Source organism: Leucopleurus acutus (assembly GCF_964270905.1).
Source record: "Leucopleurus acutus genome assembly, chromosome: X".
Taxonomy (NCBI): domain Eukaryota; kingdom Metazoa; phylum Chordata; class Mammalia; order Artiodactyla; family Delphinidae; genus Leucopleurus; species Leucopleurus acutus.
In genome coordinates this window covers 87,475,116-87,547,204 of record NC_139148.1, presented here as the reverse complement: position 1 = coordinate 87,547,204, position 72,089 = coordinate 87,475,116, and the positions used below count along the sequence as shown (strand labels likewise).

Sequence of the window (72,089 nt, the reverse complement as noted above, 5' to 3'; positions counted from 1 at the left end):
TATCACACAGTATTTCTCTTTCTTTGTCTGACTTATTTCACTGAGCATAATACTCTCCAAGTCCATCCATGTTGTTGTAAATGGCAAAATTTCATTCTTTTTTATGGCTGAGTAATATTCCATTGTATATTTGTAACAAATCTTCTTTATCCATTTGTCTGTTAATGGACACTTAGGTTGCTTCCATGTCTTAGCTATTGTAAATATTGCTGCTATGAACATTAGGTTGCATGTATCTTTTCAAATTAGGGGTTTTGTTTTTTTGGGATATATACCCAGGAGTGGACTTGCTGGATCATACGGTAACTCTATTTTTAGATTTTTAAGGAACCTTCATACTGCTTTCCATAGTGGCTTCACCAATTTACATTCCCACCAAAAGTGTACAAGGGTTTCCTTTACTCCGCATCCTTGCCAACATTTCTTATTGTAGACATTTTGTTGATAGCTATGTTGACAGGTGTGAGGTGATATCTCATTGTTGCTTTGATTTGCACTTCTCTAATAATTAGTGATGTTTGTCATCTTTTCATGTGCTTGTTAGCCATCTGTATGTCTTCTATGGGAAAATGTCTATTCAGGTCTTCTGCTCATTTTTTTAATTGGGTGTGGTTTTTTTTGATACTGTATTGCATGAGCTGCTTATATAGTTTGGATGTTAATCCCTTGTTGGTCATATCATTTGAAGGTATTTTCTCATTCCATAAGCTGTCTTTTCATTTCTTTGATGGTTTCCTTAAGTTAATTAAGTCCCATTTGTTTATTTTTGCTTTTTTTCTTTTGCCTTAGTAGACAGATCAAAAAAAAATATTGCTATGATTTATGTCAGAGAGGCTTCTGCCTATGTTCTCTTATAGGAGTTTTATGCCTTCAGATATTACATTTAGGTCTTTAGTCTATTTTGAGTTTACTTTTGTATATGGTGTGAGGAAATGATCTAATCTCATTCTTTTACATGTATTGATAGCTGTCCAGGTTTTCCAACACCACTTATTGAAGAGACTGTCTTTCTCCATTGTATATTCTTGCTTCCTTTGCCATAGACTAGCTGACTATAAGTGCATGGATTTATTTCTGGGCTCTCTATCTTGTTCCGTTGATCTATGTGTCTGTTTTTGTGCCAGTACCATACTCTTTTGATTACTGTAGCTTTATAGTATAGTCTGAAGTCTGAGAACATAATACCTCCAGCTCTGTTCTTGTTTCTCAAGATTGTTTTGGCTGTTTGAGGTCTTTTGTGTTTCCATACAAATTAAAAATTTTTTTGTTCTAGTTCTGTGAAAAATGGCATTGGTATTTTGATTGGGATTGTATTGAATCTGTAGATTGCCTGGGTAGTGTGGTCATTTTAACAACACTGATTCTTCCAATCTAAGAACACAGTATATCTTTCCATCTGTTTGTGTTGTCTTCAATTTCTTTCATCAGTGTCTTACAGTTTTCCAAGTACAGGTCTTTGCCTCCTTAGGTAGGTTTATTCCTAGGTATTTTATTCTTATTGATGTTATGGTAAATGGGATTGTTTTCTTAATTTTGCTTTTTGATACTTGGTTGTTAGTGTATAGAAATGCAACAGATTTCTGTGTATTAATTTTGTATCCTGCAACTTTACTGAATTCATTGATAAGCTCTAGTAACTTTCTGGTGGCATCTTTAGGATTTCCTATGTATAGTATCATGTCATCTGAAAACAGTGATAGTTTTACCTCTTCCCTTCCAATTTGGATTCCTTTTATTTATTTTTCTTCTCTGATTGCTGTGGCTAGGACTTCCAAAACTATGTTGAGTAAACCTGGCAAGAGTGGGCATCCTTGTGTTGTCCCTGAATTTAGATGAAAGGATTTCAGCTTTTCACCATTGATATTGGTGTGATATTAGCTGTGGGTTTGATATTAGCTATGGGTTTGTCATAAATGGTCTTTATTATGTTGAGTATGATATTAGCTGTGGGTTTGTCATAAATGGTCTTTATTATGTTGAGATATGTTCCTTCTATACCTACTTTGATGAGAGTTTTTTTCATGATCAGATGTTGAGTTTTGTCAAATGCTTTTTCTGTGTCTATGGACATGATCACATGATTCTTATGTTTCCTTTTGCTAATGTGGTGTGTCACATTGATTGATTTGTGAATATTGAACCATTCTTGTATCGCTAGAATAAGTCCCACTTAATCATGGTGTATGATCCTTTTTAATGTATTGTTGGATTCAGTTTGCTAATATTCTGTTGAGCATTTTTATATCTATATTCATCAAAGAGGGCTTCCCTGGTGGCGCAATGGTTGAGGGTCCGCCTGCCGATGCAGGGGATGTGGGTTCTTGCCCCGGTCCGGGAGGATCCCACATGCCGCAGAGCGGCTGGGCCCATGAGCCATGGCCTCTAGGCCTGCGCATCCGGAGCCTGTGCTCCACAACGGGAGAGGCCACGGTGGTGAGAGGCCCGCATACCGCAAAAAAAAATATATATATATATATATATATTTTCATCAAAGATATTGGCCTGTAATTTTCTTTTTTGGTAGTATCTTTGTCCGGTTTTGGTATTATGGCAATTGTGAGCTTGTAGAATTAATTTGGGAGTATTCCCTCCTCTTGAATTTTTTGAAATAATTTGAGAATGATAGGTATTAGTTCTTCTTTATGTGTTTTGTAGAATTCCCCTGTGAAGTCATTGGTCCTGGAGTTTTGTTTGCTGGGAGTATTTTTTTAAATTACAAATTCAATTTCACTACTAATGATGGGTCTGTTCAAATTGTCTCTTCTTCATTCAGTCTTGGCAGCTTATGTATTTCTAGCTCAGGATTGACCCTCAGGGCTTCTGCTCAAGCAACTTGGGATCAAACCCTGTCCTTGATAGGGCAGTGACAGTCATTGAGCAGAAGGGAAGTTCCACCTCATACCCAATGCCAGCTCTAGCCCTTCCATCTCCAACTCCACTCCATACCAAGGTGATAGCCACCAGCACAGCCTAAGGAAAGACAGGACTTTGGTCCATAGCAAATCCAGCCCTCCCACCAAAGACACTGGGCACAAGCAGTCTGTATAGGGATGCTCCCACATAAGAACACCCCTTCAAGACCACAATTGGTAAGTGTTTCACCTAAATTCATAGCGACAGAGAAAGTTAAGCAAAATGAAAAAGCAAAGGAGCTTGTCTCAACTGAAAGAAAACTCTGGAAAAAATAAACAATGAAACAGAAATAATTTACCAGATAAAGAATTCAAAATATTTGTAATAAAAATGTTAACTGAATTAGGGAAAATAATTGATGTAAACAATTACCACTTCAACAAGGAACTAGTAAATATAAAAGAAACCCAATCAGAAATGAAGAATTTAATATCTGAAATAAAAACCATACTAGAAGAAATGAATAGCAGACTGATACAGAAGAATGCATAAGTCATCTGGAAGATAGAATAATGGAAATCACCCAATCAGAACAACAAAAATAAAAACAAATTAAAAAAATGAAAGCAATTTAAGAGGGCTCTAGGATAACATTAAGCATATCAACATTCACATTATAGGGGTTCCAGAAGGAGAAGAGAGAGAGAAAGTGATTGAAAATCTATTTGACGAAATTATGGCTGGAAACTTCCCAAACCTGAAGAAGGAAACAGATATTGAGGTACAGGAAGCAAGATGGTCCCAAGCAAGATGAACCCAAACAGACCCACACAACACATATCATAATTAAAATGGCAAAAGTTAAAGATAAAGAGAGAATTTTAAAGGCAGCAAGAGAAAAACAAAGAGTCATGTAAAAGGGAACCCTGATAAGGCTAAGCAGCTGATTCCTCTACAGAATCTTTGCAGGCCAGAAGAGAGTGGCATGATATATTTAAAGCACTGAAAGGGAAAAACCTGCAACCTAGGATACTCTACCCAGCAAGATTATCCTTTAGAATAGAAGGAGAGATAAAGGACTTCTTAGACCAGCAAAAACTAAAAGATAGTTCATCAATACTAAACCCACTCTAAAAGTAAAGTTGAAGGATTTTCTCTAAGTGGAAAAGAAGTAAAAATCTATAGGAAAGGGAAAATGCCACTAGGAAAAACAAATAAAAGTAAAGGCTAAAGATCAACCACTTAAATAATCCAGTATGAAGATTAAAAGAAAAAAATTGTAAAAGCAACTATAACTAGAATAAACAGTTAAAAGATGAGCATGAAGATATAAAATATGACATGAAAAAACACAGAATGTGTGGGATGGGAGTAAAAATGTAGATATTTTAGAATGTGTCTGAACTTAAATGACTACCAGTTTAAAACAAGCAGATATAGGTCAACGTATATGAAACCTGTGGTAACCACAAATCAAAAACCTGCAATATATACACAAAAATTAAAAAGAAAAGAACATAGGCAGTTTCTTCCCTTTCATTTATTTGTCCTTTTAATTTTGCCTAATACGTCCTTTGCTATAGGTAAAATGTTGAGCTTTTTCCTTTACTGCTAAACTTTATTTTTAGAGCAGCTTTAGGTTCACAGCAAAATTGAGTGAAAGGTACAGAGTTCCCATATACCCCTGTCCTGACACATGTACAACATCTTGCACCATTATCAACATCTTGCCCCAGAATGGTACATTTGTTACAATCTATGAATCTACCTTGACACATCTTTATCACCCAAAGTCCACAGTTTACATTAGGGTTCACCCTTGGTATTGAACCTTCTGTGGGTTTTGACAAAAGTATAATGACATGTGTCCACCATTGTAGTATCATAAAGAATAATTTCACTGCCTTAAAAATCTTCTGTGCTCTGCCTATTCATCCCTCTCTTCCCCTTAACCCCTGGAAACCACTAATATTTTTAATGTTTTCATAGTTTTGCCTTGCTCAGAATGCCATATAGTTGGAATCATACAGTATGTAGCCTTTTCAAATTGTATTCCTTCACTTAGTAACATGCTCTTAATTTTCCCACGTGTTTTTCCATGGCTTGAGAGTTCATTTCTTTTTATCTATCTATCTAGTGAATAATATTCTGGGTCAGTCCATCAAAAAGATATAACAAGTGTAAATATTTACATGCCCAACATCACAGTACCTAAATATATAAAGCAAAAACTAACAGAGCTAAAAGGAGAAATAAAAAGTAATATGATAGTTGGGGACTTTAATACCCAACTCTCAACAATGGATAGATCATCCAGACAAACAATAAGGAAGCAGCACATTTGACAGGTCAAAATACACATTCACAGTTCCTTGAGGATAAGGTCTGTATCGTTGTTTCCTCTGGCACAACAACCTGCACCAGGAGGATAGGTTGTTATCTTCACAGCTGCTGCCAATCTGGAGTGAGGGATGACAAGCACACAATTTAAAATGCCACAGTCCTCTCACTGTAATGCAGCATCGTCTCCATTAAGCTTTCCCTTGGTTGGTATGAGTTTTTTTACTAGATTCCAGAGATCCCAGAAAGTTGATTCTGAAAGTTTGATAGCTTATTAGTTGCTTTTGTGGAGGGACGGAACCTTGGAATTACCTACTCCACCATTTTCAGTGACCTCCATTTTTTAAAAAAATAAATTTTTAAGGATGGCAATTCCACTTCCAAGCTCTTAATATGCCTGAGCTAAAAACAGATATCCATTCATTACCTTTAATGCACAAATTGTCTCATCATTGGCCAGTGGAATCCCCTTCAAACTGGCTTGTTTTCTTTTGACAGACCCCAGTAATTTTTGATAGCTTCCTCGCTTTTTGCTACAAGATATCTCAGGCTCATCTTGTACATTTACTGACTCAGACCTGGATATTTGTTGCTATTGAGTTGTCATTGCTTCTAGGTTTTTCACTGGATAGAGTTAGGAAAAACATACAGAGAGAAGTAAGTCAGAAAGAGAAAAACAAATACCGTATGCTAATACATATTATATGGAATCTGAAAAAAAATTGTTTTGAAGAACCTATGGGCAGGACAGGAATAAAGACGCAGACGTAGAGAATGGACTTGAGGACATGGGGAGGGGGAAGGGTAAGGTGGGATGAAGTGAGAGAGTGGCATGGACATATATACACTACCAAATGAAAAACAGATAGCTAGTGGGAAGCAGGCACATACCACAGGGAGATCAGCTGGGTGCTTTGTGACCACCTAGAGGGGTGGGATAAGGAGGGTGGGAGGGAGACGCAAGAGGGAGGAGATATGGGGACATAAGTATATATATAGCTGATTCACTTTGTTATACAGCAGAAACTAACACACCACTGTAAAGCAATTATACCCCAATAAAGATGTTTAAAAAAACAAAAAATATGAGTCCTTAATGATATTTCCAATTCGAATTTAATAGTACAGGGTTTTACCTAATTTCTTTATTTTGTACTTATATCTTTTTTCTCTTACCCTGATAATCTTGGTTTATAACTACATTAACATCATACTTATTTACTTTATTCTAAATAAGCCATTAATAAATTAACAATGCCAATATTATGATTAACAATAAGACTACTGAAAGCAGTTCAAGATTTCTTTTTCTTTTTTTTTGCCACACCATGTGGCTTGTGGGATCTTAGCTCCCCACCAGGGATCGAAACCGTGCCTCCTGCAGTGGGAGCTGGAGAATTCCCATCTTTGTGGTTCATTTTGTTCTTACACCATATATAGCTAGGGATGTACAGCCAAAATACTGTCTTTTAAAGTCACTTGACGTTATTCTCTTCTTTGTGTGATTATGCCACCAACTTGATAGACAGTGAGGTTCATTTGTTTCAGTTTGTTTTCAGTTTTTAAGGGTTGATTTTTATTTTCCTTTTGATTTAATTTTATTTTTTAATTATGCTTCCAACGTCAAAACTAGATAACAAGGTACATTCAGAGAAGTTTAGCTTCTATTCCTGTCACTGCACTCTTCCCTCCTTCTCCCAGTTTGGTTTCTTGTTGTTTCTTGTTGAAAAATATAAGCAAGTACGTATAGGTATTTCTACCCTTTTTGTACACAAAAGATGGCATACTATAGAAACTATTCTCTACCTTGCTTTTTACCACTTAGTATGTTCTGGAGATCCTTCTATGTCAATACATGAAGATTATCTTCATCCCTTTTTGTAACTGTGTATTATTCCATTTCGTGGATGTACTGGGATTCTTTCAGCCTTTTGATATTACAGACAGTGTCACAATGAATACATTGGACATATGCTATTTTTGAATTTTTTTCCAATATGCCTTTGGAATAGTTTCTGGAAAGTGAGATTGCTTTATGTATGCACATCTAATTTAACTAGATTGAGACAAATTCCTCTCCATAGGGGCTATACCATTTTCCATTCCCATCACCAGTGTGTGAGAGTTCAGGCCTCTTTATATCTCTCCACAGGGCCACTGTGGATCAAATTGGTAACTCTGGCCTTCAAGGCACAGGAGAGGCTTCACCTCCCTCACCACTCATCCCACAGATACATAAGAGAGCTTGCATCCTATTATTTTCTCTATTACATACCCTGTGCTAAAAACAAATGGGTTGCCTGACAGTAATGAGGAACAAAGTAACGTTGCAAGCCTTGGCTTGTTATGCGCCAGGTCACAAGCTGCCTGAGGCTGAAGTAGGTTCCGAAACATGTTAAACAGCCCTGACAGCCTGATTGCAAATAGTCCTCATTGTCCGCCGTCTATACCAATCATATGATCTTGCCTATGACCCTGTGACTGAAGGGCATAGACCAGTATGCACAAGGCAGAATGAGACATTAGATGTGCATCTTTATACTTCCCCGAAGTACTTGTTTTCTGTTCACTATTGTCAAATTTGAAATAAACCCATTGGAGGCATCCAAAAGACAAACATGTTATTGTTATTGTTGTTGATATTTCTTTCATCTGAGGCACTGTCTTCACTCCCATTCACTGCTTCTCCAAGTGTCTCCTTGGAGCTCTTGCCATCTTATGGCAGGTCAGCAGGCTTAAGAACTGAAATATTGACTTTTCAGAAGTGTGAAGAAAGTATTTTCTAAACTATAACAGGCTGAGGCTCCACCCCCCACCAGCTTTGGCAATACTGTGAGGTAGAAAGTGTTCATTACCAATGTTCCAAGGTTTTCTTTTCTAGACCTCCCCTTATTCTTGTGTTCCCCTTCTTCAAGGTGCCCTCTCTCTGACCTCAAATACCCAGAACGCTGGTGGTCTCTGCACCTATCAATAGCCTCTTGTGACCATATGTCATCACATTCCTCTCCTGGAGAGTTTGTCCTCTGACTGTGAAAAGAAAGGCTCTGTCTTTGGCTAAAAGAAGTTCAGGCACCAGGGAGGGTGGCAATGGCAGAATGAAGGGAGGATACAAACTTGAGAGTGAGACCTTTTCCTGAAATCATGTCATGCAAACATCGTCTATTCAGCCGCTTCAGGGACCCTGAATTAGCAAGCTGAGAGAGGAACCGAAAGCACTTTCTGATATAATGGCAAATTTTCACAGTATCCTATCACTTATTTCTATCCATGGTACATGCTGGGTACTGCAGCTCATTAAAGCTTTTCCCCAGAGCTGACTTGATGTTTCAGTGGTAGTCTAAACGTTGTGATCCGAAGGGTTCTGGGAAGACTCCGGGGCCAAAAAGATGTTTTCCACTAGACTTTTACTCTTCTGGAAATTTTCACTTGTATGTGAAAATATGTATTTTAAATTATAAAAGCAAAACATGGTTCCACTTAAATATGGCAGATTGAACATATGAATTTGGTTTTGCTCCTTCACCAAGCCCCATTTAAATGACAGTGAAAGAAAACCTCCAAGACTTGCAAAATAATGACAAAAGGATTAGTATCCAGAATATGTGTGTTTAATATATAAAAAATGACAATGAAGGGATTTTTTAAAAAGGCATAACCCACAAGACTGAAGGGAATAGGAAAGAAGATAGCATAGATAGTATTTTTTTTCGTGGTACGCGGGCATCTCACTGTTGTGGCTTCTCGTGTTGCGGAGCACAGGCTCAGCAGCCACGGCTCACAGGCCCAGCCGCTCCGCGGCATGTGGGATCTTCCCGGACTGCATCAGCAGGCGGACTCTCAACCACTGCACCACCAGGGAAGCCCTATAGATAGTATTTTGAAAGCTGGAAAACAATGGTGAAATGGATAATTTACTCAGCAGATCTGACAAAGCTGAACCTTATAACAATAGCAAGAAAAAAGACCAATTTGTACTGCCCCCCAAAAGGGATCAGGAAAAAGCAAATCCCTGGAATCCTTCCTTCATTCCATGCATATAGCAACTGTCCTTTTTCCTGACAAAGGATTGAAGATTTGTTTTCTGGAAAATGTAAAGCAGAGAATGTCTGGACAGGAAGGATACTAGATACAATTGAGGACAAAGGTATCCAACCAGAAACAGAAAGACTAAGTGAATGTTTACATACTGAATGCTGATACTTTAGCCCTCTTCCCCACTCAGTTTCCAGAAAGCTGGTGGCCAGTTATGTATCCTCCAGATAGGAGACTGGAAGACTCTTCTCTGGAGAATCAGAAGAGCCCAAGAATAAAGACCTAAATATATTGATGCCAAGTGTTCCCCAATGAAATGGCCTAACTACCTTATCCTACAGTGTCACAATTGACAAACACCAACTACAGGCTTTGAACTTCCAATTAGCTTTTTAGCTTCCCATTGTTAATTATAATCAGATGGCCAAAGGTCAGTACACATCTGAACAAAATCTCTAATATGAAAGATAGTAGCCCACGTAAACATAGCAAAAGTGGATAATGTAAAGTTTTACAGTCTCTTTCCTCTACCCCAAAGCAGAGCTTGAGGTAAAGGCTTGCCTGCAGGTGATTTATTTTGGGAAGTAATCCCAGGAAACAAGAATGAGAGACCTGGGATAGTAAAAAAGGGAAGGAAGGAAAGGATGCATTATCAAGTAGTCACTGCTGTTGGCAACTGGTGTTCTATCTTGCTAGTACCTTCTGAGGAGCTATGTTGAACCTATCTCAGAATTTTCCTCCTGAGTTATGAAAAGGGAGAGCATTAATCCACTGGCTCCCATCCTTCATTGGTCAAGGATGTCAACTACCATGCACTTCTGGGTTATGTAGACTGCAGTGCAGAGCTGATTTCCCCAAGCATAACTTTGTAGGTCAGAAGAGCTCTAGGGCGTGAAGCAATTCTTGGTGCAGCTAAAGTGAGGCACTGTCAGATTACTCCTACAAAAGACTGGTTGCCACAGCAATGGCTGGGCTAAACTGTGGGCTGAAAGAATGTGAAGCAATGTACACCAGGTGTCTGCTACATAGGGAGAATAAAAGATTTTTTTTAAAAAAAGAACTATTGTTAGTATCCCTAGAGTTAAGAGAAACCATTAGTAAGAATGGGTTGCACTTTTTTAAAAGGAAAAATCAGAATAACAAAGAGCTCTTTGGAAATAAAAATATGACAGTAGGAAAAATTCAATAGGAAAGTTGAAGATAAAGTTGAAGGAATCTCCCAGAAAGGAGAGCAAAAAGACAAAGATTGAAATAGAAGAAAAAATATTTGAAAATTAGAGGACCTGTCCAGCAGGTCCAATATCAGAAGAGGAGGCATTCTATTTAGAGAGAAGAGAAAATGAAGGGAATAAAATGTTTAATATAGTCCAGAAATTTCCCCCAAACTGAAGGTCATGAGTTTCCAGGTTGAAATATCCTTGACTGACGAAAATGGACCCACACCAAAACACAGCTTCATAAAATTTCTCAACGTTGGGTTAAAAAGAAGACTTTACAAGCTCCCAGAGATAAAAACAGGTCACATATAATGGATCAGGAATCACAATGGCTTTGGATTTTTCAATATCAACATTGGAAACTAGGAGATGAGCAAAAATGCCTTCAAAATTCTGAAGAATAATTATTTTTAACCTAGAGTTCTGTACCCAGCCAAGCTGTCAATCAAGTGTGAGGATAGAACAAATACAATTTCTGATAAGCAAGGTCTCAAAAATTTACCCCTCATACACCTCTTGAAACCAAGAAAGAAATCTCTTTAAACCTCTTTCTTTAAAAAAAATTTTTTATTGAAGTAGAGTTGATTTACAATGTTGTGCCAATCTCTGCTGTACAGTAAAGTGACTCAGTTATACACATGTGTACATTTTTTATATTCTTTTCCATTATGGTTTATTACAGGATATTCAGTATAATTCCCTGTTTGAAACCGCTTTAAACCAAGAAAGCAGAAGGACTTGGGTTAGTGGGGAGATGATCCAGCATAAGAAAGAGGCAAAAGGGAAGCTCCAGAAGAGGGTGAAGGTAGGTTCCAGGATGACAGCTGCACACAAAGAAGGAATAGAGGTCAACTAGCTCGTACAGGTCAGAAGACTTCAGGAGAGATATCTTCAAGATACCTGACACACCAAAACACATGGAGAGGAGCTGGAGGTAACTGATCAAGAGTTTAAAGTTGAATTCTTGCTAAGTACATAGAAAATTATTTAAAGAAAAAACAAAATAATTATGAGCTCCAGGAAACACAAAAACTTGTGCAAGTAAGGAAAAGTATTTGTGACTTCGTGGCTGTGAATAAAGTTTCCTTGGTCACCATACTGTAAACATTGAATAGTGGTCTAACCAAAATTATGATATGCCTATATTGGAAAAATGTAGGGATAAAAAAGGTCTTTGGGTGAATTGGGAGGGCAGGGTGAGTGTAGGTAATGCCAATAGACAATGTCAAAAACTTAAAATTCAAGAAGTAGCAATAAAATAATGTTATTTAGAGAACCAAGGTAAATACCAAAAGAATCAGCTAAAAGAGTTGAAAACTCTTGCCTCTGGAGAGTGGGAAATTATGGGGAAGGGAAAAGGGCACTGTTTTTCATAACAAAACTTGTAGAACTTTTAAACTCTGTAAACTATGATAATGCATAACTTTGATAAAAAATTAAAATATAAAAGCAATGATGCACATTATAAAACCGTAGAAAATTCAGAAAATAAAAAAAAATCACAAAGAAACTCATTACTTATCAATTGCCACATTTAATATTTTGCTATATTTCCTTTCAGGCTTTTCACATGCCAGATTATACAGTGTTGTGATTATTCTGATATCTTGGTTTTTCTCTCCATTAACTTCAAATCATACACATTTTCCTGTTACATTCATTTAAATAGTTGTGTAGTGTTCCACTGTGTAGATATGCTATTATTGATTTGACTATTCTGTTATTGAGCATTTAGCTTATTTCCTTTTTGTTGACCACTACAGATAATGCTGCAATGAACATCTTTATTCATAAGTTTTTTCCGTACTTCAAATTATGTCCCTAATATATTTTGAAGAATGGTAATCTTATGGACTATATTGTGTGTCCCCAAAATTCATATGTTGAAGCGCTAACCCCTAATGAGGCTATATTGGAGATAAGGCATATAAGTAGGTGATAAAGGTTGAGGTCATAAGGAAGGGGCCTTAATATGATAAGGCTGGTGTCCCAGTCTCCCTGTCTCCCTCCCATTCTCCTTCTCTTTGTCTCTCCCTCTTTCCCTCTCTCCACACAGAGGAAATGCCATGTGAGGACACAGCGAGAAGATAGCTATCTACAAGCCAGGAAGAGAGCTCTCACTAGAAACCAACTTGATGGTGACCTTGATCTTGGACTTCCAGCCTCCAGGACTGTGACAAAATTAATTTCTGTTGTTTTAGCCACGCGCTCTGTGCTATTTTGTTAAGGTATCATGAACAAACTAATACACGTAGTTACTTTGTATTTTAAAGCACCCATATGAAAATATCAATGTCCCTGGGGAAGGCTCACACAAGGGGCTGTTGTCAGTCATTCCCTCCCGCCCTTGTACTAGTCATTCATGCTGCTTTCTCCTTTACAATGAAGTGAAATACTGGCACCTGGAGGTGGGACTTAGCTGCAGCTAATGAAAGATTGGCAGAGCTTCTGAAAGTCAAAGAGATTCAGTAGTACTGACTTAATGAATGTCAAGACAAGAGTTAAGAATTATTTAGATTTGTAGCAATGTTTTCTTTTTGCTTAATGAGTTGTATACATTGTTTATCAATATGAATGAACATTACTGGTCTTCTTCCTCTTCAAAGTATTTACTAAATCCACCCTTTCTTCCTACCTCCACTGCTCCAACCCTAGACCAAGCCTCTCTGGTCACATCCACCTCTCCCCCGATCTGTTCTTTGCACAACTACCAGAGTATACGTATAAAAAATGAAAACCAGATCACATCTCTTCCCTGCTCAAAACAGCTTTCTATCACATTTAAAATAAAATCCAAACTCCTCGCCATGTTATATTGTATGTGTGCAATGTTTTATATTGCCTATAATTTACTTCAAAACACTTCAGTATCAGCTGTGTAATATACCTTGTTTTTTCTAAGATGCATATTTTCCCACTTTTCATCACCTCTGAAATTGGGATGAATTTTACCATTAATGGTACAGCATAGTTTAATTAAGAGCAATTTTTCTTTCTTGGTGCGTAAGAGAATGATGGGTTTTACAACCTATGGACATCTTGGATTCATAGAATCAATGATTTAATGAAACGGTGTAGTGTCTAAAAAATAATCTTTTGAAATATTGGTCTAGGGTGGGGGCAGTGGAGGTAGGAAGAAGGGAGGGGTGGGTTTTGTATATATTTTGAAGTGGAGAAAGAACAGGCAATGATTATTCATATTGATAAACAATTTATTCAACTCATTGTAAATTAGTTTTAATCCACACTCTCGGGGTGGTTAGTTAACATTTGAATTATCCTAATCAGGAATATAGACTCAGGAGTGGTTGGTTAGCATTTGAAAGATCCTACTCAGGTGTCCTTACCCCAAAGGTAGTTACACGCCCCACCCCCATGTTCACATTTTCCTATCTGAACCTGTGCTAAAGCAGGAGTTCTTACACTTTCTTTGTGCCATGGGCCCTTTTGGCCAACTGGTGAACCCGATTCAGAGTCATTTTTTTAATGCACAGCAAGATAAAACACATAAGATTACAATTAAAACCAATTGTGTTGAAATGCAATTATCAAAATATTAAAGATGCAGGGTGGGGTGGGGTGGGAGGAATTGGGAGACTGGGATTGACATATATACATTACTGATACTATGTATAAAATAGACAACTGATGGGAACGTACTGTATAGCACAGGGAGCTCTACCTAATGCCCTGCACTATGGTAACCTAAATGGGAGGGAAATCCAAAAGGGAGGGGATATCCGTACGTGTATGGCTGATTCATTTTGTTGTGCAGTGGAGGCTAACACAACATTGTAAAGCAACCATACTCCAATGAAAATTAATAATAATAAAAAAGAAATAGAAAAAAATATTAAAGGTACAATTTTGACATATTAATATATATATTTCTTTACTAGCCCAGCAAATAACAAGATCTAGCAGCAGGTCTAATAATCACCATAATTTTGAAATAGTAATGAATTTAATGATCTTTTAAGATATTGGCAATAGCTATAATGTGATATGAAAATATCTTTGATATGTGCTGGTGACAAAGTCACTGGTACTACTAATAAGACTGTGGTTTGTTGACTACATTCAGTAACAACAAAAAAATAAAGGCATAATTTTTTCCCATCAAGGTCCCAGAACCCCCTGGATTCTATCCCCAGGACCCAAGGTTAGGAAACCTTGCACCACAGACTCCACTTATCAGCATAAAAAATGTAAGAAATATATTTCATTGGTGAAATGAATTGCTTTCAAAATATGTGAAGTGGCTAGAAATATTGTCCAGGTGCTTCCATCCTTGCATGATCAGAATATAAAAATCTGGCAAGCAAACCCAACAGCTCAGTACTCTTTGGAGTGGCATTCTAGGCCTCAGACTCTGTGTGGTCCTGTATCCCACTACATGATAGCCAGCCTGCCAGATGGTCCCCAGTGATTCTTTCCTTGTGTAGTTACTCCCTTCCCACACTGAATAGGGAAGAATGTAACCACTGTAATGTAACTGGTAGAATATTATGGAAATGACCAAATGTGACTCCTAAGGCTGGGTCAGAAAAGACATTACAGCTTCTGTCTTGCTCTGTCTTGGATCATTGCTCTGAGCTTGCACGTTATGAGAAATGGAGGGCCATGTGTTGAGAAACTGAGATCTGCCAACAACTAACACTAGCTTGCTAGGCATATGAGTGAACCACCTTGGAAGAAGATCCCTGGGCCCATTCAAGCCTTTAGGTGACTGCAACCCTAGCCAACATCTTGACTGCAACCTCACGAGAGACTCCCAGCCAGAAGCAGCCAACAAAGCTGATCCTGGATTCCCGACACACAGAAACTATGTGATATAATCAATGTTTGTTGTTAAGGCACTAATTTTGGGGTTAATTTGTAGCACAGCAATAGATAACTAATATATATCACTTAATGGAAGATTTTCCTGCTCCACCCAGAAGATAGGTTGATCCCGTTACCATATTATTAGGCCATCCGTTTCAGGTAAATCTTTCTTGCAAGCAGCTTGCTGGAGTTCCTAAAGGTCAGACAGAGAGTATGTATTGATACTTCACCCAATTTACAAGAAGAGGCTATGTGACTGTTTTGACCCCTGATTGCTAATAACTGCATGTGTCAGAATTTAGTCTGACAGTTACCGTCACTGTAATGTTCTACCTAGTAAGGAGGTTGTGGGAGAGGCGACCTATAGCCCTCACTTACCTCTAATCTTTAGAGGCTCCCTAAGTCTACCAAAAACAATGGGTTTAGGTCTATTTGCATCACATTTGCAAAGGCCTGCAAGACCCTAGATAATCTGACTTTTACCTACCTCTCTGAACTCATTTCTTACCCCATTCTCTCACTTGTCTCTAGAAACACTGGCTGTATTCATTTGTTAGGGCTGCCATAACAAAGTACCACACACTGAGTGGCTTCAACAGAAAGAAGTTTGTTGTCTCACACTTCCGGAGGCTAGAAGTCCCAGTTCAAGATGTTGACAGGGACTTTTCCTTCTCAGAGCTGTGAAGAATCTGTTCCATGCCTGTCTGCTAGCTTCTGATGGTTTGCTGGCAATCTTGGGTATTCCTTGGCTTATAGAACCATCACCCTGATCTCTGCTTTCATCTTCACATGGTGTTCTCCCTGTGTGCATGTATGTGTTCAAATTTCCTCCCTTTATAATGACACTAGTCATACTAAAAGCCCACCCTACTCCAGTATGACTTCATCTTAATGAATTACATCCAAATAAGGTTGCTTTCTAGGGTACTGGGGGTTCTGCATATAATTTTTTTTTTTGGCCACGCCACAGGGCTTGTGGGATCTTAGTTCCCTGACCAGGGATTGAACCTGGGCCCTCAGCAGTGAAAGTGCTGAGTCCTAACCACTGGACCGCCAGGGAATTCCCCTGCATATGAATTTTAGAGGAGACACAATTCAACCCATAACACTGGCCTTCTTGCTGTTCCTCTAGCACACCAAGCTCATTTCCACCTCAGGTCCTTTATATGTATTTGTTCTCCCTCTAGAACGCCAAAGAAGCATGACTGTTCCCTTCTCAGAATACAAGTGTCATATGTCAACTACTCAAAGAAGTCTTCCCTGATCATCCTATCTAAAATAGCCCCTCCACCACACACATCATGGTCTATTCCCTTCCCTGTTTCAATTTTCTTCATAGCACTCCTCATTACCTGAAGTATATTTCTTTTTATTTGTTTTTAATCTGTCTCTCCCACCAAAATATAAGTTCCATAAGGACAGGGAGCTTGTATATCTTATTTACTGCTGTATCATCAGCTCCTAACACAGTGCCTGTTAGAGAGTAAGTATTTAATAAATGTTTGTTGAGTGAACATTGAATGAGCAAATGCTTACTTTGTTGATTCTCTGATTTAGTCTCTGGAAAGCCCAGTAGAATCAAGTTTTCCCTGAGAAAATGGAACTTACCCCAAACTCCTCAAGATATTCATTTTCCCCCTTGGAAATGAACTAATTTATAATCCAATTATAAAACAGTAAAATAATATTCCTCGTCTCCCCCAAAGTTACCTGTTTTTCCTCTCTTTATACTACCAGGAAGCCACCTGAGGGTAGCAAAAAATCAGAGTGAAGAGAGGTCAGTTCCAAGGCAGAGGCACATTTTCAATCTTTCCTCAAAGATTGTCTGCCACCTGCTCTGTCTCCAGCCTGGCTAGTTTTTTTCCCTTCTGGTAGGCGCACATTAACGGGCCTAGCTGGACTACCTATTAGGAAAAATAGGGGATCCCTTTTCATTGAATCAGCTTGCTCAGAAAAGGCCAAGGACCTAAGCTGAGTTCCAATTGAGATTTCTAAATGTAAGAGCCTTAAGTTGGAGCAATGACTATATTTTGTTCTTATTTTTTTTTAAGAGCAGTCCACTTTGAGATCTGACCTGCCACCTACCTCTCAGCTCTCAGCTGTATGACCTCTGACAGGTGCTAAGATAAAGTGGTAGCTAAACAAAGTCTCTAGGGGTTTTATGATTATTGTTTGTTTTCATATTTCCTTAACAATCAAAAGAAGGGCTCCAGCCCGGAATCTTGATGTTTATTTCACGTAAACTGAGGCTTTTCCTGTAATAAAAAAAAAGGGGGATTGTGTGTGGTTTGCAATCCGGGAAGATTCAAGCAAGGGGGGAAGGAAGGAAGTTTAGTTTCTAAACCATTTCTTAAAGGACAAATCTTTGTTAAATAAAGGAATCTAATTAAACCATTTTGTGAGACCAATTCCCAACTTTTTTTCCATTTAATCTTTTTCCCAACCTACTTAAGTGTTTGAGCCCTTGTGAGTTGCAGACTCTGTAAGAGCAACACTTCTCAAATTTAATGTGCACATGAATCACCTGGTGATCCTGTTGAAATGAAAATTCTGATTCAGTAGGTATGGAGAGGGCATTATAGGTGGATCAAGTGGGTCTTCGGGCATTCACTTTGGCTTCAGTCCACCTCCAAACACCCAATGCACCCCTGTTTTCCAAAGTCCTCTGCTACAGTACCCCATTCTAACTACTCCTTATTGCCAGATGCCCCAGGAATCTGTTATAGGTCCCCTTCTCTCTGGATCCTGCCTTCTGTGAAAATATGAGTTACAGGTGATAGTGGGTTGATTCGTTACTTCCCTCTCTCTCCTTAGAGCAGAGGCTTCATCCCCCACCCCCACCCCTCCATCAGTACAAGATAACAATGGAATTTAATTATAGCCTCTGGGAGCATAGCTTTTTAATTCCAATGGTAAGAATTTCCTACCCTATGACAGACTAATGAAAAGGCTGTATTTTAGTGGGGTGGGGAAGAGGAATGTCATTTTGAATTTCTCAAAAAATTATACAACATAGGAGACTGCCTGCCTGACTTACTTATACTTTCTCCTCTACCTCTCATCTGCCTTGGTCTCATTAAAGGCAACATTTTCTTATTTTAGAAGTGGAACCATGAATCTGTCATATTTCCATCCATTTCATATTTATGTACAAAGAGTTGCAATTCCATAGCAAGACAAGCAACAGAGATCTGAGTGAAGGTTTCCCTGTTGATGACAGTACATTATTTGGTGTTTACAGAAGGTAAAAGGATCCTGATACTATTTGACCAATATTTCACCCAATAATTTTTCTATAATTTCCTCATTTAGGTAGAATTGAAACTAGTTAGGTAAAACTACTTATTTAAGGGCTTCCCTGGTGTCGCAGTGGTTGAGAGTCCGCCTGCCAACGCAGGGGACACAGGTTCGTGCCCTGGTCCGGGAAGATCCCATATGCTGCGGAGCGGCTGGGCCCATGAGCCATGGCCGCTGAGCCTGCGCGTCCGAAGCCTGTGCTCCGCAACAGGAGAGGCCACAACAGTGAGAGGCCCGCGTACCGCAAAAAAAAAAAAAAAAAAACCAAAACTACTTATTTAAGCTTTCAACCCACAGCACAAAATACTTTATAGAGCAGCCTATTCTCATGCTCATTTTTTTTTTTTTTTTTTTTTTGCGGTACATGGGCCTCCCAATGCCGTGGCCTCTCCCGTTGCGGAGCACAGGCTCCGGACGTGTAGACTCAGTGGCCGTGGCTCATGGGCCCAGCCGCTCCACAGTATGTGGGATCTTCCCGGACGGGGGCACGAACCCGTGTCCCCTGCACCGGCAGGCGGACTCTCAACCACTGCGCCACCAGGGAAGCCCTCATGCTCATTTTTTTAACGTCTTTATTGGAGTATAATTGCTTTACAATGGTGTGTTAGTTTCTGCTTTATTACAAAGTGAATCAGTTATACATATACATATGTTGCCTCCTCCCATGGACACACCAAAATTACAATTATTTACAGAGAAATTATTGATCAGAAGAACAAAAGACTAGCAGAAAAGATCTTCTACAATTAAAGATATAGAGAAGGAACCATAATGAGACGGGACAAAAGATGAAACATCAAGAAAAAGAAAGAGAAGAAAAAATGAAAGAAACAAGTTCATACTATCACCTTTGCAAGAGGGGCTGAAGCCAGGTTGAACATTTGATTTCCAAAACTTAGTCTTTTGGTGTAAGGTGGCCAAACAAGGATGCAGAGCCAAGCACTGTGAAACCTACAGACACATTGAAGAGCTCAGGGAATATGACGTCTTTCCCACCATGTCAAAACTCCTGAAACCAATCTCCACATCCTCTGTAACCACACAATAAAGACTTGGGAAATCACACCAGAAAGAAAGGAAGGAAGGAGGGCCAGAAACTAGACTAGGCACCTCTCAAAGAAGAAAACTCACTCAAATGGCCAACAGTTGAATTAAAAGATGCTCAACTGGGAGTTCCCTGGTGGCCTAGTGGTTAGGATTCCAGGCTTTCAATGCCATGGCCCGGGTTCAATCCCTGCTCTGGGAAATGAGATCCCGCAAACTGTGGGAACTACATGTGCCAACATGTATGAATCTCAGAGACACAATGTTGAGTGAAAGAAGCAAATCACAGGAGCATATATACATACAAACAGTTAGATTCCATTTACTTAGAGGTTCAAAAACAGGAAAAACTAAACAATATGTTGTTTAGGAATGCATTTAGTTAGTAAAACTCTAGAGAAAAACAGGGCAATGATTACTCCAAATTTCAGGATAGTAGTTACATCTGATGGGGGAGAGACTGGGGAAGAAGGGAAATCGTGATCACAGAGGGACACAGAGAGGACTTTAAGATACTGGAAGTAAATATTCAATTTTTTAAACCTGGGTACTGAGTATATAGTTATTCATTCCTTAAAATTATTTTTTTAATTACATATATATGTTTTATATATTCTTCTGTGTGTATTTCACCATTTTAGAAAAGGAAAAATATCAGTGCCCAGAACTGAATACACAACTCTAGCTAATCCATCATACTAGAATACAATCACCTCTCTCGTTTGGAATACTTTGCCTCTGTTTTTTTTGAACCGAGGTGTTCATTTGTACCTGCTAAATTTTCTTTTATTTTATGTGGCCATTCTTTTCACTTGTCCTTCCAACCAGTCAAGCGCTCCCCAGAGCCAGATCATCTTCCAGGAGAACTGGTAAACAAAGTTTCTGAGCTAGCCAGGCTGAGGTCCAAATTGCAGCAGGCAGCTGCAGCAGCTCTTCTGAAAGCCCACCTTAAAGCAGCTTACTTAACATGCGTGCGTTCTGCCCTGCTTTTCCTGAGATCATCTGTTTATAGCCTCAGCCTAAAATCTTCCTTATGAGAAGCCTTAGCGAATGTCTTATCAAGGAAGACAATGCCTCACATTAAATCATGTTGATAAGTTGATGGGAGAGAACATTCTCACCCAAGAAGATTGTTATTTCCTGAAGGGATAAAACCCCACCAGGGAAAACACCTGTGGTACTTATAGGTAGGGCTGGTCTACCAAAGCTGATAACATAGTTCTGACCAGAGGAGGAAGGCAGAGTGCATGTATTCATTCCTGAACGCTTTGTGGGTAGGTGTGTATCTTTCACATATTAAAGATTCACAGTCCCTGAGCTGGACAGAGGTGCCAACCCTGAAGAATCTCTCCAGAATCCAAGTTGCTGAATCTTCCCTGCTGCCTACAGAGGCTCCAAACCACCACTTGACAATGGGAAACTGGGTGGTTAACCATTGGTTCTCAGTTTTGTTTCTGGTAAGTGATGTTTCACTTTCTAATAATTACTCTTAGAGTAAGGAGACATTATGTTTGTTAATATTTGTGAAGTTACTTGAAAGGGAAAGATTCCATGCCAATATTGAGCTCATCAAGGCCAGTTATCAGCTGAAAGGTCCAACTCTAGGATTACATATATGTTTTATATACTTTTCTGTGTATGATATATTTCAGCATTTTAGAAAAGGAAAAAAGTCCAACTCCAGAAATTGATTGGTAAAGAGACAAAAATATAAACCACAAGTATTTGGAATTTCAATCTGTTTTCATTTTTTGTCTTCTCTTTTTCTCTTCCATTTCACTTCTAACTAGTGCCATGGAGCATTCATTTCTCTCCATTCTTCTTATATTGCTCACATCAAGACATAATAAAATTGAATGTTTGAGATATAAGTGATCTTAGAGATTATGGTCCAGTGCTGTCCACTAGAAATATAATGTAACGTCACATATGTAATTTAAAAATTGTCTAATACCTAGACAATTGAAAAAGGTAAGAAATAGGTGAAATTAATTTCCAGTAATATATCTTTTTTAACCCAATATATCAAAAAGTTATCCTTTCAACCTGTAATCAATATGAAAATATTAATGAGATAATTTATATTCTTTTATTTTTACTAAGTCTTTGAAATCCGATGTGTATTTAATACTTACAGCACATCTCAATTAAAACTAGGCATGTTTCATGTGCTTAGTAGCCGCATGTGCTTAGTGGCTACAGCTTTGTGTAGTGCAGAACCAAACCAACTCTTTGATTTTATAAGGGAAAATAAGACCTAGACGTCACACAGTGAATTGATTGCAGAGCCATCACTCAAAGCTAGCTCCCCAGGGTTCAAGCCAGAATGCCTTTACCACACCACATATGCACAATCCCCTTCTAATGCATTCTCTAACTGAACTCTAGTTTCAGTTCTGCTATTAATTGAGTGACCTTGATCAAATTATTTATCCTCTCTAGCCTTCAGGTCACCTGTGTGTGTGTATGGGGGGCGGGGATTGATGAAAACTAGATTAGATATAAGTGTGTTTCTAGGTCTAAAATCCTCTGCATTTTTTATCCCTCTCTTAGGTTTTGCTTGGAAAGTTCATCACCCCTGGTGGTGATGATGATGTAACTAGCTTTGATTTTTCACCTTGCACCAATCCCACTGGCAGGCTCAGACTTCTTGTTATCTCTGACATACACTCCTTTGAACTATTATTTTAATGAAAAATAAATTACCCCCAAAATATTTTTACTCTTCCTGCCAGGTCTTCTACTCTTTCTTTTCCATTCATAGTGGAGGAAATTATAGTCAAGGTGGGGAATGGAATTCCTTACTCTCAGATGTCACTGTATTTCATCATTCATCTTACCTACAGTTGATGATGTGCTGACACAGAGGTCTTTACCTCTGTGTCCCTCTCAGATTCTGAAATATTTCTGCTCCCTCTAAATAAGCTTCTCTCCTTTGTCTTCTGAACTCTTGAAGTATCTGTGGCTTTCACCTCTCTTTTTCCATTAAGGTCAAATGATCTCTGGAAGACACACAACTCTGGAAAGGGTGTGTGGGCAAAGAATGCAGGAAGAAATTGATTGGTAAAGCTAGTCTGGTGATGACACAGGCAGAATTTATTGAGCTTCTACTATGCACCAAGCACTGTATTAATCACTTCACATACATTATTGCATGTAAGCCTCACAGCATTGCTGTGGGGTAGATATAGTTATTGTCCGCATTTTATAGGTGAAGAAATTGAGGTTCAGAAAAGTTAAATCACAGATCTAAGATTACAGAGCTAGAAAGTGGTGGAGCTAGAATTTGAGCCCAAGGAGTTTGACTCCAATATCACACTTCGAATCACTATGTTATGATGCCAGAGGTGTGTGAGTGGTCCAGATCTAGGGAATCTGAATGGGCCATGTTCTAGGCTAAAGGCCCTCTACCTGTGGGGCTGAGATGGTTCTGGACCATCCTGGGGCCATGGATATATATCAGAGGCATCCCAGTGCCCTGGAGTCCTGATCAATTACAGACTAGCACCTTCAAGCTTGGGCTAAAGCCCACCTGGTTGTTCTCCAAGGAAATGGACGGTAGGTTCCAAATTCCCCTCTTTGCCAATGTAGAGACAGATCTTGGGACAGACAAAAGAAGTCTTAAGAGCTCAAATGAGTCCAAAGCAATGATAGGTTAATTTGAAAAAAGAATCACAATCTAAAATCAGGAAAGTGTATGTCAGGAAAGTGTATTAAAGAGGCAGGCCCATCTGGAATGGTTTAGTCCCTTCAGATGGGTATTGTCACAGATGTTAAATTTATTTTCTATTTCTTTAGAAATCCATTTATTCACGTATTGCCTTCTTATAGGTGCAATAGTTTGAACGCTCCAATCCAGAAGTTGGCAAATGTTTTCTGTAAAAAGCTAGGTAGTACATATTTTAGGCTTTGCAGTCCATATGTTCTCTGTCACAACTACTCAACACTTCCATTGAATCACAAAAGCAGTTATAAACAATACAGAAATAAGTAGGTGTGGCTAAGTTCCAATACCACTGTATTTATAGATACTGAAATTTGAATTTCATATAATTTTCACGTCATGAAATATATTCTTCTTTTGATTTTTTCCAACCATTTAAAAATGTGAAAACAACAATATATAAAAACCATTCTTAGCTTGTAGGCTGTACAAAACGGGTGGTGAGATAGATTTGGTCTATGAGCCTTGATGTGCTGACCCTGGTCATTAGCATCTAATGCATGTCTTGAAGTCCTAACTGACTCAGAGTAAGTTGACTCATTTAAAATGAAAACAGATATGGGAATTCCCTGGCGGTCCAGTGGTTAGGACTCTGCACTTCCACTGCAGGGGACAGGGGTTCTATCCCTGGTTGGGGAACTAAGATCCCACATGTTGTGTGGCACACCCACCACCCCCAAAATGAAAACAGATAAACACAAAATAGCCAAATGGTAACACTATTTTCTACCCCTTATCTACTCTTTCCTGTACCCAAATTTCACTTTATCCTTTGCTTAATTTTTCTTCCTCTAGGCTGCTTGGTTGGGGCTGAATGTTTTCCTGTTTGTGCATCCCTTCCTGTCATTTGAGAAGGTAACAAGTACTACTACACAAGACAAATCCTGGGGGTGAGTATCACAGTTGTGATGTGGGGAATCTCTGTTTTTTCTTATCTCTGACGCTGGCTTCTTTGAGACCCAATGCCCTCATTTCGCCTAGAGTTAGAGTTGCCAGAAAAAAAAATACAGGATGCCCAGGTAAATTTGAATTCCAGAAAAATAACAAATTTTTTTGGGGGGGTATAAGTTATTCTACATATTGCATGAGACAATATTAGAAAATTATTCATTTTAAAAAAATCTGAAGTTCAAATTTAGCTAGGCATCTGTATTTTTGTTCATTAAATCTGACAGACCTGTCCAGGGCACACTCCCCAGACTCAATAATGAAAATACACAGTAAAGAAATATTGAGCAATTTTCAAACTGGTTTCCACAGAAATTCAGGTATCCCTACAGGGTGTGAGGGGAAGGCTAACTGGGCAGTGTCTCTACTTCAACCAAAGCAACCTTTATCTGTCTTACGGATTCCTGCTTATGATTTTAAGAAAGAGTTTGGTTGAAAACAAATAAATGAACAAGTTGAAAACCACCACTGTGGACTGATCTCACAGAAAAATACCTATCAAACAAGAGGGATACTTGGGGTGGGGGGTTTTGTGAAGTGGGTGGTGTTGCCAAATTCAAGGCCTGTATAAAAGGTGGGGTCAGGTCAGAGTAACAGGTTGGAGAAGGCTGGGGAAGGAGCAGATTAAGGACAGAAGGGGAAGGGTGGGGGTGGGTATGGCACATTGGTGTATGGAGGTTCCTTAAAAACTAAAAATAGAGCTACCATACGACCCAGCAATCCCACTACTGGGCATATACCCTGAGAAAACCATAATTCAAAAAGACTCATGTACCACAATGTTCATTGCAGCTCTATTTACAGTAGCCAGGACATGGAAGCAACCTAGGTGTCCATTGACAGATGAATGGATAAAGAAGATGTGGCACATATACAACGGAATATTAGCCATAAAAAAGAATGAAATAATGCCATTTGCAGCAAAATGGATGGACCTACAGATTATCATACTAGGTGAAGTAAGTCAGAAAAAGAAAGACAAATACCATATGCTAACACATATATATGGAATCTAAAAAAAATGGTTCTGAAGAACCTAGGAGCAGGACAGGAATAAAGATGCAGCTGTAGAGAATTGACTTGAGGACATGGGGAGGGGAAAGGGTAAGCTGGGACAAAGTGAGAGAGTGGCATGGACATATATACACAACCAAACGTAAAATAGATAGCTAGTGGGAAGCAGCCCCATAGCACAGGGAGATCAGCTGGGTGCTTTGTGGCCACCTAGAGGGGTGGGATAGGGAGGGTGGGAGGGAGACACAAGAGGGAGGGGATATGGGGATATATGTATACATATAGCTGATTCACTTTGTTATAAAGCAGAAACTAACACACCATTGTAAAGCAATTATACTCCAATAAAGATGTTAAAAAAAAAAAAAAGAATTCATCCCATACAGATAGCCTCCACAGAATATGTAGCTGTGAAATTGTAGTCCTATGTTCTTCAAGTCACTTGTCAATTTTAGCTTTAAGGAACCTCTGTGACTCAAATAAGCAAGCAGTGGAAACCAATGTGGAAATGCAGGATATTTGAGTTGAGCAGAGAAAATTTACTCAGAAATAGAACAGGCCGTCTCTACCAAAAACAGTTGGAGTGTGACTCAGCAGAGGGAGAAAACACAGGCCGTGTGGAAGAGTCAGAAATGGAAAACAGTAGGGCAGCTCATGTTCATTGCACTGCCTGACATTGTAAGCCATTATGGATGGTAGGCAGATCTTGACCTGGCTTATTAAACCAATGTCACGTTGTCCCGTGTTTAGGTTGTATGGAAAAATAGTTTTTGTGCCGAAAAGATAATTAGAAAAAGGCCGAGAAATTGTTAACTCTATCTCATATTCTTTTAGCAAGTCATTGACAGGCATACATGTAAGGCTGACCAGTCAGCTGAAGTGAACAAAAATTGCCTGGCTGCTGCCACCACCTTCACTGCTGCTGTGAAATTGTCACACCCCATTGTCTGCAATCCCAAGGAGCTGACTCAGAGACCAGTTGTACAGCTGAGGAGAGAAGTCGGAATTAGCTACCACAGAGTTGAATATATTCTGTCTACCTATACTAATCAAGCCTATTTCTGGGCTCAATACTTCTTTGAAGCACTGATTCCTTGTCTCCTTTTCTAGCAGCTTCTACTGTTGGATCAGATTGATCTTGATGTATGCTGCCTGGCCACCCAAGGAAATCAGTTTGAAATTTTGTTCTTAGAAGTTCTCCCTTCTCAAATCTCTACCTAAGTTTAAAATTTTTGCTCTGAGGGGTTCATTCGTTTTGCCCGTTGTATTCAATTATTAAAGAGATCTTAAATATAAATGGTTAATTTTTATGGTTTTTATTACATGATTATTACATGCATATAATTGCAACATTAGAAAATATAGAAAAGAGGAAAAATAGTTACCATCTGTAATTATAACTCAAAATATCTAAGCTTTATTTAAAGTGCAAATAAAATATATATGATCTTCAAGATTGTTTTACAAGTGACAAACTAAAATCATAATTGAGTGTATTAAGCTAAAAACCTTGTAAAGTATTATATTCATATAATTTATTTGTTAACATTAAATCTTGTTCTCTTTCATATTGATAAATATATAGTCAAACATTTCCAAACCACTGTCATGAGGATTTCTCAATTCAATGTTAAGTTCAGCAAATTTTCTGTCATTTGTAAACAGAGATTTTGGACTGATTGTCCAGGTCTCAGGCAAGTGGACTGGGCCCATGCTCACCTGCAAGATGAGGAGATGAAGCAGCTAATGGTTTCTTCTCTCCTCTGTTCTAGTTGGCATTGGCCTGGGCCCAAGCCTCTGCTTGCAGCTTGCATTTTAACAGCATGCTGATCCTGCTTCCCATGTGTCGAAATTTGCTGTCCTTCCCGAGAGGCACCTGCTCACTGAGTCCCAGCCAATTGTAGGTCAACTTTCACATTAAAGACAAGAGACTCTTGACGTCTCAGTAGGACAGCTCAACACCAAGCCCCTAGGAATGGAAGCCAGAGGTCTCCTTTGGTAACCAAGGGGGTGAGCAAGAGTGGGTGTGTATTGGCACACTCTATGTAAGACATGTTGGTTATGGGTTAGCGAATTTCATAAAGCTGCCTGGATACACCCGATCTTGATCATTTTACATTTATTGTTTTGTAGGCGCACCCTGGGAAAGCAACTGGATCACAACCTCACCTTCCACAAGCTGGTGGCATATATAATCTGCCTACTGGGTAACTGGGGCAAACGATGAAACTGCAGGCTCCTGGACATTCAGAATCTAGTTTCATTCATCCACGCATATAAACATTCAAAATATATTTATTGAACACGTGGCATTATTTGCCAGGCACTATCCTAAACCTGCTTTCATGGAATTTACATTCTATTCCTTTGGGGACAGAGTGAGTATAAAAAAGATCTTGATTCTCTCTGTAATCATTATTGGGCACCTTCTGTGGACTCACCATTCTGCTTGGCACTATATATAGGATCCTCCTCTTCTAGTGGGGCATGCCTGCCATGATGTTTCTGAGACAACTCTCACATTCCTTTCCATCTTTTCATTTAGCTATTCACATCACCACACACCTGTTTAACTTTGAACGATATAGCAGAAGCCGACAGGCCACAGATGGATCCCTTGCTTCCATTCTCTCCAACCTATCTCATCAGGAGAAAAATTCTTGGCTAAATCCCATCCAGTCCTCAGACACGGTGAGTTGACTCAAGGGCAAAGCATCTGGAATCTGGTCATGAGCAGGAAAGGCATGGTGTCCCTGGTGGACATTGTGTCAGGCTGAAATTTCTACTTTCATAGACGATGGAGTATGTGACATTCACCCACATTGCTGGTGTCACTGGAGTGATCATCACAATAGCTCTAGTTCTCATGGTGACTTTAGCTATGGAATTTATCCGGAAGAGTTATTCTGAGGTCTTCTGGTATACACACCATATTTTTATCATGTACTTCATTGGCTTAGGGATTCATGGCCTTGGGTAAGGTCCTCAAACTCCCATTTTCATGCCCCAGTTCCTGACCTTGCGTAATTCTTTGCCACATATTGTCTTTTTGTCTGTCTCAGTGGACTTGTCCGGGATCAAACAGAAAAGAACATGGATGAGAATCATCCTCACAAGTGTGCAGAGTTTTTTGAGAAGTGGAACGATCCTGACTCCCACTGCAAGCCTCCCCAATTTGAAGGGCTCCCCGCTGAGGTAAGACCAGGACAAGGATAGTAGATTCTTGTTAGGAGCTGTTATTGTTATTATTACTCTTCTTATGATAACCATTATTAGCTCAGCCTGGTGCCGGCTCCTATGGAGGACATATGCTATACGTTATTCATCTTCTGACTGAAGGCTTGTACCCTTTGACCAGCATCTCCCCATTTCCCCCACCTTCCAGCCCCTTACTACTTTCTGTTTCTGAGTTCAACTTTTTTTCTTTTTTTTAAAATTGAAGTATAATTGACTTACAATATTATATTAGTTTCAAGTGTACAACAGAGTGATTTGGTATTTTTATACATTATAAAATGATCACCATAATACGTTACCATCCGTCACCATACAAAGTTATTAAAATATTATTGACTATATTCTCCATGCTGTACATTACACCCCTTTGACTTATTTTATAACTGAAAGTTTGTACCTTTTAATCTCTCTCACCTATTTCACTCATTGCCCCCCTCCATCTCCCCTCTGACACCACCAGTCTCTTCTCTGTATCTACGAGTCTCTTTCTGTTTTGTTATGTTTATTCATTTGTTTTGTTTTTTAGATTCCACGTGTAAGTGAAATCATAAGGTATTTGTCTTTCTCTGACTTATTGCACTTTGCATAATACCCTCAGGATCTGTCCATGTTGTTACAGATGGCAAGATTTCATTCTATTTTATGGCTGAGTAATATTCTATTATGTAAGTACATATATATAATATTCCATTTTATATATATATATATATATATATATATATATATATGTCACATTTTCTTTATCCATTCATCTATCAATGGATACTTGGTTGCTTCCATATCTTGGTTATTGTAAATAATGATGCAATGGACATAGGGATGCGTATATCTTTTCAAATTAGTGTTTTTGTTTACTTTGGAAAAATACAGTTGACCCTTGAACAACTCAGGGGTTAGGAGTGACAATCCTGGAAAGACAAAAATCTGTGTATAACTTTACAGCTGGCCTTTGTATCCACGTTTTGGCATCAGCAGACTCAATGAGCCACAGATCTTGTAGTACTATAGCATGTATTTATTGAAAAAAATCTGAATATAAATGGACATGTGCAGTTCAAACTCACGTTGTTCAAGGGTCAACTGTACCCAGAAGTGGAATTGCTAGCTCCTATGATAGTTCTATTTTTAATTTTTTGAGGAACTGCCATACTGTTTTACATAATGGCTGCACCAATTTACACTCCCTCCAACAGTGCACAAGGATTCCCCTTTCTCCACATTCTCACCAACACTTAATTGTTGTCTTTTTTATAATAGCCATTCTGAAAAGTGTAAGGTGATATCTCATTTTGGTTTTGATTTGCATTTCTCTCATGATTTAGTGATATTGTGCATCATTTCATGTGTCTGTTGGCCATCTGTATGTCTTTTTTTGAAAAATGTCTATTCAGGTCCTCTGCCCATTTTTTAATTGAGTTGTTTGTTTGATGTTGAGTTATATGAGTTCTTTGTATATTTTGGATATTAACCCTTTATTGGATATATCATTTGCAAATATCTTTTCCCATTCAGTAGGCTGTCTTTTCGTTTTGTTGATAGTTCCCTTCACTGTGCAAAAGCTTCTTATTTGATATAGTCCTATTAGTTTATTTTTGCTTTTGTTTCCCTTGCCTGAGGAGACATATCAAAAAAATATTGCTAAGACTGATGTCAAAGAGCATACTGCCTGTTTTCTACTAGGAATTTTACGGTTTCAGGTCTTACATTGAAGTCTTTAATTCATTTCGAGTTTATTTTTATTTATAGTGTAAGAGAATAGTCCAATTTGATTCTTTTCCCTGTAGCTGTCCGGTTTTCCCAACACCATTTATTAGAGAGGCTATCTTTTCCCCATTGTATGATCTTGCCTCCTCTGTCATAGATTAATTGACCATCTAAGTTTGGGTTTGTTTCTGGGCTCTCTATTCTGCTCCATTCACCTATGTGTCTATTTTCATGCCAGTATCATACTTTTTTGATTACTGTAGCTTTATAGTGTAGTTTGAAACCTGGGAGCTCTAGCTTTGTTCTTGTTTCTCAAGACTGTTTTGGTTGTTCAGGGTCTTTTGTGTTTCCATACATATTTTAGAATTACTTGTTCTAGTTCTGCAAAAAATGCCGTTAGTATTTTGGTAGGGATTTTGATTACTGTAGCTTTGTAGTGTAGTTTGAAACCTGGGAGCTCTAGCTTTGTTCTTCTTTCTCAAGACTGTTTTGGTTATCCAGGGTCTTTTGTGTTTCCATACATATTTTAGAATTATTTGTTCTAGTTCTGCAAAAAATGCCATTAGTATTTTGGTGTAGGGATTGCATTGAATCTGTAGATTGCCTTGGGTAGTATGGTCTTTTTAGCAATAATAATTCTTCCAATCCATAAGCACAGTATATCTTCCCATGTATTGTGTCCTCTTGAATTTCTTTCATCAATGTCTTATAGTTTTCTGAGTATAGGTTTTTATACCTCTTTGTTTAGATTTATTCCTAGGTATTTTATTCTTTTTGATGCCATTGTAAATGGGATTGTTTCTTCATTTCTCTCTCTGATAGTTCATTTTTAGTGTATGGAAACACAACAGATTTCTGTATATTAATTTCATACCCTGAAACTTTACTCAATTAATTTATTAGTTCTAATTTTTTTTGGTGGTGTCTTTAGAGTTTTCTCTACACATTATTATGTCATCTACAAACAGTGACAGCTTTACTTCTTTCTTTCCAATTTGGATACCTTTTATTTATTTCTCTTGTCTGCTGTGGCTAACAATTCCAATACTATGTTGAATAAAAGTGGCGAGAGTGGGCATCCTCATCTTGTTCCCAATCTTAGAGAAAATACTCTAAGGTTTTCACCAGTGAGTATGATGCTGGCTGTAGATTTGTCATATATGGCATTTATTTTGTTGAGGCATGTTCCTTCTATACACATTTTGTTAAGAGTTTTTATCATAAATGGATGTTGAATTTTATCAAAAGCTCTTTTGCATCTATTGAGATAATCATATAATTTTTATTCTTCAGTTTGTTAATGTGGTGTATCACATTGATTGATTTGCGGATATTGAACCATTCTTGCATCCCTAGGATGAGTCCCACTTGACCATGGTGTATGATCCTTTTAATGTGTTGTTGGATTCTGTTTGCTAGTATTTTGTTGAAGTTTTTTGCATCTATGTTTACCAGTGATATTGGCTTGTAACTTTCTTTTTTTGTGGTGCCTGGTTTTGGTATTAGGGTGATGCTGGCCTTACAGAATGCATTCAGAATTGTTCCTTCTTCTGTGATTTTTTGGAATAATTTGAGAAGGTAGGTGCTAACTCTTCTTCAGGTGTTTAGCAGAATTCACCTATGAAGCCATCTGGTCCTAGACTTTTGTTTGTTTGGAGGCTTTTTTTTTTTACTACTGATTCAATTTCATTACTGGTAATCAGTCTGTTCATATTTTCTATTTCTTCCTGATTCAGTCCTGGGAGATTGTATGTTTCTAGGAATTTATCCATTTCTTCTAGATTGTCCATTTTATTAGCATATAATAATTTTTTGTAGTAATCTCTTATGATCTTTTATATTTCTGTGGTATCAGTTGTAACTTTTCTTCTTTCATTTCTGATTTCATTTACTTAGGCCCACTCTTTTTTTCTTGATGAGTGTGGTTAAAGGTTTATCAGTTTTGTTTATCTGTTCAAAGAACCAGCTCTCAGTTTCACTGATTTTTCTTCAGTCTCTATTTCATTTGTTTCCACTCTGATCTTTACTGGTGCTAAGCTCTTTTAGCTTTTGCATGACTGTAAAACTCTTTATCTCTTCTTCAAATCTGAATGATAGCCTTGTCAGGTAGAGTATTCTTGGTTGTAGGTTTTTTCTTTTCATCACTTTGAATATATAGTGCCACTTCCTTCTGGCCTGCAAAGTTTTTGCTGAAAAGTTAGCTGCTAGTCTTATGGAAGTTCCCTTGTACATAACTAGTTCCTTTTCTCTTGCTGCTTTTAAGATTCTCTCTTTATCTTTAATTTTTCCATGTTAATTATAATGTGTCTTGGTGTGGATGTCTTTGAGTTCATCTTGTTTGGGACTCTCTGTGCCTCCTGGACCTGGATGTCTGCTTCCTTCCCCAGGTTAGGGAAGTTTTCAGCTATTATTTCTTCAGATAAGTTCTCTGCCCCTTTCTCTCTCTCTACTTCTCTGAGACCCCTATATTGCAAATGTTAGCATGCTTGAAGTGGTCCCAGAAGTCTCTTAAGCTTTCCTCATTTTTTTATTCTTATAGGCTTTTTAATATACATACATATTCAGACATATGTATCTAGTTTTTTGTTGTTTTTAATAATGGAACAATTCTGTAGTACTTGTTTGATTCCTGATTTTCAAGAAAACCATATATCTTGAGCATCTTTTCAGGTCAATATAGACTTATATCATTTTTTTCCTCCTCATTTAAAAAAATTTTTTTTCTGTTTAGCTTCAGTGATTTCCATTACTCTGTCTTCCAGTGTGCTGATCTGTTCCTCTGTATCATCTAATCTACTGTTGATTCCTTCTGGTGTATTTTTTATTTCAGTTATTTTATTTTATTTCTTTGGTTCTACTTTATATTTTCTAACTCTTTGTTAAAACTTCTCAGCGTTCATTTTTTATTTTCCTGAGTGTGTTGAGCATCTTTGTGATCATTACCTTGAACTCTTTATCAGGTAGATTACTTATCTCCACTTTGCCTAGTTCTTCTGGGGTTTTGTCTTGTTCATTTGTCTGGAAGATATTCCTTTGTCTCCCCGTTTTGCTTAATTGTCTGTTTATTTCTATGTATTAGATAGGTCAGTTACATTTCCTGATCTTGGAGAAGTGGCCTTATGTAGGAGACATCCTATGGGGCCCAGTAGCACACTCCCCTCTGATCACCAGAGCTATATGCTGTATGGGTGCCGCCTATGTGAGCTGCATGGGCTCTTCTGTTGTGATGAGGCTGACTACTATGGGCATACTGGTAAGCATGACTGGCCTCTGGCCACATTGGCTGCCAGGCCCTGCCTCTTGTAGTGACTGCCAACCTGCTGGGTGGCTGGGTCCCTATGTGGCTGCCTTCATAGTCTGGGGGTCCTAGGGCTGGTGCCAGCTTGCTGTTGGGTGGGACCATGTCCCAGTGTGACTGTCTTTGCAGCTGGGGGAGCTCCAATGCCAGCTCTCTGGTGGGTGGGTAAGCTCCCAGCACTAATAGGCTAGAGGGAGGACTCCAAAATGGCACCTGCCAACACCAGTGTTCTAGTGGTAGAACGAGCTCCCCCAAATGGTTGCCACCAGTATCTATATCCCAGAGGTTGGGCTCCAATGACCTCCTGCCTCTCCAGGAGGCTCTCCAAGATCAGCAGGTGGTCTGACCCAGGCTCCTTTCAAACGACTGTTTCTGCCCTGGGTCCTAGAGCATGTGAGATTTTGTATACACCCTTTAAGAGTGGAGACTCTATTTCTCACAGCCCTCTGGGCCTCCCAAAAGTAAGCCCCAGTGGCTTTCAAAGTCAAAATTTCAGGGGCTTGTGCAAAACCCCAGGCTGGGGAGCCCAGTGTGGGCCTCAGACCCCTCCCTCCTTCAGGAGAACCTCTGCAATTGTAATCATCCTCCCGTTTGTGGGTCACCCACCTGGGGGTATGGGTCTTGACTATAACACAACTCCACCCCTCCTAGCCATCTCGTTTTGGTTATTTCTTTATATTTTTAGCTGTGGAAAATCTTTTTTGCTGGTCTTTAGGTCATTCTCATAGATAGTTGCTCTGTAAATATTTGTAATGTTTGTGTGCATGTGGGAGGAGGCAAGCTCAGGGTTTTCCTGCTTCACCATCTTGGCCACAGCCCGCTGCCTTGTGATTTCATAAAATACCAACAAGAAGCGTCTGAAGGAAGGTTTGCTCCTCAACTCCTGGATGGGGAACCTGAGGCTCGGGGAGCTTAGTGCCCTATTTTGTCATATGTCATTGGCAGAGGCCACACGGGAAGCCCCCTCAATTTATTTTTTAAACCATTCTTGAAGTTGACTTTCTTTGGTATTGTAAGAACATGCCTGGAATTTATTGTTAGATAGTGGATGATCAATAAACTGGATTCCAGGGAACTTAAGGTGTGACTCAAGATAAGTACCATGGATATTACGCTTTACCTTTGCTTGTTCATAAAATATGTTAGATTGAGGAAGAAATGGAAGGGAAAGGTTGATTTGTGGTGTCTTAAAGTGCTCTGAGGATGATTAAAGTCTTTAAATCATATGCAGAATTAAGAGCAATAGCTCTGTCCTCATGTAGAAAGAGAAAAATGTTTTTTGAAAATCCCCTGTGACTTCCTTGGTGGTGCAATGGTTAAGAATCCGCCTGCCAATGCAGGGGACATGGGTTCAAGCCTTGGTCCGGGAAGATCCCACATGCCGCAGAGCAATTAAGCCCATGCACCACAACTACTGAGCCCACATGCCACAACTACTGATGCCTGCGTGCCTAGAGCCTGTGTTCTGCAACAAGAAAAGCTACCACAATGAAAAGCCCGCGCACCACAACTAAGAGTAGCCCCCACTTGCTGCAACTAGAGAAAGCCCACGCACAGCAATGAAGACCCAACACAGCCAAAAATTAATTTTTAAAAAAAGAAAGAAAGAAAGAAAATCCCCTAAAGTTGACATTTCAAATCAGTTGGGAAAAAAGATACATTATTCAATACTTTTCTTTACAATAATAGGATAGACATCTAGGAAAAAAAGCTGTCTCTTTATTCCACACTTTACAGTAAAATATGGTCAAGGATGCATGGATCAAGGATTTAAATGTTGAAAAAAATGAAAGAAATCATAAAAGCACCCTAAGACCACATGGGATTTTTTTCTAATACTGGAGTGTTAGTAAAAATATTCTAAATAATATTTTTAAAAAGCTCGAAGCCAGAAAAGGAAAGAAAATACATATTTTTATTCAAATTTATTTATTCTCTCCCTCCCTCTCTCCATCTATCCATCCATATATATATATTTTTTTTTTATGAGAAAAATTCAATATCATTTATTAAATAGTTTCCAAGGGCTCCTCCAAGGACCATTAACAATCTCAATATGATAAATATCAATAAATTAACATAGCTGCCACCTCCTGCCATCCCAAGAGTGTAATAAGATTTAAGTCTTCAGACGAAAAACATTCTATAAATAACAATGACATAACTTGAAATCTTTTTCAAGGTAGCTCATACATTTATATCTCAGTCCTCCCAGGACTGGCAATTTCGAGGCTTCATTGAGATTATAATTAGAATAATTTACTTAATAACTCACAGCAGAATTCTCGCACTTAGCTGTCACTCTTTTTTTTTTTTTTTTTTTTAAGGCTTCACGCATTTCTGCCATTCCAAAAGGACCAGGTTCAACCAGATGGCTTTAAATGACCTACTGGGCTCCAGTGTTCAATGATGTAAACAGATCAGGCACTCCGAAAACTTTTAATAAACAGACACGATGAAGCTTTTACATTTAAAGCTATCTGTAGGCACAGAAACTTTTGTTTCTGGTTCATGTCGAAACTCGAGTTTACTGAGATGGTCTATGAGGGCAACAACTTGAGCTTTGTTATCGAAAAGTGGTTTGATCGCTCTGCAATAAGGCAAGGTGGCTGAGCTGTCGATGTTGTATGGCAGTTGGGGGTTCAGAGCGAAACACGGCATCTGGTACTGGCTGGATTCCGGCACTCCGCTCTCTTCCTGCTGGTAGTCATTCAAGAGTTTCTCAAACGAGGACCGTAATTCCTTGATTATAGCTTGTTGTTTATCCGGTCCTAGCACATAGGGTGCCGTATGGGAGGACAGCAAGGCTCCTGAACGGCACAGCAGGAACAGGGCAAACCTGGCAGATCCTGGAGAAAGAGGGTGATGCCGGGAGGAGCAGAGGCCACACACCCCAGCCCCCCCGCCACCGGCTTCAACCGCTCAAGCCGTTGTCGAGCAGTGGCTGAGCCCCTCCAGTCTTCCTCTCTGTCTGGTGAGATCCAACTGTGCCCCGCGGCCGTGGCACCCCGTGGTACCTGCGTGGGAGACCATGGCGGGAGAGAGCGAGGCTGCTTCAGCAACAGCCCCTGGAGCCAGATGTCTATATATATTTTTTTATGGCAAAAAAATCCATCATAAATAAAGACAGGTAACAAATTACTGAGTAGGAAAAGTATTTACAGTTCACAGACCATGAATTAATTTCCTAATATACAAATATAGAAATCAATAAGAAAAAGCCTAACAACCTGATTAAAAAAAAGATGTAGAAGATATGAACAGAGTAATCACAGTAATAAACCTAACAGATTAGCAAAGATCAGAGAGTTTGCTCATGTGCTGTGTTGGTAATGCTCTCAAGCATTGCTGGTGAGCATCTAAAATATGCTTGCAAATGTGTTAAATTACATGTATTAGGTTATTCATTGTAGCATTGCTTGGTAGAACAAAAGATTGGAAATAAGTGCCCATCAATAGGGGACTAGTTAAATTACGGGACTTTCCTACAATGGCATACTCTGTAACCATTGAAAATAAAAAGGTAGCTTTCTAGATATGAATATGGACCAGTCTCTAAGATGTTAAATGAAAAAAAGTCAGGGCAGTATGTATGCTCTGCTACCATTTATACTTAATGTAATATTATCATTTAAATGCATATTCTCCAAAAGGATTCACAAAATAATAATATTGACTGCCTTGGGGAGCTGGGGGGAGCAATGGAAGGGAGATTTACTTTTTATTGTATACCCTTTTGTACTTTTGAATTTTGTGACATGTACGTGTATTACCTATTTTAAAAATAATTTTAAAAGGACATACCTGATATATGTTAATAGCACATTTCATTTCTAAAGTCAGTGGAACTTGTAGGCTATGACCAGACACCTTTTATATTATTTGACCAGTAAGAGGTCCTTAAAGACAAGAAGTTATAACGCTTGACTAGTCCCTTACTAGCTAAGGCAGTTAATCCCCTGTCTTACCTTGCACATCAGCTTCTATCCCTTTCCTATCTATTACCTGAGATAAAGGTATAGTTGGCCTATTTGGAGGTATACTGAGAACTCAAGGGTTGCTTTGAATCGTCATGTAATACCACAAGGGAGAGAATACCGGTTTTGCCATCTGTTTGAATGTATTGGTTTGTTTCTTCCATAAACACAACAAAAATACTCTCTCCACATTCTCCCCATTTAAAAATTATAAAAATAATACATGCTGGGGCTTCCCTGCTGGCGCAGTGGTTGAGAGTCTGCCTGCCGATGCAGGGGCCACGGGTTCGTGCCCTGGTCCGGGAGGATCCCATGTGCCGTGGAGCGGCTGGGCCCGTGAGCCATGGCTGCTGAGCCTGTGCGTCCGGAGCCTGTGCTCCGCAACGGGAGAGGCCACGGCAGTGAGAGGCCCGCATACCGCAAAAAAAAAAAAAAAAAAAAAAAAAAAAAAATAATAATAATACATGCTTATTGTAGAAAGTTTGGAAAACACAGAAAAATATTTAGAAGAGGGCTTCCCTGGTGGCGCAGTGGTTGAGAGTCTGCCTGCGGATGCAGGGGACACCGGTTCGTGCCCCAGTCTGGGAAGATCCCATATGCCTCGGAGCAGCTGGGCCCGTGAGCCATGGCCGCTGAGCCTGTGCTCCACAAAAAAAAAAAAAAAATATTTAGAAGAAAATTAAAATTTCACAGAATTTTATCACCTAGAAGTAATAACTTTTTTCCTTTAGTCTATATCATGGATCTTTTCCTATATTGTCAAGTATTCTACTGAAACTTTTTTTTTTTGCTGCACCACACAGCATGAGGGATCTTCAATCCCGACCAGTGACTGAACCCATGCCCCCTGCATTGGGAGTGTGGAGTCCTAACCACTGGACCACCATGGAAGTCCCTGAAGAATTTGTTTTAAAAATGCCATATGTTATACCATTTTTGTCATTTTTTCCTACATGATCATTTTTAATGACCATGAGGGTATTATGCTAAATGAAATAAGTCAGACAGAAAAAAACAAATACTGTATGATCTCACTTATATATGGACTCTAAAAAAAAAAAAGCTCATAGATACAGAGAACAGATTGGTGGTTACCAGAAGCAGGGGTTGGGGTATAGGCGAAATGGGTGAAGGTAGTGAAAAGGTACAAACTTCCAGTTATAAAATGTCCTGAGGATCTAATGTACAGCATGGTGACTATAATTAATAATACTCTACTGCATATTTGAAAGGTGCCAAGAAAGTAGATCTTAAAATTTCTCATCACAAGAAAAAAAGATTTTTTGTAGCCATGCATGGTGAGAAAGGTTAACTAGAATTATTGTGGTGATCATTTTGCAATATATAAAAATATTGAATCATTATGTTGTGCACATGAAACTAATATGTTATATGTCAATTATATCTCAATACAAAAAAATAAATAAAAATTAAGAAAAGACAGTTTGGTATTAGCCAAAAAAAAAGTCTGTATGATATGCCACTTTTTTCTTTTTTAATAAATTTATTTATTTATTCATGGCTGCATTGGGTCTTTGTTGCTGCACGCGGGCTTTCTCTAGTGGCGGCGAGCAGCAGCTACTTTTCGTTGCGGTGCGTGGGCTTCTCACTGCTGTGGCTTCTCTTGCTGCAGAGCACGGGCTCTAGGCACGTGGGCTTCAGTAGTTGTGGCACAAGGGGTCAGTAGTTGTGGCTCGCGGGCTCTAGAGCGCAGGCTAAGTAGTTGTGGCGCACGGGCTTAATTGTTCCACGGCATGTGGGATCGTCCCAGACCAGGGCTCGAACCCGTGTCCCCTGCATTGGTAGGTGGATTCTTAGCCACTGTGCCACCAGAGGAGTCCGATATGCCATTTTTGTCATTTTTTCTTAGTAAATAAGGGGTCATGACTATACTCATATACTTTGTGCACACCTTAATTATTATTTTATGCTCCATTTCCTAGAAGTAAAATTCCTGTGTCAAAGAGAAGGAATGCTTTCAAGGCTGTTGAGATGTTTTGCCAAATTGCTCTCTGGGAAGATGCTACTTATTTGTACTTCCCCCAGGTGCACATGTGAATGTGTCTATTTCCCTGCATCCCACTTAATGGTGGGAATTATTGTTTGAAACTGCTTTCCAATTTGAGATGCTAAAATACTATTTTGTTTTAATATTCATTTTCTCTGATTACTTTCAAAGCTAACATTTTTTTCCCACATTGGTGATTAGCCACTTTTTTTTTTTAATTTACTTTTGGCCACACCCCACAGCATGCGGAACTTCCCCGACCAGGGATCAAACCTGTGCCCCCTGCACTGGAAGCATGGAGTCCAAACCACTGGACCACCAGGGAAGTCCTAGTCACTTCTTAAATATATTTTTTTCATGTCTTCTGAGTTCAGCTGGGGATTTTTTCCAAATAAGAAGTAGCATCAAATTGTATTATACCCACTCTTCGATTTACTGTCCCTGTCTCTGCCCCTTTCCTCCCCAGAGATACCCAAGAAAGTATCTTGCCTGAAACAGCATAAGAAACCTCATTCCACACAGTTCCAATGTATTGTGATTGAGCAGTTGGGCAAAAAAGAACATGACTTAGCACTGCTAGGAAATACATTTTTAGTAGCTCCTGTGCATATAGAAGCAAACTGCTGCCTTTGAGAAGATCTCAGGGATAGAGAGACTGCTTTTAAAAAAAGTAGACAAGATAAAAAGTGTTTTACTATGTTAGATGTTTTGAGCACCTGAAAAAAGAGGTGATGGATAAATACCAAGTTTTATGTATTACTGTTACCAGTAGTGTCAGCCACACACTTTCCCTTTTTGTTTTGTTTTGTTTTGAATCATCTGCTGCTGTTTCACATCTACCTTCTCTGTTGGTTTTTCAGATTGGACAAGTTGTCCTGGAAGATAGTCTTAGATTCTTAAAATTAAACTTTAAATATTATTTAAGAGTATATATAATTACCATGTATTTTATTTCTGTGCTTTTCTCTTGCTTCCTGGTGAGACCTGTAAAATTTCAGGAAATGATCTGCTTTATGAGTAACAGATTAGCAAACAAAACCATTGTGGATTACTCCTTTCCATTTCCGTCTTCAAACTTTGGTGAAATTAGCAGCTTAATAATGATACATGTCAGAGAACTCAGTAAATATTTATTGAATGAAGGAATGAACTGCTACACAAACAAATCCTAGAGAAGAGATTAATGTGTAACCTCACTTTTTATTGTCTCTGTGTGTAGTCTTGGAAGTGGATCCTTACACCAGTCATTATTTACATCTTTGAAAGGATCCTCCGATTTTATCGCTCCCAGCAGAAGGTTGTGATTACCAAGGTAAAGAATATGCACTTTCTTCTTGCTCTGCTAAGAGTTGTGTTCTTCCTGATTATAGAAATAAATTGCCACATTGTCACCTTGACAGGAATAAAAAAGAATTTGAGGGCAATATATTTGAGTTCCTCCAGAGCTGGACAGAGCTGGAAAGAGAGGTTTGGCAGAAATCATCAGCTTGGGTCTATGTCAGAAGCTGCAAACAGGCAGTCTGCGCCATATCTAGCCCACAGACATATTTTGTTTGGCACACACCCTGATCGTTTAGAAAGTCAAATTGGTTGCTAACATTTAGAAATCTGGATGGAGGCTTTCACATTGAAAAAGTGGCATTTCTTGTTGCTTTTCCAACCTACCCAGTTACAGCACAGGGAATTATATTCAATATCTTGCAATAACCTATAATGGAATATAATCTGAAAATAATAACTGAATCACTATGCTGTACACCTGAAACTAACACAATATTGTAAATCAACCATGCTTCAGTTTTTTAAAGTGGCATTTCTGGTTTCTCTTGAAGAATCAGGCAACCTGACAATGCTGAGTCTTGGCTCCGTAGTATGACCATTGTCTGGACTTGGTAACTGCTGCCCCTTTAGAAAAGACTTGTGTTCGCAATTTACGGCCATCACCAGCTCTCCAGCTTTACTTATTTACCTTATCTGCCTGCTCCTGTCGCCATTTGAATTTGCCTCCTTTGGCCTCTGTGCTTTATTCATAGGATGGGTCATGTACCCATCCAAAGTTTTGGAATTGCAGATGCACAAAAATGGCTTCAGCATGGAAGTGGGACAGTATATTTTTGTTAATTGCCCCTCAATCTCTTACCTGGAGTGGCATCCCTTTACCCTGACCTCTGCTCCAGAGGAAGACTTATTTTCCATTCATATCTGAGCAGTGGGGGACTGGACAGAAAATCTCATAAGGGCTTTTGAACAACAGAATTCACCAGTTCCCAGGTAGGTCCTTAAGAGCAGCAGAGACCCAGACCAGAAAGCAGACAAGCAGAAAAGAGAAAGCAATTCCGCATTGAAACTTAAGTCTGGTACAATGGAGTATGATTAAAATAAACAGGTAGCAATCAGCTGTGGAACAGCTCTGCCTCTGGGAGGATTTTTGAGGTTGTGGGTGGAGGTGAGACTTCACTTGCCCTTTGTTCTTTGCCTTCTGCCAGGATCAAGGTGGATGGTCCCTTTGGCACTGTCAGTGAGGATGTCTTCCAGTATGAAGTGGCTGTGTTGGTCGGAGCAGGAATTGGGGTCACCTCCTTTGCTTCCATCTTGAAATCCATCTGGTACAAATTCCGGAATGCAAATCACAACCTCAAAACACAAACGGTATGCTCCCGAATACCACTTTTCATCTGGTCTGGGCCTGATAGGTCCATTGCTTTCATGGGCTAAGCTCTTTACAACTGGTAAGAGAGTAACCCCTCCCTGGAGTTATGAGAGTGAGTGATCACTTCTCCCTGCCAAGGCATCCGCTTCTACAGACTTACCATAAGAACTGGGTCTTCATTTTCAATTGGAGTTTAAAATCACTTTGAACTAAAGCTGACGTTGGAGTTCTCTTTCCATAAGGGAAGTTGTTAGGACTCTGGACATTAATGCCACCTGAAGTCTGCTGTACTGTAGAGGTGATTTTTTCAGGTCACTCTTAGACTGGATCAACAAATATAGTGTATACGTACATAATCATGTCACCATAGTGCACATTGTAAAGGGCACTTAATAAGGCTATATTCTCTTTTGCTGATTCCAGATCTATTTCTACTGGATCTACAGGGAGACAGGTGCGTTTGCTTGGTTCAATGACCTATTGGTTTCCCTGGAACAGGAGATGGAGGAATTAGGCAAAGTGGGTTTCCTAAACTACCGTCTCTTCCTCACCGGATGGGACTGCAACTTTGTGAGTTCAAACAACAGACTAATTCCCAAGATGCAAGATGAATGTCAGACGAAACATAATGCATGCTGATTAGAAATAATCATTTCTTATGATTTCCTACCTGTTCTCACCTTCACACCCAAGTTTAAAAGTGGCTGAAGGAAGAGGCAGCTATCAGGACCTGCTTTTTCTAACTTCCTATTTCTCTGACTCCAGGCTGGTCATGCAGCATTAAGCTTTGACAAGGCCACTGATATCCTGACAGGTCTGAAACAGAAAACCTCCTTTGGGAGACCTATGTGGGACAATGAGTTTTCTACAATAGCTACCACCCACCCCAAGTAAGTGTATTCTCTTCTAGTTACAGAATTGATTTTGCAGAACTGATTCATTTTGCAGATTTAGGTTTAGGACAAGTATTACAGCATGTTGAACACTCTTGGGAAAGATCTCTGGGGCCAAAACTATTTGCACCAATCTTAGATTCTTGCTTAAAAGTGAGGAAATTTCCTGTGGCGTTTCAGCGAAATAAGGGTCTTGATCTTGTAATTGACGAGAAGACATTTGTTGTCCCCACATGCATTCAAACAGTGAGGCAAAGAGACTCAGTTCTGGTTGTCTTACCAAACAAAATAGAGAACGGGAACAATTCAAATGCACTGTTTTGGGCCAAAGCAATTCTGAGGAAAAAGAACAAAGCTGGAGGCATAACCCTCCCAGACTTTAGATAATACTACAAAGCTGTGGTAATCAAAACAGCTTGGTACTGGCACAAAAGCAGATATATAGATCAGTGGAACAGAATAGAGAGCCCAGAAATAAACCCACACACTTACAGCCAATTAATCTTCAATAAAGTAGGCAAGAATATACAGTGGAGATAAGACAGTCTTTTCAGCAAGTGGTGTTGGGAAAGCTGGACAGCCTCATGTAAATCAATAAAGTTAGAACACTCCCTTACACTATACACAAAAATAAACTCAAAATGGCTTAAAGACTTAAATATAAGCCATGACACCATAAAACTAGAAGGGAACCTAGGCAAAACATTCTCAGACATAAACTGTAGTAATATTTTCTTAGATCAGTCTCCCAAGGCAAAAGAAATAAAAGCAAAAATAAACAAATGGGACCTAATCAAACTTAAAAGCTTTTGCACAGTAAAGGAAACCATAAACAAAATGAAAAGACAACCTACAGACTGGGAGAAAATATTTTCAAGCAATGCAGCTGACAAGGGCTTACTTTTCAAAATATGCAGACAGCTCATACCACTCAATATCAAAAAAGAAAAAACAACCCTATCAAAAAATGGGCAGAAGACCTAAACAGACATTTCTCCAGAGAAGACATACAGATGGCCACCAGGCACATGAAAAGATGCTCAACATCGCTAATTGTTAGAGAAATGCATATCAAAACTACAGTGTGAAGTTTCACCTCACACCAGTCAGAATGGCCATCATCAAAAAGTCTACAAGTAGTACATGCTGGAGAGGGTGTGGAGTAAAGGGAACCCTCCTACAGTGTTGGTGGGAATGTAAATTGGTGCAGCCACTATGGAAAACAGTATGGAGGTTTCTTTAAAAAACTAAAAATAGGGCTTCCCTGGTGGCGCAGTGGTTGAGAGTCCGCCTGCCGATGCAGGGGATGTGGGTTCGTGCCCTGGTCCGGGAAGATCCCACATGCCGCGGAGCGGCTGGGCCCGTGAGCCATGGCCGCTGAGCCTGCGCGTCCGGAGCCTGTGCTCCGCAACGGGAGAGGCCACAACAGTGAGAGGCCTGCGTACCACAAAAAAAAAAAAAACCTAAAAATAGAGTTACCATATGATCCAGCAATCCCACTCCTGGGCACATATCCAGAGGAAACTCTAATTCGAAAAGATACATGCACCCCAATGTTCATAGCAGCATTATTTACATGGAAGCAACCTAAATGTCCATTGACAGATGACTAGATAAAGAGGATGTGATACACACACACACACACACACACACACACACACACACACAATGGAATACTACTCAGGGACTTCCCTGGTGGTCCAGTGGTTAAGAATCCACCTTCCAATACAGGGGACGTGGGTTCAATCCCTGGTTGGGGAACTGGGATCCCACATGCTGTGTGGCAACTAAGCCTGCGTGCTGCAACTACTGAGCACACGGGCCACAACTAGAGAGAAGCCTGAGTACGGCAATGAGGAGCCCCCACGCACCGCAGTGGAGGATCCCGCAAGCTGCAACGAAGATCCTGCATGCCGCAACCAAGACCTGACACAGCCAAAAAATAAATAATAAAATAAATAAGTAAAAAATAATAAATTTCTTTCAAAAAAAAGGAATACTACTCAGATAATGCCATTTGCAGCAACAGGGATGGACCTAGAGATTATCATACTAAGTGAAGTAAGTCAGACAAAGACAACTATTATTTAATATCACTTATATGTGGAATCTAAAAAAATGGTACAAATGAACTTATTTACAAAACAGAAACGGAGTCACAGACATAGAAAACAAACTTATGGTTACCAAAGGGGAAAGGGGAGGGGGAGGGATAAATTGGGAGTGTTGAATTAACAGATACACACCACTGTATATAAAACAGATAACAAGGATTGTACCATATGCCACAGGGAAGTAATAACCTATAATGGAAAAGAATCTGAAGCTGTACACCTGAAACTAACACAATATTGTAAAAGTCAACTACAATTAAATTTTAAAAAATGCATTGTTTTGGGCCTTAATGACCTCTACTTAAAGTAACAAGGGTTTGGAGTGTATTAACTAGTTAACTGATGACCTGACCTCAGTTTTCTGAGGGGTTCTGAGACATGCTAGAACATGAAAATCAGCCATAAAATAAGCCATTCCAATGGGAAGATTAAGCTGATCATATTAGATAAATCCTTGGAACAAGTTGGCAGGTGAAGATCAGTTCAATTCCACAAACATTATTGGTTACCTTCTATAGGGTACAGCACACACTATTCTAAAAGATTTGGAGGTTGAAAGAAAAATAGGATATGGTTCTTGCCTTCAAGGAGCACACATTTTAACAAGAGATGCATATAATCAACTCAAGCAGAATGATGCACTCCATGAAGCAGGTACATGGACACGGAGAAAAAGTCTATGCCCATATGGGGTGATCAGGAAAGGCTTCAGGAAGGCAGTGGAGAGAACACTTAGTGACTCAGATTCAGATGATCCTGGGTCCTACTGCTAGTTCTGACACTTTCTAGTTCTGGGACCTTGAGCTACAAAGCCCTCTGATTTTCAGATTCCTCATATGTAAAATGGGGGTTTATATTAGTAAGCGCCTGCTCTACTCACTTGCAGGATTGTCGTGAATAATAAGCAAGACAATATATTAAAAATGTTCTGTAAACTGTAAAACAGCATATAAACAAAAGAGATTATGTTAATTATTGTGTCGGGTTGATGATAGTTGAAGTTGTATTAAGGAATGCGTACATTATGTGGGAAGGGAGAAAGATGAGCCAGGGAAGAAGTAGGAGAATGTGTAGAAGCAGTATCACAGAAGCCAAGGGAGGAAATACTAGAGGAGTATTGTCAACAGGGTTGGAGGAGTGGCAGGGTCCAGGAAATACATATTTAGTTTAAGGATGATCTAAGCATATTTATAGACAGATCAGGAGACAGTAGATAGGAATAAAATAAACATACAAAAGGGGAGACAGGGCTAGGATGGCCATAATAAAAGGGCAATAACAAGAGTTGGCGAGGAAATGGGGAAACTGTAGGCAAGTTCCTCCCACGTTGCTTATGGGAATGTGAAACAGTGCAGCACTTTAGGAAAACTCTGGCATTTCCTCAAAATGTTAAACATAGAATCACCAAATGACCCAGCAATTTCACTCCTAAGTACATACCCAAGAGAAATGAAAACATATGTCCACACAAAAACTTGTATGTGAATGTATGTAAAATAGCCCAAAAGTGGTAACAACCCAAGTGTCCACCAACAGATGAATGGATAAACAAAATGTGGTATATTCACACAAAGGAATATTATTCAGCTGTAAAAAGGAATGAAGTATATTACATGCTACAACATGAAGGAACCTTGAAAACAGTATGCTAAGTGCAAGAAACCAGACACAAAAGGCCACATATTGTATGATTCCATTTATATGAAATGTTCAGAATAGGCAAATCTAGAGACAGAAAGTATACTTGATTGTCTAGGGCAGGGAGTGGGGGCGGTTGGGAGGAAATGGGGAGTGACTGCTAATGTGTATGGGCCTTCTTTTTGGGAAGATGGAAATGTTCTCGGATTAGATAGTGGTGATGGTTGCACAACTTTGCGGTTATACTAAAAAGCACTACCTGCACACTCTAGAAGGGTGAATGTTAAGTCATGTGAATTATGTCTCAAGTAAAAAAGAGGGGAGAGGAAGGTATGAGGGAAGGAAGGACAGGGTGAGACCCAGAGCCTAGTTAGAAAGATTATCCTTGGCAATAAGAACCACCACCTCTTCAGTGTGAGAAAACACTGGATGGATTTAATGGCAGCTAACATATGCACTTGCTATATGCTAGGCATTTTTCTAATTGCTTTACATATGTTATTTTTGTTTAAACCTTCAAACAACCCTGTGAGGTGGATACTATCCCATTTTACAGGGGGGAATATTGAAACACAGAGAGGTTAAGAAACTTGCCTAAAGTCACACAGCTGGGACAAATGTCAGAACAGGGATTGGAACCTAGATAGCCTGGCTTCAGAGTCTAGTACTTCATCAGTGCACTGCACTCCATCTCCTGAGTGTCTGTGCTCAGTAGAGTAGGCAAGGCTGAGTGCTGAGAGGGTTAAGAGTTGGGAGCATATTTGGGGCTTGCAAGCGGAAAAGGTAATAAGACGAACATGAAGAACATGAAAAAGTCAATAACTGAATTTTTATGTAAGGTTGTTGGGAGTAGTAGAGGCCTAGCAGAGGCAGAAACCATTCCCTCAAACATTGTCAGCAGCCTTTGCTGCATTCTAACTCTGGCTACCATTCTATTCTTGCAGGTCGGCGGTGGGAGTCTTCCTATGTGGTCCTCAGACTTTGGCAAAGAGCCTGTGCAAATGCTGTCATCAGTACTCCAGCCTGGATCCTAGGAAGGTTCAATTCTACTTCAACAATGAAAATTTCTGAATTATAAGAATAAGGATGGCAATCTGCATTTAGCCTCTGTATCTTCAACAATTTACTTGGTCTGGTCAGGTTTGGGCAACCACTTAAGGACAATAACATGTTTCTTTCAAGCCTTGACTCCCTGGTATTCTTTTTTGATTGGACTCAACTTCATCATCACTGAGCTTCATGGACCTAAGAACTTCAGAAGTCACAATAATTGCAAAGCCCATGGATCCTTTCTCGGGAAAACAACTGTAAATCCTTCTGGAATGCCATGATTGAAACAAGGCTTGATAGGAGACGTGGTTGACAGTTACACAATTTAACTCCAGGTGATTTTGTTGATTCCAAGTGTTACTGTCTCCTGGACTCTGGGTCACATTCTCCTCTCCCTCCCACCCACAAAGAAGATTTCTAAGTAGGGTGATTTTTTAAATAAAAATTTATTAAAGAATTAATGACAAAACATAATAATAAGCATAAATAGTAAAACAACAAACATAGAATTACCAAGAACTCAATACCTATATAACACTATGTACATTCTTACTGTTAAACATGGTCTTATCCAGTGTGAACAGCAATTTATGCTTTACTTATTTTTGCTTGTCAAAAAATGAAGGATTTTCTTCTTTGCGTAATGAATAAATCTTTTGTTACTTTACCTAGGCTCTCCATTTGGGAAAGAAAATCTTGGAAGTATGCTAATCATAATTGAAATTGTATTATAATTGAAAGTCAGTTATGTTGTCATTAGCTTGCATTGTTCTGTTGGAAATAATTGTGAAAACTTGAACTCCATCTTAGGATGATTATTTAATCAACAAGGATTCTTTATTGCCATTTTTATCAAGGGGTTTTATTAATGTCTAGTCTTAAAAAAAGATAATTTAAAATTTTGACAACACATTTTTTGGCTCATATATACCTATTCATTAAGGAATCATTCACCTAATGACATCAGCAAAATGCCTTTTCTTTCTCCTATTGAAATGCTTTTTATTTATTCCATTCACCTGGCTCTGGGATGTCAGTAGTCACAGTGAAACAGTAGAAGGAAAGAAGATCGGGGCCCTTAAAAGAGGAAAAATAATCCACATTTCTTTGTGCCCAAAGACAATTCAAATCACTGGATTTACAAGAATGTTTTTACTGAATCAACATTATAGCACCTATTTCTCTACCATTAAGTGAGCAAAAATGAATAAATGATTGTTTCTAATTATCCAGAAACCTACATGACTTGAAAGATTAGTAAAACCAATCTTTTCAGTCACTAGTTTGAACAAAATAAAGGTAGGTCATGAACTCATGGTAGCTAATTGTGTTTCATTTATTAACTGGACATCAGGAAAAAATACTAATGGATGTTTCCATGGGAATAGATTGGGATACCCCTGCTGTTACCAATTTCCCGGATTTCAGCTAATTTAAATTTAATAAGGCTTTAGGAACATGCACAATGGAACCTTGATGATATGGTTCCTACTAGACAACTGTTGACCAAATTATAATTTGATCTTCAGTGAGTTTGATTTGGAATCTTAGTGTTCTTGAAACTTATAATGAGTTCCTAAGGAGAAAGGCTGTACTCTTGGTCTTAATGTCTAAATATATTACACTTCAAGATATGACTGCTGCTAAAATCAACATATCAAGGCCTAGAATGTTCATGGAAGTAGGCAGAAAAGGTAATGATAATAAATCCTACACATAATCAACATCTAAGCCTGAACTGGGGATGAACAAGATACCTAGAAAGCTCCTCAGCTGTTTTGAGCAAGTTTTTCTTCCTAGGTTGTAATATCAAGTATCTTATTCAGCAAATTTTTGTTGCAGTAAATGTTTACATATCAGAGTAGAAAATCCCTCAATTTTAATGTCTCTCATAAAGTTGATTATCTTTGCATTCTTTTGCTTCACAGGTAAGCAATATGCTATTACATTCTCTAAGCCTATGGCAGGCTTTTAATTCACTTGACCATAATCCTAACCCAGAGGCTAGGACTCTGTGAACATAAATAGGCTCAGGAGTAGTTCCAGTGGAACTTTACTAATTATTAAGGCACCTCTTAACCTCTTGAGGTTGGCCTGATGGAGAGAAATCATGTTTCTCCTTAATGCCACTATGAGAGAGAATACTAGGCTGGAAGAGCAATAGGTTAGAGCCAGTGGCACTGATTATGTTCACACCTGTTTGAAAGGAAGCAGGCAGGGGCAGGCCTAAAGGGCAATCTCACAGCTTATGCTCTACATTTGGTCCTCTTAAAATAAATGAGAAAAATGTAAAAGTTTTAGAGTTTCTATGTTTTAGTTTCCCAGAATAAATTTGGTCACTGGGTAGGGCTGTAGGTTAGTAATTATTTAGAAGGCAGGATGAAATGTATTTTGTTTGTTTGATTTCTGTTCAGTGTTTATTTCACCTTGAACATGTGAAAAATTAGTGGCTTTCTTAACTTTTAAGGTTGACTACCCAGACTTAAGAGTTTTAAAACAGACAAGAAAATGTCAACAGTCTCTTGTGTTGTTGACACACTCAAACCAGTGATCATACATCATCTTTGTCTTAACTCTGAACTATGCATGTGAATAGACTTGGTACTGACCAAAAAATACATTTTGATATTTGGATTTTTCTAAACTAAATACACTGCTCTCCTAGGTAGGCTCTTTGCATTGTTGGCCTTCTGACCATTTTACAGCTCTAAGCACATGCTATTGTCTCCCAGTAGACTCAGAAGTTCTAGCAAGCTCTCAAAGGGCAAATATTATTCCTGTTGGAAGCAAACTAAGCAGAACTAAGTTCCAGAAAACACTGTTTCTGAGAAATTCTCAAATATCATCAAGAAGAATAAATGGTTAACTTAAAAGGAAAAACAGAGCTATGGCAACATAATATTAAAGTACAATACTGCAGTAAGGGTAGAAAACACATGTAAGGTTTCACCCTTGGTGTTCAGCCTTTTAAAAGCAAAAAGGTCATGTATATCAATTTGCAGTATACTAAAATTGTGTTCAAAGTTTATTTCAAGTCACAGAAAACATACAAACTAAGTCAACAGAATGAACTGATTTTGTTCTGAGAGAAGGTGATGGGAGTCCTCCACCTGGCACCAATTTGAGTCATTCAAGGGTTAGGATGCAGAATTCTTCTTTTTGCAACATTTCAACAAAGTTATGGAATTAATTTCCAGATTTGTTGCCAGGTAGTTTTGAAAACCTGTAAGGAAAAGTTGGGAGAAAGCCATCAGAAGTGGAGACAAAGTTCTCTTCCCCAAACACCAGGAAAAAAAAAGTAAAGGTGGGGGAGGGAGGCTACACATATGAGCAAATCACCAGGGAAAGATCCCTAAGGTATCTGCCTCTTGCTTCCCCAAAGTAATCATCCCTTACAGCGGAGTTTCTCAACCTCAACACTACTGACGTTTAGGGCCAGAGAACTCCTTGTTATTGGGGGATGTCCTGTGCATTACAGGATGTTTAGCAGTATCTCCGGTCTCCACCCACTGAAAGCCAGTAGCACACCATACCCCCTAAAGCTGTGATAACCAAAAATGTCTCCAGACACTTCCAAATGTCGTGTAGGGGGCAAAACTGCCTCTGGTTGAGAACCACTGACCTGATGGTAGTGGTACATAAGCCTGTCAGTGACAGCAGAGCTGGATCACAATGAGCAAGGTATAGGATGGAGGGAGAGCCAACATCTCGGCTACAGTATGCACAAATACCAGCAAATACACATTAAAACCTTCCCTGCATAGAACTACATACACAGAACTACGTGTGCGTACACACACACACACATTAATGCAGGTTTAGTAAAAATGGTAAAAGGTGAATAAGGTCTGTAGTCTAGTTAACGGTAAGGTACCAAAGTCAATTTCTTCCTTTTGCACTATAAACCAAAAAGGTATGTGTACAACAGCTTCCCAAGATGTTATCATTGCAGGAAGCTAGGGGAAGGGTACACGAGGCTCTTTGTAGTACTTTCCCAACTTCTTGTGAATTTTTAATTATTTCAAAATAAAAGTTAAAACAAAAAACCTTGCCCTGTGGTTTATGTGCAAGGCTTTAAAATGAGATATCTTACAAGCAAGAATACACAATGAAAGTACTTTCAGAAACATTTTTACCTCTACTATCCCAAAACATAATTTCCTCACATTGTAGGGAATGCCTTCTCTGGCATAAATAAATTAGAAAAAGTAAAAGAGAGGAATAATTTTTTTAATATATCTATTCCTCTGAATATAACAGGTCTATACTTTTATAGATCTATAATAGTCTATACTTTTACTGAAGAAAATAGAATGCCTTGGGTATCTGGACTAAAAGTGCTGGTCATACTGAAAGTCTACTCCATCCATCTACGACAGCTTCCCATTAAAGTTCAGTCATTTAAAGTCTAGATATAGATATAATGCACATTTCCAGTTTGGATGTTTTAACAACATTACAAATATGGATTAAAATACAATATATTTAGTAAAGACTGCTAGTTAGTGTAAATGAGTTCACTGTCATATGATAATACATGGATGGGAATTATAATAAAGATGGAATAAAAAGCAGAAATTCAAAATGTGATATTCCAACTGATATTGGGACAATGTACATTTTAAACTGTTCTTAGAAAGCAGAATTGTTTATGAAATACAAGATGTTGGGGAAAATTTTTTTAAAAAGAAACGCCAATACATGTAATCAAGTTAGGTCACATGACTATGTTCCTTTTTACCTGACTGATGAGCAAGAAAAATAAGGGCAGCAGTGTACAGCAACCTCTAAAATGTACAGGGACTGATGGCGATGGTGGACATTCACTACCTTAAATTATGTGCTGTAATAGTTTAACCTCAAAGTATTCAATGTAAAATAAATACTGGAAACTGAATGCTTATACGTTTTATTGAAATGGTTTGTATTTTCTTCATTTTGATGGGGAAATATTTTATTTTATTTATGTTATTTTATTTTGGAATAAAATAACAACTGATTCTGGAGGAATATATGATCAAACCATATCAAATTATATTATATCTAGGGAATGAGATTGAGAGGGCAGAGATTTTACCCTGAACTTTCTACATTTCTGTATTTGATTAATTTGGTTAAATTGATCATATGTCACTTTTGTCATTAGGAAAGAAAGGTTAAATTAGATTACAATCCATTCAATAACTGAACAAATGCCTACAGCCTTCCCTTGTCATGATAGGGACTGAGCTACTGAAGGGTGAAGGGTTTAGCCAAGAGGAGTGCAGGTCTTGGAGGGTCTTGTTGGTTAAGCTTGAAAGTATATATCCCAAATGCACGAGGAGCTTGTCTGACTCAGGCAGGGTAAGACTGCTCACCTTTTAAGGCGCTCCAGTAGATTTCTGTATTTGTTCCTTTAAGATCAGGATACTCTGCCTCTGCTCAGGAGGCAGCATGGCGATCTGGTCTGCAGTTAGTTGAAGAACCTGCATGATCAAAGCAGCCTGTGCAGAGGAAAAAAAGGTAGTGAGTTTTAATGATGGCAGCTAAAAAAACACCACCAGCTTCTGTCCAAAAAGGAAGGACAGAGAAAGGATAGTTCACACACAAAAAACAGCAGGCCAAAAAAAAAAAAAAATCAAACCAAACCAGAGAAAAAACCAAAACCAGCTGGTGAGAAAAGGCACAATGAAAAACACAAGTACAATGCCTAAGATCAGAAGACTCAAAATAGACACCTTAATGAACCCCAAATTCTTACAGACTAAGGTGACACCTGTGAGCCCTGGGAAGTCTACAATTTTTAATCCTGCTTTAAAAGTTTCTCTTGGGACTTCCCTGGTGGTGCAATGGTTAAGAATCCGCCTGCCAATGCAGGGACCATGGGTTCGAGCCCTGGTCCAGGAAGATCCCACATACTGCAGAGCAACTAAGCCCATGTGCCACAACTACTGAGCCTGTGCTCTAGAGCCCGCGAGCCACAACTACTGAGCCTGCGTGCCACAACTACTGAAGCCCACGCGCCTAGAGCCCGTGCTCCGCAACAAGAGAAGCCACTGCTATGAGAAGCCTGCGCACCACAACAAAGAGTAGCCCTTGCTCGTGCAACTAGAGAAAGCTCGCACATGGCAACGAAGTCCCAATGCAGCCAAAAATAAAATAAATTAAAAAAAAAAGTTTCTCCTTTTCACAAGTTTTAGCCTTTCCATCAGATATGAACTCCCTACAATGGTCAAATACAGAAACAGAAAGATATGCTCATGGGGAATCTGCTATTGTTTTTAGGGATAAGGCAAAAAAGGGAGGAAGAAAGGGATTTGGATTTCCAGGTCAATCAGGCCTGCACACAAAAAATCTACTGGCAGATAAGATGAAATGTAAGATAAGCTGCCATTCACATACATCCATTTAAGAATTTTAGGACCAAGCCCACAGATTCTCAGGTGACAAGATCATAAAGAGTTCTAAGAGTAAAAACATCACTTCCAAAGGGACTCTGAAGACCCAGGACCTCCACATGGTGACTGTGAAAAGAGGACTCCAAAAGACTCGTGCATATGGAGGCAGCTGGACAGCATTACTTACCTTCTCATGGTCCTGCGGAGTGACTTGGTTCTGGCCAGGACTAAAGCCACCAGGCTGGCCTCCACCCTGAATGCTCGCTCCTTGCATGCCCGCTCCCTGCATGACTGGGACCTATGTGCACAGAGAGACAAAGAGAGATTTTCGGTACTTCTCATTTAGGTAACCAGAAGCCAGTAATAACAGCAATGTGAAAAAATATCTGATTGTGGCTATGAGTTAAAAAAGCAAATTAATGACTGAATATCATTTCCTACTGTTAGCATCAGCAGAAGGCAGGGTTTAGCCAGAGATCAACTAGCAAGTTGACAAATTTCTTACAACAGCTCCAGCATCATCAACAAGTATCACACGGCACAAGTGGATACCATCAAATCAAGCAAAATTCAGCCACATAAGCACAGGGGAAACTGAGGGCATTCTAGAAACTAGCACTCAGTGGAAACAGAAACGAAAGCTGACAGATTCTAGAATAATGTATGCTGGTCCACTGGAGAAGCTACATTCACAGGGATACCACCTACCTCTAGTTCAATCAGACACAGGCCCTATCCCACAAGTAAGGCAGAGATGATCATAATGGCAGAGGCAGAAAGGAGATGGGAAGGCCTCCAGGGAAAGGACTACTATTAGCCCAACATTTGCTTTTTATAACTTTCCTCAGAGAATATGCAGCAGTTGCTTTCTGTTAAATACAGACCAAGAAACACGACTGACCTGAGTTAACAAAGTGCAGTTATATCATGCTTACTGGTACTTAAGATCTTCGATGGTTTCAATGTTTTGGAAGACAACCAGAACCCAAGGAAAAGGCCTCAGAGCACCTAGAATAACTGTTAAAAGGTCCCTATGCTGGATTTATGTTCACACTCAGGCATTTACCCAGAGCTTAGGTCGTACTCTTATTAAATACAAATTGTTAACAAACATGTTACCTGCTTCCCCAGCAGATGAGAAGCAGCAAAGCATGAAAGAAATGTGGATGAACCATTAGAAGCAGATATCATGACAGCAATGTGAAGAGCCAGGTGACAACCTGACAGTGAAGGATACCAGAAACCAAAACAGGAGATGCTATGCTTTCTATTATAGCCTATACAATAATGGGTACGTTTAATGATGACCTTGAGTAATCAAAAATGATCAAAATATTTTTTTGTATCCTGTTTAAGAAGAGAAGGAAGCATAGTATACTTCATAAATGATTTTTCATTAAAATAGTTTAAAAACTTGGTTGAATAATTCTATTATGTGGAACATTCATTTGGATGCATTAACTAATTTCCCAAAGACACCAGAGACATGAAGCATTAGTACAGCTTTGTACAGATTGCTAGAAATTATCACTTTCTGTTCTTTATAAATACTGAATCCGGAGACCAGTCTGAACCTTAATGAGCTGTTACAGACCTGAAAAATCTATGAGAGTAACCTTTTTGAAGCTTCAGTCAATACTAATTTGAGGTACTGTAATGTGATCTAACCATTTAATAATGGCCATTTAAAGTTTCCAGAAGAGCCTGTTCTAGGCTCTCAAGTAATAATACAGCTGACTACATATCCAGGTTTGCTAAGACAGTCCCAGTTTAAGCTTCTGCCCCACAGTAATTACTAACAGCACTCTCAAATGTGTCCCTGTTTGTGGATAGTAAGTTATATAATCACCCTAGTAATAATAAGCCTTTTACCAACAAGTTTCCAACTAGGTGGACTGAAGTTAATTTTAAAATTTGATTTAAAATTATGAGTTAGGGACATATTGTTAGGTTAAAAAACAAGATGCAGAACAGTGAAAGGAGGAAAAAGTAAGAATACATATATATTCATATTTGCAAAAATAAGAATATATATTCTTATTTGCTAGAAAGATACATTATAATAAAAGTGATTATCTATAGGAGATGGGGGTCACAAGGGAGACAGGTACGAGGAGGAAGTGAGGTTCTTACTGTATATTTTTTGTACATGAGTGAATGTATTTTATATATTTATTTATAAGTAAACATAGTAAACAATATTTTTAAAGTTTGAAGATAAAGTTTTTATTTTCTCTACCTCAGATCTAATTGGCTTTATAGAATCTACTAATGAAAATTATAATAAACATAATATTAGAGTAATAAGTTCGAGTACTAGCAGATAAAGGAGCAAGAAATTATTGATAAATGGTCTTCCAACCATTATTTTCGACATCTTTCTCCAAAGAATTATTGACAGAACTATATAAGGACATCATGTAGTTATTTGTTATTTATCTCCCCACTAGAATATAAGCTCCATGGGGGCAGGACTTCGTTTTGTTCACACTGCTGTATCCCCAGTACCTATAGCTCTGCCTGGTATATAGTAGGTGCTCAATAAATATTTGTTGAACGACTGACTGAAAGCATAAAACCCATTTTTATTATGAGGCTACTGACCATAGAGGGTATGATAAAAATCAAAGCCCACGAACACATTTTTTTAAGTGAAACTTGAAAAACAATAGAAAAGTTTTTTTCTATATATACCAGAAAACAACATATTCATATTTCATATTAGAGAGGAGGGACAGACACACATATACAACGTGCAGATAACAAGACAGAGTAGCATAGCGGAAAAAATAGTGGGTTCTATTCCTTGCTCTGCCACTTTTTAGTTGTGTGAATTTGGATAAGCCACCTGAATTCTTGGGTCTCAGTTTCCAAACCTATAAAATGAGAGAACTGGGTGACTGACATGTTCCATTCCAGCTCTGACAATACAGTTCTCTCTCTTGTGCATACACACACACACAAGAGGGAGTAAGGCACAGAAGCATATGGAAGAGAGAAGAGATAAAGAAGTACATAGAGGAATGAGGAAGTCACACTGAGGAAAAATGAAGGTGGAAGGGCTAGAGTGAAACGAAGGTGTTAGCCGAAAAACAAAACAAAACAAAACAAACTCAGAGGGAAGATACACATGTACTACCTCCCCGCAACCAACTGGAGGGTAAAAAGGATGGAGATAAGAACACATAGACAATCATAGACCACCATTACACATAGCTGGAGAAAGCCAAATAAAGAGAAAGAAGAGATAAGAATTTAGTTGCACAGCTTTTAAGACAAGCATTAGTAAATTGCCTTTCAACTCCACTATTCACTTTAGGCTATGTGATGAAAGTAAATTAAAATAGATTTCTGCAAACCTAAGATCAGCTAAATGACCACTAATAGCTCTTCATATGCTCTAATGCAGTGGTTCTTAGGGTTATACATTAGAATTATTTGGGGGAGATTTTTCAAATTATCCATGCCTAGATTCTACTGATGTGCTCTCTATCCCCTAAAATCAGGGATTCTGCTCTGAATGGAATTTGAAATTGTGGGACAAGGTTACACTTTTGGACTATAATCCTGGTAGTCAGAAAACCACCACCCTAAGGAACAGAGAAACTAAAGGAAGGGAGATTCTAATCTTCCCCAAAAAGCTGAGAAAACAACCCAAATCAGAAAGCAGTAATAATCAGCCTCAATAATCAATTCCTGAATAGATCAAGATTTCACATAGAAGTGACAGTTACATATACCTGTCTGGATCCCTGGGGGCCAACTGTCCCCATGTTAATTGGACTGGGACCCTGGATTCCACTAGGTATAGGGCCTCTAGGGCCTGGGACTGGGCCCCTTGTATCCATGCTTCTGGCCTCCATTCCTCTGACTTCCATTGCACGGGCCTCCATTGCACGGGCCTCCATTGCACGAGCCTCCATTGCACGGGCCTCCATCGCACGGGCTTCCAATCCTCTAGCATCTAATCCTCTTGCCTCCATGGCTCGTGCCTCCATCCCTCGTGCATCTATGCCTCGGGGATCTCTTCCACCTATAAAAAGTTGCAAGAAAACCATTGGGTAGCTACCCACCTTTACTGCAATAATAACCAACAATCAAATAAACGTTCTGTATCCCAGATTGGAGCCTAAGACAGCACGATCATCATGAGCCCACAAATACCAGTCAGCCTTGTGACGTGGTTTCCCCTCACCTCTGCCATCCAATGGTGGACCCCTCTGATCTAGCATGGGTCCTCTTGGCTCTGCCATTAGAGGTCTGGGCTCAGCTAACGGCCCTCCTCGCATCTCATGTGGGGGTGGGCCACGGCTGTCATGGCCAGGGACATGGTGCATGGGCGGACCCTGATGAGGTGGTCCCAGGTAACCTCTAGAGATGGAGAAAAAAATGTTATATTTTAAAACAGAACAAAACAATAAGAAAAAAGTGTCAACCAGAAGATCAGTAAAATTAGATAAAGAGCTGATGCAAACATCAGTCTACAAATACTAAGAGAATAACACAAAACAGGTCAAAGAAAAGCTATCGAGATGTAAATCCATGTATTCTAGAATTTCGTATTTGGTCAGGGCACTCAAATTAAGGAGGAATGAATGGATATCCATTATATATAATGAATACGCAGTAGGGTGCTTAAGAACATGGGTTACTGTATGGGTTCAAATCTAGGCTCTATCATTTATTAGCTGTGTGATCTTGGGCACATTTGCTTAACTTCTCTAAGCCTTAGTTTCTTCATCTGTAACATGGGACTGATATTAGTATCAATCGCACAGGGCTGTTGTGTGGATTTAGTGAGATGATCTCAGTAAAGTACTCAGAGCAGATTGAGAGGCATAATCCCCACTAATACCAATTATTATTATTATTATTGCTATTATTATTACTACTAACAATAAGCAATATAATTTTTTCCTGTTTAGATATGTGTGCTAGAATTTCCAATTTCTGAGGATGGAGTAGCAATGGTTAGTTCAAAATGACACACTCAACTACATAGTTCTGCCCAGGAAGTGCTTCATCTTGGACAGTGGCCATGAATATTTATTTATCTTTTGAAGTAAGCAAACAGGCACAACTGGTATGAAAAGACTTTGTTCTCAAAGCAAGCGGAAATTCTGATTCCTTCAATCTTTTCCTTCTGTGTCAGTGCTTACCTAGGCTCTACCTCTCCAGTTACAGAAAGTAAAGTGCCTCCGCGTGGGTCATTTGGAGCATCTCCCAACAGACCTCGAGGAGTTGGGACGTTGGCAGGCAAGGGCCCACGCTGCATAGCTGCTCTGGGGTCTTGCATCGGCACTGACAGGGAAACAAATGGGGAGGTACTGCTGTGAAGGACATGTAAGGCAAGAAGAAATGACTCTATATGCCACTGACAACACAGTTCAGACCCCTTAGAGTAGGTGAAACCTCACCACAACAGACTTCTCTTGCAGCTCAAGAACAGAAGCAGGGTATAGGCAGAATTTGTTCCATGTCAGAGGTATGGATGGAATTATGTAAAGAACAAACTGGGGAGCAACCTGCCAAGGCCTAGCACTGCAACCTGAAGAAACTGAGGCTCCTGGTTTTGCTTATAATCAATCTTAGTTCAAGGACCAGAGTCACAAAAGAGAGGTAGGGCCTTGGCATATGTGAACACTGCCATGGCTCTGCAAGAACCTGCTGTCTCCTTACAGACTGCTATTCCATCCAAGCCTCCTGACACCAGTAGGGAGGGAGTACAGCCTCAGACAGTTGCCCATATCATCCATGTTCTCTGCCCTGTGTGAAGAGGTCAATCTTAGGCTTGTGGCCCCAAAAGGAAAAAAATGAAAAAACAAAAAACCCAAAACACTACCCTTTTGGGTTCCGAATGTGAGGATGACTGCCAAGCAGCCCTTTACCTCTCAACGTCCCACCCTGAACACCACAAGCAAAAGGAAACCCGCAGATACAATGGGTACCTTGGACTCGCTCAATTGATGCAGGCCCGGTGGGTCCCACGGGCGAGTGCTGTAGGGTTCCTAGGTGAGCAGTAAGTTCAAAAGGAGAAAGAACAGACACTTAAAATAGCTTTCACACACACGCAGAGGCACACAGACAGTGGAGATTTACACATATAAGTTAAAGAGCCAAGAGTTCATTAGCTTGCCCTGGGCTACAAAATCTTCCTAAACTATATAAGCTTCTTTGGGATCTGAAACTGTTCTGCTTTGATGAGATTGCTTCCTAAGGTAAAACCTGTGGGCCACTGATTTTATTTGAGCAGGAATAACCAGCCACTTTCAATTTACACCTCTCCTACTGGGATTCCCCTTAAATCTTATGATACTATGAAAAAGAGAAACAAAATATAAAAAGGATGCTTCTGAAACTCCAGTTAGGCAAAGAAGGTAAACATATTTTCATAAGCAAAAAATGAAAGAAATTGCACTGAATCTGGAAGGCAAGATTTATTCTGGAAAAGCCCATTAACAGAAGTGGCACAGTATTATTTTTGTCATAATTTAAAGCACAAAAATTTCTGCTATCAAATGGGGAAATGCAGTGAATGAACTTTAGACAAAGAAAGAGAATATTACTCCTCAAGAAGTACTCTGCCACTGTAAGTTTTTGATAAACAAACATCATGACATCAGCAAATAAAGACTAATAAGATGACAAGGGTGCCAACACTAAACAAAGGTGGCAGAAGGCAAGAAGAAGTCTCTTCTTAAACATCTCAATGTCTCTTTTCAACATTACAAATGTGTAAAAGAAGCATGGATTGCAGGAAAAGAATGACAAACTGGGTACAAATGAAAGATTCTTGCTTCCTCTGCTGGGTACTAAAGGAAAAGTATAAAAGAAAAGTCTCATTTTGTCTCTTCATGAAGACATCCTTGATATACCTTCAAAACTCAAGTCATTTCCCTTTGTTAACTTTTGACCAGAAAGGTGAAGATAACTGTATCAAGGAAGATGTCTTGTGGAAGTGTGTATTAAACAAAGTTTGATTTACTGATGGCTGGGGGAGAGGTAGAGGTATGACTGAAACTTCTAGTTCCTTCTCACTACTGCAAAAATACTTTGGGGCACATACACGATCTACTGATAGCAGCTGAGGGGGGTGGGGCACAATAGCATAAAAGCATGGCCTGCTCAGACGAGGTGTCTGGACAAAGAGCTTGTTCCATTGTCAATTGCCTGACAAGATTATTAGCTCTGTCACTTTAGCAACCAATATCAGTATACAAACCATAAACAAGGAGTACAGTGCATAGGCCTGTATCTTAGTACTTTGCTTAAAAAAAAAAGGGTTTTGGGGAATTCCCTAGCAGTCCAGTGGTTAGGACTCAGCACTTTCATTGCCATGGCACAGGTTCAATCCCTGGTTGGGGAACTAAGATCCTGCAAGCCACATGGTGTGGCCAAAAAAAAATCAATTAAAAAAATTTTTTTAATGGGTTTTACTTATAGACCATATGCTAATAAGAAGTAACTTAAGCTTCCCTACACTTGTCCAAAGCAGTTCTTTCTCATCACAAGGACACAATGAATAAGAACAGAAGACACTGGAAGGAAACAGAAGCAGTGTGATTGACAGAAAGAGGATAGATTTCAGAGTCAGGGACTTTGGAATCTTAGCTCTGCCACTTATTAGCTGGAAAAGAAGACGAATGCACCAAGCCCAGGCCACGTTACTCAGATACCAGTATTTACTTACCATGTCCCCTTGAGGAAGTAACTCAGAACTCTGAGCTTCCAGCTCTTCACCTGAAAACTGAGGTGCTGCCACCTAACTCACAAGGTTGTTTATGAAAATTAAAGTGCATGGCCTATAGGATGCACTCAGTTTTGTTAGTTCCTTCTGTTTTCTCACTCTCTCTCTTCCTGATGTTGGTTTCAACCGAATCACTGCATTTTCTTTTCTTCAAACTCCAGTAGCATAGAGAAATAACGTGGACATTTTGGAGCGGCTGCCACTGTGGTATCCAGTGTTACTGCCACAGTATAACATATACTTACCAAGCAGGCTTCACAGACCTTTGACCCCCTCCCAGTTTTCTCTGGGGTTTAAATTTAGTCTTCCACATACCCAGTCACATATTACATGGTCATAATTAAAATTCCTTACTCAGATCTCCATGTAAGTAGAGGCATTAAACTATCAGGGAAAGGCGACATAAATTAAATAGAAACAAAGGATCCATTTGCTTCATCATCAATTCTTGTAGAGCTGGGCTCTGAATCACTAGATAGAAGTCGAGACAGTGCTGCCCAACAGAATTTTCTGCAATGATGGAAGTGTTCTATATCTGCAATATCCAGTATGGTATTCACTAGCCACATGCGGCTACTGAGCACTCAGAATGTGGCTACTGTGAATGAGGAACTGAGTTTTACATTTTACCTAATTTCAATTTAATTAATTTAATATTTGAATAGCCACATGTGGTTAGTGGCTGCCATATCAGATAGTACAGATATAGAACATTTCCATGTCTAGTCCACATTAATCGGACATTAATATTTATTTACCTTGTCCCCGCTCCATGGACACTGGTCCACTTCCTGGCATTCCAACCTGGGCCTGCATTCCTCCTAGAAGATAAAGGGCAGGAAAGAAAAACAAATTGGGACAGTGGGGAAAAAATTTGGACAGTGGCTGAGTTAACAAATTTCCTCTTTCTGCCCCACAAGCAGAAACCTACACAGGAAGATCATAAGTACCACTAAATGCAGTTATACAGAAGATGGAGTTTGTTACTGTACTTTAGCCATTGGTGACAGAAAAGTGAGTTAAAGAAGAATTCGTAATCTCACTGGTTACCAAAACTTTGGCAGGGGGCTTCCCTGGTGGCACAGTGGTTGAGTCCGCCTGCCGATGCAGGGGACGCGAGTTCGTGCCCTGGTCCGGGAAGATCCCACATGCCGCGGAGCGGCTGGGCCCGTGAGCCATGGCCGCTGAGCCTGCGTGTCCAGAGCCTGTGCTCCGCAATGGGAGAGGCCACAACAGTGAGAGGCCCGCGTACCACAAAAAAAAAAAACTTTGGCAGGGAGTTCTGTAATACAGAACAATGGCACTTACCCATGTACCTCCTCCCACAGGAGGCACTACTGTTCCCAGTGTACTTTGTAAATGGGGGGGTACACTGTTGCAGTTGTGACAAAGATTTGTGGGGGCACGCCTGGCATTTTATGAGAAGCCAACAGGGATACTAGATGTCCTGCAACGTATGAGACAATTCTGCAAAATCAAGGATTACCCTGTCTTGCAAAACTTTCAAATGTCTTGCTAAACATTCACACAAATGAAAACCTTTTTATAGTCATCTAAACTTAAAACTTGTCTGTTTTATTTGTAAACAAAGCGCTTCTTTGTCCAGTTTTTACACACACACACACACACACACACTGAATTTTCCAAGAATGCAATTACTGAGTAAATTATGGGTATTGTATCTTGTTTTGTTAAGAACTTTACCAAGAGTTTTCATTTTCACCATTCAGAAAATCACATCATCAATGTCAACAGTCCTTGTGGTATCTGAATTGCCAAAACAACATACCTGGGTCTGTCTTTTACTTTTATAGTATTGGTGCAAGCATCTGACTGCTATTTATTGTTTTCTAGTGTAGCTGTGCTTGAATACTTGCGTATTTATAATATTCTTTTACTATAAATTAATTTCCTTTTACTTCTCCTTTATATTATAGTTAGGGTAACTATACTGATTTTTTGGAAGCCATGTTAAGTATGCTATGTCACCTGTGCATTTCATTTCAGGATAGTAAAGGGTCACTGCAAGATATGTTACAAAAAGGAGCCACTGGGTCTAATAGTGTTGAGAATGACAGGTCTGCTCTAACCAGCAGGGCTATGATTGCTATACAAAGACTAAACATGTACCATAAGTCCTTGTCTGGTCCTTCCCACGTAGCAATAATTCTGTTTTCCTCAAAGGAACAATATATGCTGCGAGTGGGGAGAAAAGACAAGCTGAACTGTTTGCAGTTCATTAATACTCACCTAAAATACCCAAGTACAATACATGTCACATTCTCTTATCCCATTTAACATGCCAGGCACCAAAGAGCCATGAATTAAGAACCTGAGTCTGTGCTAGCCCTACCAATGCTACTAAGTAACTGTCATTTTGAACAACTGATTTGATAAAATTAACATACCCTCAGGCTTCCTCATCTGTAAAGTGAACGAGTTTATTTAAACAGTGTTTTCTCAGAATGTGGTCCCAGACCAGCAGCGTCAGCATCACCAGAGACTTGTCAGAACTGCAAAGCTTAGAGCTCTACCTCAGACCTGCTGAAATGCAAACTCTGGGTGTGGAGACCAGCAATTTGTGTTTTCATAAGCCCTTCAGGTGATGCTAATGCACACTAACATTTGAGGTCTAAATGATTTCAAAGCTCTCTTCTAGCTATAACATTCTATGATTTATTCAGACCACTCATCAAAACAATACAAAAATTTAGGATCTGAGGAAAGCAATGGCAGAAGGCAATATGGGTAATTTATCATACTACACTATCACATAATGGCACTTTTATCTATATGGACTAGCTTCCCAGAAGTGGAATTGGTGGGTCAAAGTGTATATGAATTTTTAATGTGAGACTACTTTCTTAAAAGGCTTAAAAAGTTCACATTTCCACCAGCAATGTATACTACCACTCTCCCCACCAATATTAAGTGTCATCTCTGAAACTTTTGCTAGTAGGACGGGTTTAAGTAAAGTGAAATCTCGTTATTTAATTCGAAATCCCCTGAATATAAATGAATGTTTATTGCCATTTGGACTTGCTCTTCTATGATGTGCTCTTCTATGAAGTACCTACTCATTTTCTTTGCCTACTTTTCTACTAGTTTGTTCCCTCTTCTCATCAACAGCCAAAGAGCTTCGTACAGGGTATCTCAAAAATTGTAGTGAAGTTTTAAGTTTCAATAACTTCAGAACTATAAATGCTACAAACGCATAAAAAATATCACTTGAAAATTCAATTATTTAAGTTTCTTTTACACTTACTTTCAACTTTTGTATTTATTAATTCCCTCTTCTTGGTACCTTGGGTTTTTTAAAAATTATTTTTCTAATACTTTAGAACTAGCAGAGTTCCTTTATTCTTTAATAAGGCACTTAAGGGTATTCATTTTCGTTTAAGTACTGCTTTCACTATTTCCTGCACTTTTTTGTATGAAGTGTACTACTTTTTGTTGTCTTTTAGATAATTTATAAATATCTTTTTATTTTCTCTTTTAATTCAAGGATTACCAAGAATATGTTCCTTAACTTTACAAGTAAAGGTTCTTTCCAGTCACCTTTAAATTATTTATTTCTAACTTTATTGGCTTATAATCAGAGAATGCAGCCTGTAAAATCTCTACATTTTAAAATTTGTTTTTATTTTATGGCTAAGTACATGGTCATTTTTTTAATGGGGGGAGTATATTTTCCAATCAAAAGATATAAGGCTCCCTCTCTATATTAAATCAAGCTTATTGATTCCATTATTTTATTTCTCAACATCCTTACTTATTTTTTGTCTACAGATTTTTTTGTCAGTGTGGTCTACAAATGACAATGATACACACTGTATGTTAACAGTTCGTGATTGTTAACTACAGAAATGGAGAGTAGACACTTTTATAGCAACTTGACATTGCTGTGACATCCAAGTGCATGACATGTACTTGTCTCACTGAACAGGGTATAGACCAGTTTAGGTGTTTTTCAACTCATGTAATGAGCTGCATATGTCATGGGTTGCACACTTGTTATGTGTAGTAGGACCACATTACAACTTGTGATATTTTAAGGTAAGCTAGGTACCTATAGCACAAAAAATGTATAAAACACAGAATCTATTTCTTTCAATAAAAGATAATTTAAGTTTAATGGTAACTCTATAGGATAAGTGAAAATCCCTTCTCCCATTCCCTGTCAACTTAGCTCTTTAGACTGGTTTCTCTATAAACCAGAACAATTTAAGGCCAAATTATTGCCCATTAGTTGTGTTGTAGTCAATCTAACCCAGATTAGATAAATTAACAAGAAGTGAGTTTGTTGTGCAAAAAACTTTAAATACTGATACACATCGTATGTTCATACTGGTGTTTTATATGAGGAATCACCTATTTCACCCATAACTTTTTAAGTTATGATTGTTAAATGACGAAAAGCTACAAGCGCAATATTAATTCCTATATACACAATTTTAGTGAACATATTAGTTTTTAGAATTCTTTTTTCCTTTTGTTGTTTGGTCTAATTATATTTCATGAAATCCAATGTTATGTTTGTTACATATAATAACAAATGCAACCAGGCATTTTGCTTCTGTTTTTTTTCCCGCATGTACTTTTTAACCTAATCTGACAGTCTGGCTTTTAGTGGGAGAATTCAGTCCATTCACATTTAGCAGAATAATGACTATATGAGATTTTATTCCTTCTACCTTAACTCTATGTTTATTATTACTTACTTCACAATGTAATTTCCTTTTCTCTATATTTGCTGGCTTGGTGTAGTTTCCATTCATTCTATTTTTTCCCCTCATTAACTTGGAATTTTACTGTACTTTTCCAATTTACTGTTCTTTCCTCTGCTCTCATAATCAGACATATAGGATGTGTATATAAGAAATCAACTACTTCTTCCACCTAGGATATATACTGCCTAGCTATACATTAATTTAATATCAAGATCTCGTTGCCACATAATAATTTGGCTACACTATGCCATTTGCTATAACAAAACTCTAGCAAAATACCAAAATGGTGAAAATTCTAAATGAAAACATACCTCCAGGAGCTAAGGAACCAGGCCCAGGTCCTGTTACAGTGGCTGGTATCTGCCCTGGTGCTGCAACTCCAGCCTGTAGAGAAGCTTGCATCAGAGGAGGTGCGCCATTGACATGCATTCCACTCTGACCAAGAGAAAAACCAGAGTATGTATATGCCCCTGTGAAGACTCAACACACAAAGTCTATGACCTTAAATAACTCTTCAAATTGACACCCCCAAATAGTCTACCAAATACCCTTTTCTGACAGCACGTCTCATGCAGCATTAGATTTATAACACACTTTGAACAGAAGCTGCAATACATGCAATGAGCCTGGTTACACAGAACACAATTACGACAGACCGTACTATAAAAGCAGAGGTTGACAAGTCTTATCTGTGTGGTGAGGCCATATATAGCACCTATTTGTTGACTTAGAGACGAGGGCCTGGCAGTAAAAGTTTTAAAAAAAAGTGCCTTGAATGCAAGAAGAAATGAGGACTTAAAAAAAAAACAAAACAGAACTGCTGGTAGTCTACATTTTTAAGATGAAAAATTTTCTTTGACCAATCTTTTCTCATTGCTGTCCTCAGAAATAGTTCTACTTGGGAGGGGGATGTAAAATTTTTCTAATGCTACATTAAAGCTCCGGAGGAAAAGGGAATGTTATGTTTTCATTTGTGTATTCCCAAAAGAACTGAGCAGCCCCTTGGAATAGAAAAATAAAAACTAAGATATATATAAATATTTAAAAAATTACATATATTCTCAGAGAACACAAACAAAACTCTAGAATAGAAAAGAGGAAACTGTAGAGTGAGGTGGTTAAGAGAAAACAGGTTATGATGTCAGACAGAACCAGATTCAGATCCTGAATTTGCCACTTAGATTGTTATTTTTGGAGCAGTTAACCTCTCTGGACCTTAATTTATTTCCTTTCTATTTCTGGAAAAGTATTTATTGAATCAGAGCAGGGGATAGTAAACTATGACCCATGGGCCAAATCTGGCTCACTGCTTGGTTTCATAAATAGTTTCATTGGAATGCAATCATGCACATTTGTTTATGTACTGTCTGTGGTTCATTTCACACTCCAATGGCAGAGCTGAGTAGTTAAGACAAATTCCACGACCTGCAAAGCCAAAAAATATTTACTATTTGGCCATTTAGAAGATGTTTGCTGACCCTCACCATAACTTTTGTATGAGCCATCCAAATTGTTTACCTCTGCCCATCTAACAGGTGAAAAATGATAGCTTATTGTACTTCATTCACATTTATCTTATTTTGAGGCTGAATACTTTTCATACATTTAATATATATTTGTATTTCCATTCTTATGAACTGTTCATGTCCATTGCATAGTTTTCTACTGGGTTATTGGTAATTTTCTTACTAATTTATAGGAGGTGTTTTTTAATATGAAAAATTTCAGACATATAAGTTGTATAGAGAATAAAATAACCACATAGCTTAGGAAACAAATCACATACATAATTGAAATCTCCTGTATGGTCTTCCCCATTGCATCCTGTATCCCCTTCTTAGACAACCACTTAAGAATTCTTATAGATGTTTTGAAATTTTATGTAAACCATTACATACTAAACACATTCTTTGCAACTCACTCAACATGTTTTTGGGATATGTACAGACACATACATCCTGTATTTTGGAAATACTTCCACATTCACTTATTTTCATTTCTGTATGGCATTATGTTTTTGAGTTACCTGTGTTGATACCATGTATCCTAGTTCATCCTAACTGCTATATGAAACTACATTTTTGAAAGTCATTCACGGTGACACATGTAGTTTATTTAACTGTTGTAGAGTATTTCATTGGATAAATATACCACATTTTCTCCATTCTTCCATTGCTGTACATTTAGGATGTTTCCAATTTTTCACTATTAAAATGTGGCAATAAACATTCTTGAATATGACTAATGGCCCTTAGGTAATCAGCCTGCTGTCCATCACGTGTGTGGCAAATACTTTTTCCCAATTTGTCATTTGTCTTTGGTGTTTATTTCTTTTTCTCTGTTCAGAAGTTTTTCAGTTTTCAAATATACCAATTTTTCATGGCTTCAGGGTTTTGTGTCACACTTGGAAAATAAGCTTTACTTTTTTCATCAGTGAGAATGGAGATAAGAAGAGTGCCGACCTCATACAACCGTTCTAAGTATTAAATGAGACAATGTATATGGAATAACAAAGTGCCAACCACAGTGCCACACATGCACATATACACAAAATCAGCTTATAAAAAAAGGGCATAAAGGAAGGATCTCTGTTTTACAAACTTGGCACTAAATCTGTATTCATTCAGATGTCATGTACTCTGCAACCCTGTTAACTGCTTTTATGCCTGGAAACTGAAATTATCATCTCTGGCTGCTCACCATTCTTCTTCCAATATATCCTCCTAAAATGAAAATGACATTTTCAAGGCAGTTCAAAAATGTTAAGGGATAAAGTCCTACCAAAGACTGGGCCTGAGGGGCCTGAGGATTCTGCTGGTTCATCGACACATTGGATCCTGAGCCAGGTCCGGCGCTGTGGACTGTCTGAGGGTTGCCTGCAATCAGTGTTGGGATATTTGTCTGGCGATGCAGAATTTTCTAAAAAATGAAAAGACAAATCTATGAGCTGTCTGTTTCTACCCCACTCAAGGTTTACCCTAGCATTTCCATAAAAGAACCAGAAGCACTCACCAAGGCAATTTCTGGATCCACAATTCTCATCACTACCTGGGCTTGTAGCAAAGCATAAGCCAGTTGAGGGTTCTGAAGCAACATGTTCCGTGCTTCCTGAGGACTATTCTGGACACAGAGCTGTGAAGATAAACAGATTCATCATCAGGTTCAAAACTTATTACTCAGAAATTGACAGTGATTTAGAGCTATTCCCATCTGAGAAATGTAATATTCAAGAGGCTTTTAAAGCTATTATCAGTTTTTACATAGCACACAAAATCTTGGTCATGGCAGGCAAGAGAAGGAAGAGGCATTTCAAATACCATAATACCACCATTTAGGAAAAAAGCCACATTTTAACATCTACATTTGATATCTATGGGCCACAAAAACCCTGCCAGATTGTGTAGGTGTGTTTGTGTACAAAAAATGGAAAGCTCTTTGTATGAAATATACAACACACTGTGCACATATGGAATACTGAAGGTGCAAGAAATGTTGGTCAACAGGCACACTTTCTATTTGAGCTCAGGAAATCATTTCCATTAACTCAATGTTAATTTCCATTAACATCAATGACTTCTTGAAGAGTTGATATGCTATGATTTTCCATAACCTAATGCCTCCTCTTACCTTCATTTGTTTCATCAGCTCAAACATCTGCTCTGGTGGAAGACTGGCAACTGCTTTGCTAATGGACTCAGGGGCATCCTCAGGACTGATGGTCTCTCCATAAGGTGACTCAATGACAGGGGCACCAGTGCCAAGGCCTGATTGGGAAGAAAGTACAAAAACATTAAGGAGGCAAATTAAAGAGCTAAATCATTTCAAGTATCTACTTTCCAGGGTTGCTGTAAGGACCTGTTGATAACTTTAAATTTTCTGGAGCTTAGAAATAAGTGACTTGCAGGACTTCCCTGGTGGCGCAGTGGTTAAGAATCCGCCTGCCAATGCAGGAGACACGGGTTCAATCCCTGGTCAGGGAAGATCCCACATGCCACAGAGCAGCTAAGCCCGTGTGCCACAACTACTGAGCCCACGTGCCACAACTACTGAAGCCCATGTGCCCCTGAAGTCTGTGCTCCACAACAAGCCACCACAATGAGAAGCCTGTGCACTGGAACGAAGAGTAGCCCCCGCTCAATGCAACTGGAGAAAGCCCATGCGCAGCAACGAAGACCCAACGTGACTAAAAATAAATAAATAAATATATATTTTTTTTAAAAAAAAAGAAAAGAGGGCTTCCCTGGTGGTGCAGTGGTTGGGAGTCCGCCTGCCGATGCAGGGGACGCGGGTTCGTGCCCCAGTCCGGGAAGATCCCACATGCCGCGGAGCGGCTGGACCCGTGAGCCATGGCCACTGAGCCTGCGCGTCCGGAGCCTGTGCTCCGCAATGGGAGAGGCCACAGCAGTGAGAGGCCCGCGTACCGCAAAAAAAAAAAAAAAAAAAAAGAAAAGAAAAGAAATAAGTGACTTGCAAGGCTTTTATTTCCGTGTAGGAAAGTGACAAAGTATATTTTCTACTCTCAAAGGAAAGCTGAGACCAGGATTGTATAGATGAACAATGTTAACATAAATTAGGGACTAGGGATATCCATTTCCTTTCACAAGTCATTTCAGGAGCAAAAGTTTCAAATAGAAAAAAAATCTAATTTCAAAATGGAATTTCTGGATCTATTACCTCATGAAAAAAGCCATGAGAATGCCTCGGTATCCCCATCAGTTACACATCTGGCAACATAACAGGAGTGGCAAACACTAATGACAGACATAGTTAACATAACTAATGGCGTGGTAAACCTGTAATTCATCTTCAACTGGAAATCAACTCCTTGGCAATGGAAGGACTTAAGTCAACTTTACCTTATTTCTCAAAGATACACACTTCCCTAATACAGGTACCTCAGGTGGGTCAGGTAAAGAAGCTGTGTGGCTGACAACCATTTCAGCAGATGCTAAAACATATCATTAAGTGGAAAATCTTCATTGTTACATCTTTACTAACTCATGTTGCACACAGCTTGGGTTTATACTCACTCTTCAGCTCTTCTTTGTTCTTTTCGCTGGCAGCATTGTCCACTCGAAGTGCTCTCCCACTGAATTCGCGCCCATTTAGGTTTCGCATGGCACTAAGTGCTGTCTCCTGGTCTTGGTATTCACAGAAGCCATAACCTTTTGGCTTTCCTGTCTCCCTATCATATACCAACCTGGAGAGCAGAACCAAGTGTCAGGCACAAGTGTTACATACACACAGGGTTCCCACTAACATTGCCATGTTCTAATTTGATCTACCATAAGACAAATAACCTTATCGCTCTGTCTCACTGAAATACTTTTTACACATCTTAAGTGAAAAAAAATGTATCTTTTAGTAAAA

The 72,089-nt window shown here is 39.0% G+C and overlaps 2 protein-coding genes across 2 annotated transcripts in view; one reads left to right on the top strand and one right to left on the bottom strand.

The window, feature by feature from the left end:
• Positions 1 to 20,660: 20,660 nt before the first annotated feature.
• On the top strand, positions 20,661 to 47,886 carry NOX1 (NADPH oxidase 1; the record flags this gene model as incomplete). The annotated part of the gene is given in 16 exon segments (XM_082864730.1): positions 20,661 to 20,703; positions 20,913 to 21,067; positions 24,130 to 24,187; positions 24,190 to 24,224; positions 27,069 to 27,196; positions 27,430 to 27,503; positions 27,842 to 27,987; positions 28,091 to 28,272; positions 28,359 to 28,491; positions 40,740 to 40,832; positions 41,556 to 41,723; positions 41,727 to 41,791; positions 42,007 to 42,169; positions 42,594 to 42,740; positions 42,936 to 43,060; positions 47,760 to 47,886. Coding segments are annotated over 16 exon segments (1,842 nt in total).
• Positions 47,887 to 50,758: 2,872 nt separating this feature from the next.
• CSTF2 (cleavage stimulation factor subunit 2) overlaps positions 50,759 to 72,089 on the bottom strand; it is a 21,701-nt gene continuing 370 nt past the window's right edge. The window contains exons 2-13 of the mRNA XM_082864037.1: positions 71,750 to 71,919; positions 70,347 to 70,483; positions 69,732 to 69,851; positions 69,501 to 69,638; positions 67,031 to 67,154; positions 62,748 to 62,810; positions 59,402 to 59,543; positions 58,438 to 58,613; positions 57,983 to 58,275; positions 54,430 to 54,540; positions 53,223 to 53,348; positions 50,759 to 51,088 (exon numbers count right to left, since the gene is read on the bottom strand). Of these exons, the coding sequence (XP_082720163.1) occupies positions 53,226 to 53,348; positions 54,430 to 54,540; positions 57,983 to 58,275; positions 58,438 to 58,613; positions 59,402 to 59,543; positions 62,748 to 62,810; positions 67,031 to 67,154; positions 69,501 to 69,638; positions 69,732 to 69,851; positions 70,347 to 70,483; positions 71,750 to 71,919 (1,597 nt within the window). The 3' untranslated portion in view covers positions 50,759 to 51,088; positions 53,223 to 53,225. The remainder of the gene's footprint in view (positions 51,089 to 53,222; positions 53,349 to 54,429; positions 54,541 to 57,982; positions 58,276 to 58,437; positions 58,614 to 59,401; positions 59,544 to 62,747; positions 62,811 to 67,030; positions 67,155 to 69,500; positions 69,639 to 69,731; positions 69,852 to 70,346; positions 70,484 to 71,749; positions 71,920 to 72,089) is intronic.